General features: G+C 37.9%; 2 protein-coding genes, 1 long non-coding RNA gene, 1 other non-coding gene and 1 pseudogene across 4 annotated transcripts; 3 read left to right on the forward strand and 2 right to left on the reverse strand.

The window, feature by feature from the left end:
- Positions 1-26,547: 26,547 nt before the first annotated feature.
- TRNAY-GUA (transfer RNA tyrosine (anticodon GUA)) lies at positions 26,548-26,638 on the reverse strand. The gene is given in 2 exon segments: positions 26,548-26,583; positions 26,602-26,638. It is a non-coding gene; the product is annotated as a tRNA-Tyr (tRNA).
- A 1,325-nt stretch (positions 26,639-27,963) lies between these two features.
- On the forward strand, positions 27,964-31,933 carry LOC131596030 (putative disease resistance RPP13-like protein 1). Its single transcript, XM_058868588.1, has 2 exons — positions 27,964-28,573; positions 28,967-31,933. The coding sequence occupies exons 1-2, from the start codon at positions 28,271-28,273 to the stop codon at positions 31,931-31,933; spliced, it is 3,270 nt and encodes a 1,089-aa protein (XP_058724571.1). The 5' UTR covers positions 27,964-28,270.
- A 7,727-nt stretch (positions 31,934-39,660) lies between these two features.
- LOC131644924 (uncharacterized) lies at positions 39,661-40,375 on the forward strand. Its single transcript, XR_009296791.1, has 3 exons — positions 39,661-39,826; positions 39,949-40,023; positions 40,244-40,375. It is a non-coding gene; the product is annotated as an uncharacterized LOC131644924 (long non-coding RNA).
- Positions 40,376-40,418: 43 nt separating this feature from the next.
- LOC131596040 (uncharacterized) lies at positions 40,419-41,100 on the forward strand (annotated as a pseudogene).
- A 24,297-nt stretch (positions 41,101-65,397) lies between these two features.
- On the reverse strand, positions 65,398-66,960 carry LOC131596048 (uncharacterized). The gene is made up of 3 exons (XM_058868606.1): positions 66,667-66,960; positions 66,144-66,560; positions 65,398-66,036 (listed from the first exon to the last, which is right to left on the reverse strand). Exons 1-3 carry the CDS (start codon positions 66,958-66,960, stop codon positions 65,398-65,400), a joined length of 1,350 nt encoding a protein of 449 aa, XP_058724589.1.
- Between the last annotated feature and the right edge of the window lie 5,129 nt (positions 66,961-72,089).

Below are 72,089 nucleotides of genomic sequence, written 5' to 3' on the forward strand. Positions count from 1 at the left end.
AAGCTATGAATTCTCTGAAGACAGAAGCTTATGTGATCGTCTCTACCGAAATAATCAGGGAAACCTTTTATTAAAGTTCTTCGAGTATTTATTTCAGGGGGAGATTATTTATCTCAGGGGGAGATTGTTAATCTCAGGGGGAGACATATTCATATGCTTATGCTATAGCTGTGTAATTTGTCTTTTGCCGTCTGCTCTTTCTGATCGCAAATTCATATCATTTATATATGTTTTTGTCATCATCAAAAAGGGGGAGATTGTTAGAACAAGATTTGTTCTGATCAATTATCTTAGTTTTGATGATAACAATAATATGAATTTTGCTTAAGATAATATGGTACTCTAATCCAATGCAATTTCCTTTTCAGGAAATATATAAAGAGTATGCATAATTCAGCGCTCAGAAGCTTTGTCTCAAAGGGTTCAGCATGCAACATCAGAACATGGTCTGGCAAGACATCAGAAGATGGTCGAAGCAGAATCAGAACATGGGTCTATGGAAGCATCAGAAGAACATGAGATCAGAAGCACTGAAGTTCTGATGGTATCACGCACAGAAGCACTTCAAGGTCAGAAGATCAGAAGATGCTATGCACCAAGCTGTTTGACTCTGATGATATTCAAACGTTGTATTCACAAACATCAGATCAGAAGGAAGTACAAGTGGCAGGCTACGCTGACTGACAAAAGGAACGTTAAAAGCTATTAAAGGCAACGTCAGTAGAGACAGCGTGAACAAGGCTCGAGGTAGTTGACAAAAGCGTATAACATTAAATGCGATGCTGTACGGAACACGCAAAGCATTAAATGCACTCAACGGTCATCTTCTCAAACGCTTATAAATATGAAGTTCTGATGAGAAGCAAGGTTAACGACTCTGAACAAGATTATTCAAAAAGACTTGCTGAAACGCTGTTAAATCAAAAGCTCAGAATCTTCATCTTCATCAAAGCTCACTACATTGCTGTTGTAATATATTAGTGAGATTAAGCTTAAACGTTAAGAGAAATATCACAGTTTGTGATTATAGCTTTTAAGAAGCAATTGTAATACTCTTAGAATTGATTACATTAAGTTGTAAGTAACTAGAGTGATCGTGTGGATCAGAATACTCTAGGAAGTCTTAGAAGTTATCTAAGTGATCGCGACTTTGCGTGTCTATTAGTCGGGATAACTGCAAGTGCACAGTCGTGTCGTGTAGTTTTAAAAGATATCGAATCCACAGGGACTATAAATCGACCTACCGTTATCTAAAGTTACTATGTAAAGCTAAGGCTAATGATATTTGGGGTTTTTTTTATAAATGGGGAAACTAAAATCTTAAATCTAGGTAAAATATAATAACAAACGGATATCAGTATGTATTTCATCTAACTTAGGTGATCCGAAGTTCCATTGGCCAGATTCTAATTAAATCAAAGATCTTTACTAACTCTATTGATTAAAAGTCCTCCTCTCAAACTGTCGCTCTGTTGATTTAGACTACGATCCTAACTCTTAATGTACGCTTTCGCCATCCCACCAGATTTAGAAACGCTTTTTGAAAACAACGTAATTAATAAAATGCTTATTTTATGAAGTCGTTATCTACTTAAATCTCCTAATCTCAAACTCTCGCTCTGTTGACTCGGAACATGCTAATATCTCTAACGTACGCTTTCGCCATCCCGCGCGGGTATAAAAAACACTTTTTGAAAATAAATAAGTTCTAATTAGTTCTAATACGCTTTCACCATCCTTAAAACTAATGTCCTATGTCCACTATCCAGTTAAAGATCTCAAACTTTCGCTCTATTGATTTTAACCTTTGACCGTCTTAAGACCTCAAACTTTCGCTCTATTGGTTTTAAGACTTACTAATTAAATTAGACATACAAACCAAAAACAAGTGACATTTAATAAAACATAATTAAGCCAATTTATTTCGGATCCCTACGGTTAAATTACTCTACATACCGACATCTAAATAAATTAGCCAGACATATTAATATGGTTAAACATGCATAAATAAATTCGGTTCATAATATTAGGCATATTAATTGGCATATAATATATCATGCAATAAATATAAATAAAGGCGATAAATAATAAACCTGAATAATATAAATCTGAAATAAAACTTGAATCTTGGAGTACTTGAACTTCCACCACAAGTCGGTTGGATTGTTCTTCGATAAATTCTTCGATCAAATAAAAACAAGGAAATAAAATACTATGATCTAACGTAAGGTTAGATCTAGTTAAAAGTTCACAACAATTTCCGGTGTAGAAATTGTTGTGAGAAAAGATAAACAGAATATAAAACAATTGCTGAAAATAAAATGCTGGAATAAAAATGCAGAAGAAAAACTGTGGCTGGGACAAAGCATGGTCCAACCCTTTTTCACGTGAACATCTTATCCTTTATATAGTGCTGCTTTGTAACTTCCGTTCTAGCTGATCCCTTTTTTTTTCTCCACAATTATAGGTACACTACTTGACTGCGCAGAGGAGACTGGAAACGTGTGTTGCGTAGTCGAGAAAAATGAGGAGACGGGCGTCTCCACTAGGAGACGTGGCCCCCTAAAAAGTAGGAGACGGACGTCTCCTTTCAATTGAATGCGGTACGTCAATTTTGCAAGTGGTGACTGTCACACAGTTGTGATACTATGTGACTAAACGTCACATTCCTTTTACACATATATATACTTAGTTATATATATAAACATGGGGCGGGCCCACCTCCAATATATATATATTATATATAATATATATATATATATATATATATATTATATATAATATATATTTTATATAAGATATATATATATATATATTATTTTCTTCATTTCTTCCTTTTTTTTTGGTTTTAAGCTCGATTCTTCTCCAATTTTGAGACTTTCTTCAAACATGCCCTGTAAATTGTAAAAACCTGAAAACATAGAAAATACCGGCATAATACCGTAATAATGCAAAATAATTAAGATAAAATAGGGAAATAATATATGTAAATCAAGCCAAATATGTGATACATTTTCGCGTTATCAAATACCCCCACACTTAAACCATTGCTTGTCCTCAAGCAATCAACCACACGGTGAAAAGAAATAGTTAAGCTCGATTCGAAACAAGGGCATGACACGACTACTAATCATATTTATGTTAGGCAAATGTTACATCGATAGGAAATAGATATCAACACCAAGGATACCGTAACGACACAATGTTCAAAAATTCCCTCCTTATACAAACCAATTCAAATTATGCCATTATAACTCAACCTATATCTCTCGTTTTTCCTTTCGCTCTTTTCATTCAAGCGCAATCACATTAAGCCCGTTATCCGTACACGCACATAGTAGGGAAATCGGTTAGCGACTATGATCCTTTTCTTTTCTTTAGCACGGGGTTCTGGTTTTTTAAATGGCGAAGCCCCACATTTCCCAACTGCGGTTGCGGGGGATCAGACCGTAGTCCACCCTACCAAGCCCAGTACCAGTGACCTCTAGGCCAACCAACAGTGGGTGCTAATTATTAAATCCTTATATGCGTAACAACCGTTGGGCTAAATGACCGGGTGAGGGTCACCTAACTTAGAGGGTTATTTTTTTTTTCAATCAAATCATTTATCTATTAAAAATAGGATCATTCACTTATATTCATCGACTCCCTACGTAGTTTGTGCTTAAGATGGTGCCGACTGCTAATATAAACTACTTAAGAGCTACTTTGAAAACTTGAGCCTAAGGTTTCGACATAATGGGCATCCAAATTGATATCACATAATGAGGGGGTTTAGGGTGTCAGGATGGTATCGATGTTGTTGAAACATCTCCAAGTCTTTCTAACAATGCCTAAAGTGTGACAACCTCTATACTTTCAGAGTGTGCATGCCATGTGTCAAAATTTAAATTTTTGGTTGGAGGTTAAAATTTTTTAAATTTCATGGGAAATTCAATAGCTACTGAAAATCACATATAAAGACTCGACAACACAACTAGAAGACAATAAATAAAGTAATAAATGAAAGCGGTAAAGCTTCTCCCCCACACTTAAACCAAACATTGTCCTCAATGTTTCGATCTAAGGTGGAGAAGAAAAGACAGAACCTATATGGATGCTACCGGCGAGCTATCACGACCAAATCTACTCCGCGTCCGAAGGAAATATCTTCTCCTATCATGCTCATCAATGGTGTCACCACCAGCAGCAACACTCGTAGGAATGTGCGTGGAGACCCGCTCATCTTTGAGATGATCGTCTATAGATTTTTCGCCTAGATATGGCCGAGACGTGACAAACGATCCATACCTTTATTATCTGCAAATTCAAACTATAAATGGAAAACATTAAAACTGAAAACTCGTGGGTTGCCTCCCACGCAGCGCTTTGTTTAACGTTGATAGCTCGACGGCTTAAGAGTGCAAGCACTCAAGGTGGTTCTCTCGAGAATGACTCCTCGGTTAAAATTTTAGCAAACCTCGTTTTCCATGGCCACTTATCAAGCCATCTCACATATCCTTCACCTTTTATTTTCTTTCTTCTGTGGGGTGGTTCATTCTTTTGAAATCGTGGTGGCGGTTCTGGATCGATCCTAAGTATCAGCTTTTCGAGTTCGGGCTTAGTGATATTATCCACCACCTCAAAGGTTAACCTTACCCTCTTATCACTAATGATATCCTTAGTTTCATGGTCGTCTAAATTTCTCTTTTTATGCAAGACTTCAAATAAGGGGGCATTAGTGTTGATATTTTCTGATACCTTCACATACATTATGGATTTGGAGTCTACCTTAGCTTCCATAAAACTTTGCGGGAAAGAAATCGGTGGGGTATAGGGAAGAGGAATAACAATAGGTGTTTCCCTCTCTACCTCTTCTACAACCTCCCTTTCAGATGGTGTTGATGGATTTTTCTCAATCTCCACTCTTTTCTCACTAGAAATCTCTTCAACCACATTATCATTCTCCTTAATCTCATAATCACTCTCCTCAATCTCATTATCACTCTCCTCAGGAATTTCAACTTGTTCTTCACTAATGGTTATGTCAATATACTCCTCAAGTAAGTCTCCTAGTGGCTTTTGTTCAAGTTGGGCGATTTGAGTCTCTAATGCCATGTTGTGAGTCGCGAGGGACTCAACCATAGTGGTCAGTTGCCTAAGGGTTTCATTATTTTGAAGACTTTGTTTGATAAACTCTTGGTTTTGGACGGTTTGTGTCTCTACAAAGTGCTCCATCATGGCTTCTAATCTAGAGTGAGTTAGCGTCTCGTTGGAATCCTTCATTGATGTTTCAAAATTAAAATTATGGGGTTCTTGAGGTTCTTCAAAGGGAGCTAGCGTTGCATTTTTCGTTTCCTCAAAGTGCTTCGTCATCATAGATTCTAGCCTAGAGAGAGTTTGTGCTTCAATGAATTCCTCCATTAAGATTTCGAGGTTGGATTTATGATAATCTTGCGACTCCTCAAAATGTTGGGCGTGGTGATCGTAGAGGAAATTCGGTTGATGATAAGTTTGTGTTGCATTGAAATCCTCTATTGATGCTTCGGGGTTAGAATTATAGGATTCTTGTGGTTCCTTGAAATATTGGGCGTGGTGATCGTAGAGGAAATTCGGTTGAGGATAAGTTTGGTTGGAATTATAAAATTCTTGTGGTTCCTCAAAATGTTGGGATTGGTGATTGTAGAGGGAATTCGGTTGAGGATAAGCTAGTGTCGAATTGTAATCCCCAATTAATGTTTCGAGGTTTGGATTATAGGTTTCTTGTGGTTCCTCGAAATGTTGAGATTGGGAGTTGCAGAGGTAATTTGGGTGAGAATGAATTGGTGGCGCAGCATTGAAATTCTCCAATAGTATTTCGAGATCGGATTTATAGGATCCAGGTGATTCCTCGAAATACTGGGAGTGGGGATTATAGAAAAAGTCTGGGTGATACATAGTAGTAAATGAAAAGAAAGAAAAAAAAATGCCTTAGTCTCTACGGTGTAACAGAGAGTTACGATATCGACTTGAATAGTCCCCGGCAACGGCGCCAAAAACTTGATCGCGACTTTGCGTGTCTATTAGTCGGGATAACTGCAAGTGCACAGTCGTGTCGTGTAGTTTTAAAAGATATCGAATCCACAGGGACTATAAATCGACCTACCGTTATCTAAAGTTACTATGTAAAGCTAAGGCTAATGATATTTGGGGTTTTTTTTATAAATGGGGAAACTAAAATCTTAAATCTAGGTAAAATATAATAACAAACGGATATCAGTATGTATTTCATCTAACTTAGGTGATCCGAAGTTCCATTGGCCAGATTCTAATTAAATCAAAGATCTTTACTAACTCTATTGATTAAAAGTCCTCCTCTCAAACTGTCGCTCTGTTGATTTAGACTACGATCCTAACTCTTAATGTACGCTTTCGCCATCCCACCAGATTTAGAAACGCTTTTTGAAAACAACGTAATTAATAAAATGCTTATTTTATGAAGTCGTTATCTACTTAAATCTCCTAATCTCAAACTCTCGCTCTGTTGACTCGGAACATGCTAATATCTCTAACGTACGCTTTCGCCATCCCGCGCGGGTATAAAAAACACTTTTTGAAAATAAATAAGTTCTAATTAGTTCTAATACGCTTTCACCATCCTTAAAACTAATGTCCTATGTCCACTATCCAGTTAAAGATCTCAAACTTTCGCTCTATTGATTTTAACCTTTGACCGTCTTAAGACCTCAAACTTTCGCTCTATTGGTTTTAAGACTTACTAATTAAATTAGACATACAAACCAAAAACAAGTGACATTTAATAAAACATAATTAAGCCAATTTATTTCGGATCCCTACGGTTAAATTACTCTACATACCGACATCTAAATAAATTAGCCAGACATATTAATATGGTTAAACATGCATAAATAAATTCGGTTCATAATATTAGGCATATTAATTGGCATATAATATATCATGCAATAAATATAAATAAAGGCGATAAATAATAAACCTGAATAATATAAATCTGAAATAAAACTTGAATCTTGGAGTACTTGAACTTCCACCACAAGTCGGTTGGATTGTTCTTCGATAAATTCTTCGATCAAATAAAAACAAGGAAATAAAATACTATGATCTAACGTAAGGTTAGATCTAGTTAAAAGTTCACAACAATTTCCGGTGTAGAAATTGTTGTGAGAAAAGATAAACAGAATATAAAACAATTGCTGAAAATAAAATGCTGGAATAAAAATGCAGAAGAAAAACTGTGGCTGGGACAAAGCATGGTCCAACCCTTTTTCACGTGAACATCTTATCCTTTATATAGTGCTGCTTTGTAACTTCCGTTCTAGCTGATCCCTTTTTTTTTCTCCACAATTATAGGTACACTACTTGACTGCGCAGAGGAGACTGGAAACGTGTGTTGCGTAGTCGAGAAAAATGAGGAGACGGGCGTCTCCACTAGGAGACGTGGCCCCCTAAAAAGTAGGAGACGGACGTCTCCTTTCAATTGAATGCGGTACGTCAATTTTGCAAGTGGTGACTGTCACACAGTTGTGATACTATGTGACTAAACGTCACATTCCTTTTACACATATATATACTTAGTTATATATATAAACATGGGGCGGGCCCACCTCCAATATATATATATTATATATAATATATATATATATATATATATATATTATATATAATATATATTTTATATAAGATATATATATATATATATTATTTTCTTCATTTCTTCCTTTTTTTTTGGTTTTAAGCTCGATTCTTCTCCAATTTTGAGACTTTCTTCAAACATGCCCTGTAAATTGTAAAAACCTGAAAACATAGAAAATACCGGCATAATACCGTAATAATGCAAAATAATTAAGATAAAATAGGGAAATAATATATGTAAATCAAGCCAAATATGTGATACATTTTCGCGTTATCACTAAGCAGGTTGTAACTAGAGTGATCGTGTGGATCAGTATACTCTAGAAAGTCTTAGAGGGTATCTAAGCAGTTGTTCCTAGAGTGATCAGTGTGTGATCAGAAGACTCTGGAAGACTTAGTTGCTGACTAAGTGGAAAACCATTGTAATCCGTGCGATTAGTGGATTAAATCCTCAGTTGAGGTAAATCATCTCTGCGGGGGTGGACTGGAGTAGTTTAGTTAACAACGAACCAGGATAAAAATAACTGTGCAATTTATTTTTATCTGTCAAGTTTTTAAAGCTACACTTATTCAAACCCCCCCCTTTCTAAGTGTTTTTCTATCCTTCACTCCTAAATTGAGTGCTTATAGTGATGCCAATTTGGCAGGGTGCCCTGATACTCGACGATCTGTCACTGGTTGGTGCATGTTTCTTGGCTCTTCATTGATCTCATGGAAAAGTAAGAAACAAGCGAGAGTCTCTAAATCTTCTACTGAATCTGAGTATCGTGCCATGTCTGCTGCTTGTTCTGAAATAATTTGGCTTCGTGGTCTTTTGGCTGAACTTGGATTTCCTCAAATAGAGCCAACTTCACTTTATGCGGACAATACAAGTGCCATCCAAATTGTTGCGAATCCTGTTTTTCATGAACGCACCAAACATATTGAAGTTGATTGTCACTCAATCCGTGACGCTTATGATGACAGAATAATATCACTTCCTCATGTCAATACTCAGTTGCAGATTGCAGATATTCTTACCAAGGTTGTTCCGTGTCCACGACATCAGTTTCTTGTTAGCAAATTGATGCTCATTGAAAAGCAGCATCAATTTGAGGGGGGGTGAATAGGAATTAGTTTAAATGTATTTATTTAGTGTAATTACCGATATAGCCCTGTAACCTTTATATATACGAGAAATAATAATGAGAAAAGTATTAAGCCAAGAATTATTGACAATCATAACTCTTGAACCGTGTGGACTTTTTGCGAATGTGAATAATGTTTCTTGAGTAGAATGATATTTCCAGAGCTGATGGGGAGGTTTTTTTCGGTTTCGGCCGAATTTTTTATCGTTTTCGCTACGGTCCCATTTCGGAAATCGTGCTTCCGAGCCGATTTAGTAAATTTTGACTGCATATTTGAGTTCTTTGGCACGTTTCTAGCTCACCTTAAAATTTTGGCTTAATTCTGACGAGTTTAGTTTTCACTGTTTTTACCCGGTTTCGCCGTTTCGGTGTACCGTTTTGCTTGTAAATATTTGTTTTGGCTCCCGTAATTTTAGTGTAAATATTTGATAGGCTTTTGATTGATATTCCATGTTACAATTCCATTTTTGCTTATCTCATGCTTAAAAGGTATACTAAATACCGTATTTTTGCTTTAAACGTGTGTATTTTTGTCTCCGTTTGCATTCTGCAGTCTTGCATTCGTTTGTTACATATTCTTGACACATTTTCTACATACTTCCTTATGTGTATAGTTGTTTCCTTGTCAACTTGTTATTCTCCTCTTACTGCGTTTATATATTCTACTTCGTATTTCATTTTCGGTTTACGTTATAATTCAATAACGCATTTCCGATTGTGGTGTCTTGTTATCTCTAACGTATGTGCTAGTATGCAAGGCAACATGGAGGATCTGGTTGATACCTGCTTTCGTGTTCCGCTTTATTTGTGGGAGACGACATTTATCCTCTCTTTGATTTGTGTTTCTACACGCATCCTTTACTATTATACTTGCTTGTCTGGATTTGTGTTTCCCTTGCAGGTGTATGGTATTCATTGTGCTTGATACACACGTCGGTGCGTGATTTACTTTCATCGTACTGACTTTTGATTGCTCACGGGGATTTTAATTGGAGTGCTGACGTGTTTGTTGTTGCTTTTGCTAGCTCGTTCGCAGGATCTTTAGTTTTATTTTGTCATTCGCTGCTATTTACGGATCATAATCCGTTTGGTATTGATCTCGTTTCATTTTATCTTTTCCCGCATTTTATTATTCCGCATCATTCAATAACATGAGAAGTAGGATTTAGGAATTCATCTGGCCAAGCCCTCGAAAGAGTCTCTGTTTTTATTGGTATGTTTACATTTGTGCTTGCAGGAAGTCCTAACAAAGGCCATTGTAAGTCCTTTGTTATTGTATGTTATTAATTTTGTGGAAATATGTTGTTAACATTTATCAGGGACTTATTCAAGTATTTTAAGAGGAATATCCTGCATATGAACATAGGTTCTGTTTGAGGCATTTGTATGTAAACTTTAAAAAGAAGTTTGGTGGTGGGATATTATTCAGAGATCTCATGATGGTTGCTGCCAAGGCTACACACTTTGAAGCACATGAGGAAAAAATTATGGATATCAAGGAGGCCAGTTCATAAGCTTTTCAGTGGTTAAATGCAATTTCAAAACATAAATGGTGTAAGCATGCCTTTCTATTATATTCTAAATGTGATGTTTTAATGAATAATCTAAGTGATTCATTTAATGCTACTATACTAATGCAAAGAGACAAATCCATTATAACCATGTTTGAATGGATTAGGAACTACCTAATGGATAGGTTTGCAACACTTAGGGAAAAGGTTAAAAATTACAAGGGTGAAAAAATGTCAAAACCACTTAGAAGGTTAGATAGAGAGATAGAAAAAAATGCTAGTTGGTTACCAACATATGCAGTTCAGCTAAAGTTTTAGGTGACACATGTGATGTTTACAGACAGTTTTGTTGTAGACTTAGGAAAAGAAATTTTTTCATACAACTTTTGGGATTTGGTTGGGATCCCTTGCAAACATGTTGTGGCTGCCATCCATCGGAAGGTGGATGATCCCATCAAGTATGTTAGTAGGTGCTACCATAGAAATACTTACTTGAACTACTATAATAAGGTTGTGACACCCATAAATGGGCAAAAAATATCCCAAGACTGATGCTTCATAAATACTGGCACCTATGTACAAAAGGAGTCCAGGTAAGCCAAAAAAACGCAGAATGGGAGAGGTAGATGAGGCATCCCAAACAAGATGGAAAAGAACAAAAACACAAGTTATAGGTGCAAAACATGTTTTGAGTATGGCCATAATACCGGGACATGTAAGAAAGGTAAGCAACTTGCAATTGTTCCTAGTGAAGTACCAAGAAGTGTTGAAACCATTCAAGTAAGCCAAACTGCTACTATCAATACAAGACCAAAGAAAAGGGTAATTATATTTTCTATAATTATGAAGTTATGACAAAGTTGCTAGTTTCTTATGAAATTATATAATCATTCTGTATGCTTTTATCAACAGGGTAGGCCAAAAGGTTCACTTAATAAGGCAAGCCCAAACAAAAGGACAAAGAAAGTTAAGGCAATATATGAAAATGCACAAACAGATAATGTGGAAGTTCAAACTGAGGTAAGATTTGAGAATGCACAAACTGGTAATGTGGAATTTCAAACTGAGGGAAGATCTGAGAATGCACAAACTGGTAATGTGGAAGCTGATAATGTATAAACTGAAAATGCAGCACTTGAGAATGTGCAAACTACAACTCAAGCATCTACAAATTCAAATGAGGCACTAAGAATGTATTGTGGCATTGAACTGGAAGCATTGGAAGCACTGTTGAATGATGATGACATATTGGACATTCAGCCAGTAAGTGTAGACACTACTCATGTAAAAAAAATATCCACCTGCTAAGATGAATAAAAGTCAGGAAAGCCAAACTGCTGAGATTCTTCAAAATGTTGCACCACAGATTGCTAATACAGGTAAAATCAGGATGTTCTTTGGTCTATGTCCAAAGATACCTAAGTCTCCAAATCCAAAGATACCCAAGTCTCCTAAACAAATTTATCACGAGTCTCCAAAACAAACAATGAGTGATCTTGTAAGTAGAATTACTTATGTTTTGAGCTGAAGTGTTGAGATATTTGCCACTTGGTTATTTACAAAAAAATTATTGTCATGACAGGTGAAGGCCATGATAACAAAAAGGAAGAAAGCAAAACATGATGGGACTCCTACAAGGAAGAGTGATCGCCTTATGGCTATGAAACCCATGACACTGTTGGTCCAGGGAAGGATTCTGAGGATCCACTTGTGATACCAGAAGAGGACATATAATTTAACAGTGAAAAAAATTTGATGAACACAATGTTTATTATGTCATTTTGTACTCTTGTTTTGAACTTGTGCATTATGCACTCTTTTGATTTATGTGTACTCTTGTTTTGAACTTGTTCATTATGCACTATTTTGTACATTTGTTTTGTAATCTTGTTACCATATGTACTATTGTTTTAAACATGTGCATTATGCATTCTTTTGTATTAACATGTTTAGATATGGTTTGCAAAAATGTTTCGATTTACATAAAATTAGTAAAGTAAGAAACAATACTCAAAATGTCAAATTAACAATACTGATAAACCACAAAAATAGTACTCATAAATTTAAGAGTTAACTGTTACAATTAAAGCTTATACATTACAATCAAACCACATTTCAGAAAATTCCTCTTCTTTGAGTTTGTTCTTCTGAAAATTCCATTACACTGAACAATTGAACCACATTACACATTTCAGAACCACGTGACACATTACATTGAACAATTGAACCACATTACACATTTCAAAAAATTCCTCTTCTTTGAGTTTGTTCTTCATGAGTTATCGAACCACATTTCAACACCAAATAAACATTGAACAATAACAAAACAACAAGACACATCTTTTTCATTTTTCTAGAAAATTCCTCTTTGATTTTTTTCTTCAGAATTTTGTTGTTGTTTTTCTTTGTATCCTTGTACAACCCTTTCAAATATACCCTTACTTCCATATCTTCATACTCTGTCTTCAACTTGATCCCATCGTGATTTTTCAGATTCTCCCATGTCATCATCCTAGATAAATAAATCACAAGTTTCGGCACTATTCCAGAACGTGCATCTCCAAAATAATCTCCCATTATTGGCTCCCTTCTTGCATTTGACTTTGAAATCCCCATGGAATACAAGAAAAAAAGATGAAGGGGGAAGAGGCTGAGGTAATTAAGTGATGAAGAAGAAAACCAGATGGAGGGGAGAAACTTAGGAAATAATTGTGTCAATGAAATTTTTCACCGGTTTCCAAGAAAGATTCACTTGGAATTGTTAGGGAACTATAGCTCATTATGATCTTGAGTTACATCAAATGGATGTAAAGACTTCCTTTTTGAATGAGAATTTAGAGGAAGATGTTTATATAGATCAACCAACGGGGTTTGTTGAAAAGGAAATTAACACATGGTGTGTAAACTTATGATGCCATATGTGGACTTAAGCATGCTTTACGTAAATGATACCTCAAGTTCAATGATAATATTATGTCCTCTCGGTTTAAGAAAAATGTTATTAATCGACATATATATCTAAAGGTAAGTGGGAGAAAGGTTATTATTTTAGTCCTTTATGTTTATGATATTTTGCTTGCAACTAATGGTATTGGTTTATTACACGAGGCTAAAAAATTTCTCTTTAACCACTTTGGAATCAAAGATATGAAGGTGACAAAAACACAAGAAGGGGGTTAAATTATGTTAACTTTTTCTCTTACAAATCTATTATCAGATTCTGATCACAATGATAGAATCTGAGTTAGATTCTAATGATTAGCAGCGGAATTAAGTTACCAAAAATAAAGAAGATAGTAAGAAAACACACAAGCAATTATCATGGTTCCTCCTACAATTCAGGAGTAGTCCACTCCCCTTGCATATACAAGGGATTTCCACTATAACCAAATTTGATTACAATTTTCTCAAGCAAAAAAGCAAGAGACTTCCAATGCCCAAACACACTGTAAGAACAAGATTTGGCTCAACATCTGGCCTTATGTTTTGATGATAACATTACATGATATCTTATAAAACAATTCAGTACTCTAACGGTTTCTGTCTAATGTGTAGCTTTTACTAACAGGTTCTAACTTTGAAGAACATGCCTATGACATCATCAGGTTCTAAACTCAATAGACATTGACTCTGGAAGAGACCAATGTGTTTACAAAGATTCAATCATGTTCTAGAATGCTTCTATGACAACGGTTCTAATGAATGTTAGTAATAGAGCTTCTGATAGAGACTCCCATGAAAGAGCTTTTGGGGCCTCCTCTAGCTCTGATATTTTGTTGTCCAAGTTCTGAAGATTATGAAGACAATATTCTATAAGAGAAAGTTATGAAGATTTTGAAGAAAAAGCTTCTGAAAACCAAGTGCTGAATTTCTAAAGACAAGGTTCTGAATGAACAAGTTATGAAGACTCTGAAGACTTAGGCTCTGAAGATTTGAAGACCAAGTGTTGAAGTTCGAAAGACAAGGTTCTGGATGAAAAAGTTTCGAAGACTCTGAAGACTTAGGTTCTAAAAGTTTCAAAAGACCAAGCGCCGAAGACTCTAAAGATAAGGTTCTATTTGAACAAGTTCTGAAGACTTAGGTTCAAGTGACTCAAGTTTTGGTCCTTCCAAACATGCTTCAACATCTACTATCTGAAGCTTCTCAAGATTAGAAGTTAAAGATCAAATTTGGAATCATGTGAAGAAACAATACGAAGTATTTACATTTCCACTACCCAGATAGGGTGACGCTAGGACAATACTACTGTACAATGTTATCGACCACTCCTCACTGACCGTTGGAACAAAACAGCTGGTATTAAGTATTCCAATTTTACCCTTCAACTGACATCTTTTATTGGGCTATAAAATGAATACTTGGAAGATTGAAGAAGTTGATGAAGTATAACATTGATCAACACTACAAAACTCATGCGTAAACGATGCTAAAATCACACTGATTATTTCTTTGTATAGTTTTATAAGCAAGTGAACTTTTGTTTGTTAACTTGTAGTAAGTGAGCTTTTATTCGATACTTGCTTAAAAATTTTGTGTTATTTGATTGTATTTAAACTTGTGTAATCTGATTTCAAGAAGCAAATTTGTAAACATAAAACCTCTGTATTCAACGAGTGAAGTTGATAGTTCCTTGAGAGACTAGAGCTTTAGTCAAAATTCTCAAGAAGACATTGACAGTTAGTCTTTGTGGTTTGCAATAAGTAACAATTAGTCTTTGTTGTAGTTTTTGTAATCAGTTTGGTTATAGTGGATTAAGTCCTTGTTGATAAGGCGAAATCACCTTGGCGGGTGGACCGGAGTAACTTCGTTAACAATGAACCAGGATAAGAATAGTTGTGTTATTTATTTTTTTCTTGTGTTCTTGCATTTTGATTTGGGAAGATTTTGATTTTAAACCGTGAAACCTAATTCAAACCCCCATTTCTTGTGTTTCACGCACCTTCAATTATTGTATAAACAAGTCCATCGTCACCCTTAGGGATTCAAATGGACTTAACATTCCATACCATGGCGCTTAGAGGGAGCTTGTAAACTTCGCTTTAGGCGCAACCTCTGAGGGCTCATACTATAAGGAAATAAAGTTGCACCTTCACTAACAGCAGTTTCTTTTAGCACAATGGTAAGCACTTGATTCAATAAGTGGTATCTGTAACACCCCACTTTCCCATATCGAAAATAAACGAATTATAAATACATAAATAATCAGAGTAATGCGAGTAGGATGTCACATCTTCTAAACAATTCACAAAAACATCACTTTATTTAATAGTTTCTCATTAAAATAGAATATCCAATACTGCAGCGGAATTCAAAACAGCTTATTAGTTCTCAAGGCACAACGGCCTCAACAAATAAATTATATCCACTAAACAGGTGGTCCAACAATAATGTCAAAATCAAGATACGTAACAATTTAACATTTAACTGAAAAGAAAACAAAACACAGTGTATCCCAACATTCCCGTGTTATGTATCAGAGCGACTCCTAAGACTCGATCAGGTAATACTCGAAAATCCAAGCACTACTCTGGTACCTGGTATTCCGTACTCCCGGAGAAGCACAGACACAACAACAGAAAAGGGGTGAGAATTACATTCAATAAATATACGGTGAAATATCACATGGTTAAAGAGTAGTATCTACACCACACACAAACACAATCATAAACAAATTCTCACACCATCAATCACACAACAACATCATTACATGACATAAATCAGTCAGATGAATGAAAATGCAACTATAAACTCTACATGCATGTGGTACCAACAGAGTATAAGCCCTCAACAGTTGTCATTATCTTAGAGGCAATAACAAGGCATAAGCCTTCAACAATGCCAATACAGGCCAACAGTAGAGCATAAGCCCTCAACGACATATGTATGCAATATGGGCATCCAATCAACACAACCAACAACACAAGGCATCAGCCTTCAACTCATTGCCATTAGGCTATCCACTTGTTCAACAACAAACAACTATAACTTCATCTCTTATAGTTAACATCCAATATAGTCAACATAATATTATCACAGCATTTTATGTCCAGTTTATAAATGTTATCATCTTCCTATATCGGTTAAGTCCTACTAATCAAGAGAACTCGGAAAGGTGTTCCTAATACTCAAGAATCGGAAGAAACGTCACAAAACGGGAAATTCTGTGCACTAGCGTAACCATACGCGTACAGCTAAGCCATACGCGTATACCCCCTTGCCCATACGCGTATCATATGCGTATCACCAGAATCAGATTTGCACTAAAAACTCCTCCATACGCGTATCACATTCTCATACGCGTATGACCTCTCTTCCATACGCGTACCATACGCATTCCACCAGGAGGTTGCACTATGCTGGGACAGGGCTGTGTATCATACGCGTATAGCCCCTGGGTTTGCCCCTCATACGCGTATGGCCCCAACCCATACGCGTACCATACGCAAGCTGATAGAAAAACTGTCTTTCCAAGTCTGCACTCGCACCAGTTCGTTCTCACTCATTTTCATCACTTCCAGTCTGCGATTTCAGGTCCAAAACACCATATTTTCATCCATTAACTCACACCTTTCATATAGATTCATTAACCTATCATTCTACAACAATTTTACATGATAATACTCAATTCTTACTCATCAAATTGGAGAGTTATACACTCAGATTCAGTTCCTCTTAGAACATAACAACAACCCAATCAACATCCAAAATCCACACTATAATTCATCAGTCTAAAACAGAATTTCGGTCTAAAACACCATATTTTCATCCATTAACTCACACCTTTCATATAGATTCATTAACTTATCATTCTACAACAATTTTACATGATAATACTCAATTCTTACTCATCAAATTGGACAGATATACACTCAGATTCAGTTCCTCTTAGAACATAACAACAACCCAATCAACATCCAAAATCCACACTATAATTCATCAGTCCAAAACAGAATTTCGTCCATAATCATACAGTACTCATGGATCATGAAGAACAACATACAACTCAAATCAATTCACACATCAAAAGATAAATCAAATTGGTCAATTATAAACCTAAAGAGGGGAAGGAACCCTCAATACCCTCTAATGTTGTAATCACCGTTTAAAGAACCCATTCTCCCCCTTACCTTAGAATTTAGCTTTGATCCTTCAACAATGGTGGAAGTCTCCTTTCTCTCTTGCCCTAGCCTCTTTCTCTGTTTCTACGTTCTTCACAATTTTGCCAAAAAGAAACCATTCCTTCTAATTTTTCTTTATTTTTATTAATCTCTCACTAATCCTTAATTTGCTAATGGGCCTACTACACACCCTCCCAATTACTAACCACTACTTGGCCCAAATAACTAATTAATCATTTTACTACTTATAATTAATTATTAAACAAATATAAAAATAGTTAAAATATCAGTTTAAGCACCAAATACACCAAATAACTACATAATAAAATAAATATCAAAAATCGGGGCGTTACAACTCTCCCCCACTTACGATATTTTCGTCCTCGGAAATCTTACCTCGTTCAAACAACTCGAGATAGGAGTCCCGCATCTTGCTCTCCATTTCCCACATCATGCTTTCTCCAATAGTCCCCGTCCAGACTACTTTCACCAATAGAATATCTTTACCTCTAAGGGACTTTATCTCACGATCTGTGATCCGAATCGGCATCGTCTCTACTGTAAGGTTCTCTTTCACTTGCACATCATCCATATGAATCACGTGAGATGGGTCTGGAACATACTTCCGAAGTTGTGACACATGAAACACATCGTGTAGATTCGACAGGTTAGGCGGTAACACCACCCTATAAGCGACAATACCAACTCTCTCTCTGAAATCTGATAAGGACCAATAAATCGTGGAGTCAGCTTCTTTGACTTCAGGGCACGACCAACACCAGTCACAGGCGTGACTCTTAGAAACACATGGTTACCCGATTCAAATTCTAACTCCTTCCTTCGCTTATCATGATAGCTCTTATGTCTACTCTGTGAAGCCTTCATCTTTTCTCGAATCAACTTTACCTTTTCTATGGTTTCTCGCACAATTTTCGGTCCAAGTACTACGCCTTCGCCGGATTCGTGCCAACATAGCGGAGTTCTACACCTCCGACCGTACAACGCTTCAAAAGGTGCCATCCCGATACTAGAATGATGACTGTTATTATAAGTAAACTCGATCAACGGAAGATGAGCGCCCCACGAACCTCCTTGTTCGAGAACACACGCTCTCAACAAATCCTCTAGAGACTGAATAGTTCTTTCAGTTTGACCATCCGTCTGAGGATGATACGCCGAACTCAGCCTCAACTTAGAACCCAAACTTTCTTGCAAGCTCTTCCAAAAATCAGAAGTGAATCTCAGATCTCTATCCGACACAATGCTCAAGGGGATACCATGCAACTTCACAGTCACTCTGACGTAGATCTAGGCTAACTTTGCCACCGGATACGTGATGTTAATAGGTATGAAATGGGCTGATTTCGTAAGCCTATCAACAATCACCCATATCGAATCGTGTCCACTTGTAGTATTAGGTAACTCCGTTACGAAATCCATCGAAATGCTATCCCACTTCCATCCTGGAATTTCTAACGGTTGCATCAACCCTGCAGGCTTCTGGTGTTCAATCTTCGATTTCTGGCAAGTTAAACAAGCATATACAAACCGTGCCACGTCTTCTTTCATTCTTGGCCACCAAAAGATCTTTTTCAAGTCTTGATACATTTTAGTAGCCCCAGGATGAATACTCAAGTTACTCCGATGACCCTCTTCTAAAATCATCCTCCTCATATTATCGTCATCAGGGATACAGATTCGATCTTGTAATCTCAACACCCCTTGTGCGTCCACTTTAAAATCACTCTTCTCGGATCTGCCACAACCAACTATAATGTCTACCATCTTCACATCTAATTTCTGAGCCTCCTTGATACTGTGCAGAAAGTCATTATCAATTTTAAGCATTCCCAACTTAACACTCTGCGGTGTCACTTCACAAATCAAGCTCATATCTCGGAATTGTTCGATCAATTCTAACTCTTTAACCATCATAGCCGACATGTGCAAGGTCTTCCGGCTTAAGGCATCAGCCACAACATTTGCCTTACCGGGATGATAATTCAACCCGAAATCATAATCTTTCAACAACTCTAACCATCTTCGTTGTCTCATGTTCAGTTCCTTCTGGTCAAACAGGTATTTCAAACTCTTATGGTCACTATAAACTTCAAATCTAGAACCATAGAGATGATGTCTCCAAATCTTTAGTACGAAAACAACAGCAGCGATTTCCAAATCATGTGTAGGGTAGTTCTTTTCATGAATTCTCAGTTGCCTCGATGCATAAGCAATTACCTTACCATTCTGCATAAGTACACCACCTAAACCCATCAGAGAAGCATCGCAATAAACTACAAAAGGTTCGCCTGGATTTGGTAATGTCAAAACCGGAGTTGTCGTCAATCTCTTCTTTAATTCCACAAAACTTTCTTCATATTGTGCATCCCATATGAACACTTTACCCTTACACGTCAACTTAGTTAACGAAAGTGCCAACTTAGAAAATCCTTTAATAAACCGTCTGTAGTAACCGGCTAAACCCAAGAAACTTCTGATCTCAGTAGCTGACTTTGGAGTTTCCCATTGTAACACAGCATCTACCTTAGATGGAGCTACAGCAATGCCACTACCTGATATGACATGTCCCAGAAAACTGACTTCTTTCAACCAAAATTCACACTTGGACAACTTCGCATACAACTTCCGTTCTTTCAACACTTGCAATACTGTCCTCAAATGGTCTGAATGCTCTTGTTCTGATTTAGAATATATCAAGACGTCGTCTATGAACACCACGACGAACTGATCTAAATACTCATGGAAGATACAGTTCATATACTTCATGAATACTCCTGGCGCGTTCGTAACACCAAATGGCATCACCGAATATTCATAATGTCCCTATCTTGTTCTGAATGCTGTCTTCTGAACATCTTCATCTTTAACCTTAATCTGATGGTAACCCGACCTCAGATCGATCTTGCTAAAAACATTCGCACCCACCAATTGGTCCATCAAATCATCTATTATCGGTAGCGGGTATTTATTCTTAATGGTTACTTTATTCAGCTGTCTATAATCTACGCAAAGTCTCATGCTTCCATCCTTTTTCTTTACTAACAGCACTGGAGCTCCCCACAGCGATACACTTGGTCTGACAAACTTCTTCTCAAGTAAGTCTTCTAATTGCTTCTTTAATTCCGTCAATTCAGATGCGGACATCCTGTATGGTGCCATAGAAACAGGTCTGGTACCAGGTACAAGATCAATCGTAAACTCAATTCCTCTTTCTGGCGGCACATCGAGAATCTCATCGGGAAAAACTTCAGGGAATTCACATACTACCGGTAACTCATCGATGATGTTCTGATTCTCGATTGACAATGTTGCCATCAACGAGAACATCTCTACTTCTTCCTTCAGCAATTGTCGTACCTGCATAGACGACACTAAACCAGATTCTTCTTCTTCGGCAGTTGAAAATCTCACAGTCTTATTATAACAGTTGATATGAGCATAGTTATATTCTAACCAGTTCATTCCCAAAATCACATCTAGCCCGGCTAACGATAAACATATTAAATCAACAGCAAAGTCCCTGTCGAAGATCGACAACGGACACTTCAAACAAACAAGAGATGTAGTCACAGATCCTTTAGCTGGAACCTCAACTACCATCTCGCCATTCATCGAAGATAGCACAAGACCCAATCTTTCAACACATTCAGCAGCAATAAAACAATGAGTAGCACCGGTATCGGTAATAGATATTAAAGGCATACTATTGATGAAGCAAATACCTCTAATGAGTCTGTCCTTAGTGCTTGTCTGAGTACCAGCCAATGCGAACACCTTACCACCAGCTTGTGCCTTCTTTGGTTTCTGACATTGACTTCCAATGTGTCCTTCTTCGCCTCAATTAAAACAAACCACTTCTTTATGTCTACATTCAGACATCATATGACCAGTCTTGCCACAACGGAAACACTTCTTAACTTCATCAGTGCAGTAAGTACTCTTGTGACCAGCCTTCCCACACTTAAAACACACAATCGGAGCAGAAGCACCTCCCCCACTTGTTCTCTGGCCCGGAGCAGCTCTCTGTTTGCCCTTGTCAGCTGGAGTGTCATAAGGCTTGTCACGTTGCTGATTCTGCCTGCCTCTTCTATCACTGACAATCTTATAGTGAGCAGCATTATCTTCCTAAAAAATTCTACAGCTGTCTACCAAGTTAGGAAAAATGCGGATCTGCTGATACCCTATAGCCTTCTTGATCTCAGAGCGTAACCCATTTTCAAACTTAACGCATTTTGAAAACTCTGCACCCTCTCCATCATAGTATGGATAAAATTTGGCCAATTCAGTGAACTTAGCAGCATAATCAGTCACTGACATGTTCCCTTGTTTCAGTTCGTGGAACTTAATTTCCTTCTTGCCACGGATGCTCTCAGGATAATACTTCCTCAGGAATTCTCTTCGGAACACATCCAAAGTGATCTCTTCACCTGCAGCTTCTAGTCTCTGACGTGTGGCTAGCCACCAGTCGTCAGCTTCGACTGCTAGCATATGCGTCCCATGGCAAACTTTTTGAGCCTGAGTACAATCCATTACACGAAAGATCCTCTCGATCTCTTTCAACCACTCTAAGGCTCCATCGGGGTCATGCTTGCCTTTGAAGACTGACGGGTTCTCCCTCTGGAAAGTAGCCAAACTGCAAGACCCAGCATTCTCACCAGCATTAGGTTGATGTTCCAGAGCTTGAGCCATAGCCTCCAAAGCAGCAGCAATCGCAACATCGTTTCTTCCAGCCATTTCAACTAAACACTGCAATAGAAACATAGTTAGATAACGAGATTAACAATACTCGATTTGTTAGCGACTCAACTACTTGGTCGGACAGACCGACCTGCTCTGATACTAACTATAACACCCCACTTTCCCATATCGAAAATAAACGAATTATAAATACATAAATAATCAGAGTAGTGCGAGTAGGATGTCATATCTTCTAAACAATTCACAAAAACATCACTTTATTTAATAGTTTCTCATTAAAATAGAATATCCAATACTGCAGCGGAATTCAAAATAGCTTATTAGTTCTCATGGCACAACGGCCTCAACAAATAAATTATATCCACTAAACAGGTGGTCCAACAATAATGTCAAAATCAAGATACACAACAATTTAACATTTAACTGAAAAGAAAACAAAACACAACGTATCCCAACATTCCCGTGTTACGTATCAGAGCGACTCCTAAGACTCGAACAGGTAACACTCGAAAATCCAAGCACTACTCTGGTACCTGGTTGTCTGTACTCCCGGAGAAGCACAGACACAACAACAGAAAAGGGGTGAGAATTACATTCAATAAATATACGGTGAAATATCACATGGTTAAAGAGTAGTATCTACACCATGCACAAACACAATCATAAACAAATTCTCACACCATCAATCACACAACAACATAATTACATGACATTTACAATCAGTCAGATGAATGAAAATGAAACTATCAACTCTACATGCATGTGGTACCAACAGAGCTTAAGCCCTCAACAGTTGCCATTATCTTAGAGGCAATAACAAGGCATAAGCCTTCAACAATGCCAATACAGGCCAACAGCAGAGCAAAAGCCCTCAACGACATATGTATGCAATATGGGCATCCAATCAACACAACCAACAACACAAGGCATCAGCCTTCAACTCATTGCCATTAGGCTATCCACTTGTTCAACAACAAACAACTATAACTTCATCTCTTATAGTTAACATCCACAATAGTCAACATAATATTATCACAGCATTTTATATCCAGTTTATAAATTTTATCATCTTCCTATATCGGTTTAAATCCTACTAATCAAGAGAACTCAGAAAGGTGTTCCTAATACTCAAGAATCGGAAGAAACGTCACAAAACGGGAAATTTTGTGCACTAGCGTAACCATACGCGTACAACTAAGCCATACGCGTATACCCCCTTGCCCATACGCGTATCATACGCGTATCACCAGAATCAGATTTGCACTAAAAACTCCTCCATACGCGTATGGCCGCTCTTCCATACACGTACCATACACATTCCACCAGGAGGTTGCACTATGTTGGGACAAGGCTGTATATCATACGCGTATAGTCCCTGGGTTTGTCCCTCATACGCGTATGGCCCCAACCCATACGCGTACCATACGTAAACTGACAGAAAAACTGTATTTCCAAGTCTGCACTCGCACCAGTTCGTTTTCACTTGTTTTCATCACTTCCAGTCTGCAATTTCAGGTCCAAAACACCATATTTTCATCCATTAACTCACACCTTTTATATAGATTCATTAACCTATCATTCTACAACAGTTTTACATGATAATACTCAATTCTTACTCATCAAATTGGACAGTTATTCACTCAGATTCAGTTCCTCTTAGAACATAACAACAACCCAATCAACATCCAAAATCCACACTATAATTCATCAGTCCAAAACAGAATTTCGGTCCAAAACACCATATTTTCATCCATTAACTCACACCTTTCATATAGATTCATTAACCTATCATTCTACAACAATTTTACATGATAATACTCAATTCTTACTCATCAAATAGGACAGTTATACACTCAGATTCAGTTCCTCTTAGAACATAACAACAACCCAATCAACATCCAAAATCCACACTATAATTCATCAGTCCAAAACATAATTTCGTCCACAATCATACAATACTCATGGATCATGAAGAACAACATACAACTCAAATCAATTCACACATCAAAAGATAAATCAAATTGGTCAATTATAAACCTAAAGAGGGGAAGGAACCCTCACTACCGTCTCATGTTGTAATCACCGTTTAAAGAACCCATTCTTCCCCTTACCTTAGAATTTAGCTCTGATCATTCAACAATGGTGGAAGTCTCCTTTCTCTCTTGCCCTAGCCTCTTTCTCTGTTTCTACGTTCTTCACAATTTTGCCAAAAAGAAACCATTCCTTCTAATTTTTCTTTATTTTTATTAATCTCTCACTAATCCTTAATTTGCTAATGGGCTTACTACACACCCTCCCAATTACTAACCACTACTTGGCCCAAATAACTAATTAATCATTTTACTACTTATAATTAATTATTAAACTAATATAAAAATAGTTAAAATATTAGTTTAAGCACCAAATACACCAAATAACTCATTAATAAAATAAATATCGAAAATCGAGGCGTTACAACTCTCCCCCACTTACGATATTTTCGTCCTCGAAAATCTTACCTCGTTCAAATAACTCGAGATAGGAGTCCCGCATCTTGCTCTCCATTTCCCATGTCATGCTTTCTCCGATAGTCCCCGTCCAGACTACTTTCACCGACATAATATCTTTACCTCTAAGGGACTTTATCTCACGATCTGTGATCCGAATCAGCATCGTCTCTACTGTAAGGTTCTCTTTCACTTGCACATCATCCATATGAATCACGTGAGATGGGTCTGGAACATACTTCCGAAGTTGTGACACAAGAAACACATTGTGTAGATTCGACAGGTTAGGCGATAACGCCACCCTATAAGCGACAATACCAACTCTCTCTGAAATCTGATAAGGACCAATAAATCATGGAGTCAGCTTCTTTCACTTTAGGGCACGACTAACACCAGTCACAGGCGTGACTCTTAGAAACACATGGTCACCCGATTCAAATTCTAACTCCTTCCTTCGCCTATCATGATAGCTCTTCGGTCTACTCTGTGAAGCCTTCATCTTTGCCCGAATCAACTTTACCTTCTCTATGGTTTCTCTCACAATTTCCGGTCCAAGTACTACGCCTTCGCCGGATTCGTGCCAACATAGCGGAGTTCTACACCTCCGACTGTACAACGCTTCAAAAGGAATTATCAGTTGCAATTCTTCAGGCTTCAGAAAATTTCTGCTAGGTCTTCATGTGGCTAAAAGAAGACAAATTAACCTCAGTGTCTGATAACGACTTGTTAGAAACTCCTTGATTCTTGAGCTTTGACTAGATTCGGGTTCAGATCATTTTTGAATATGAGTCTTAGCTTCTAATCCTTCAGACCTTGAATCTTAAGAGGTTGACTTTAGCAAAGTCTAGGATCTTTAGATTCTGATATTTAGATGATGACCTTTTTCAGACTTTTGTCTTCAGAAGTTAACTTATTCAGAAGCTGACTTTTCAGAGTCTGATCTTTAGAATTTCCATCTTTAAACTTCTCTTTGAATGTTCACTGCAATATCAGAACCGTCTTTCAATCAGTATGTTAATTTTTGAACATGCACACTTGAATATGGTACACACCAAGGAATATGGCACACACCAATTTTGTTCCAACAAGATAGGGGTGAGGCTAGTTATGTAATTTGAATAGAAATATTCCGTGATAGATCACAGGAATTGTTAGACTTGTCTCAAAAAGCATATATTAATAAAATTTTAGAATGGATAAGTGTTCAACATCTCATTTCAATACATAAAGGGGACAAATTTAGTCTCATGCAATGTCCAAAGAATGAATTGAAAAAGAAACAAACGGAAAGTATTCCTTATGCATTTGTTAATGGGAGTTTGATGTATGCTTAAACATGTACGATGCCAGATATCAATTTTACAGTTGGTATGCTAGGTAAATCTTCATTGCGGCGGTGTGAGGTGAACTTGCATGGTTAATACTCAAATTCTCAAGTCAGTTCAAAATTCAAGATGAGTGTAATGAATAATAAAGATCAGGTAATGTACTTTAATTTTAATGTGAACTGACTTATATACATTGAATCAAATGAAATGAATTTGTAATCAATTAAACCTTAGTCATTTAAATCTTTGGTTGACCCAAAACATCTATCTTTTAAATCTTTAGTTGACCCAAAACATCTATCTTATAAATCTTTGAAGTTCAAACCGTAAAATATGAAAACTATCTTATAATATGAAAAGATCAATATAATCCTACAAATCCTTTTAAAATTTTCAAAACTTTTGAAATCTCATTCTAATATATTAGATTATAGAATTTGTTAAACTCATTTCACTAATGAATTCAAATATAAATTATTTTATATTCAAAACAAAAATTAAACTTCATCTTACCAAAAATAAAAATAGGGTTCCTCCCCATATGTAACTTCCTCTCCTATGCTTTGAAACTCCGCTTCTTTGGTCAGTTCTTCAACCATTCTTTCTCACTCTTACAGAATTTAAAAAGCTCCGACCTACCGAATTCGAACCAGTGACCTAAGGATTTCAGTTTGGTACACCAACTACAATCCTCCGCTCTACCAACTGAGCTAAGGTCGGATGTTGAGAAAATTGGTGTTAAATATTTTAAATTTCGGTAATTTTCAACTATAGTGTAATAGCTACAATCAATTTCTCATTGTCTCTCTTCTTTAACAATCTCATCTATCAACTATAGTACAAACTATGCATACATTTCTCGAGGAGAATTCAGTGAGAATAAGAATCTCCAAACAAAATTGCAAATAGTTTGTTAGCAGCACAATCACTTGGTGGCTTATTGAAACACTGCTTTGTTAATTGTTCATTGTATCCTAAGGATTACAAATTCGATAAAGACGAGTTGGTTTGTTGTGGATGGCCGAAGATCTTTTACACTCTTCAAAAGATGGGAAGACTTTAGAACATTGTCACACTGTTCGCTATTCGCTTTGGTACGTGCTACGAATTCTGGTAAGTGGTTCGCAAGGGGTATACATAGTCGTTATAGTCGTTAAGCTTATCAGTTATGAAAAATGTTAAAAAAAAACTATTGATTTGCTTAGTGGACAACATTTTCCTCCAACATTCACACATGCTAGGTGTTTTAGTGGATAGAATCACAATGACAATTCTTAGTATGAGGTTTTCTTCTCTTGTTCTATTGACCTTGACCGATGATAAGCTTTTATATTTTAGGATTTGAGACTAGTATACATTTATTTATATTATGATCTTTTTGCAGGTGCGCCTAAACAAAAACGACCCTGTCATAAAATTAATTTGAGGAGAATTTCAAAACCAACTTGCATCCAGGTTTATCAACGAAACCTGCAGAGGAAGCTTTCTTCAATTGGTAACGCTCATTTTCATAATCACCCTCCATTGTCTTAGGACTATGGTGATTATCCTCATCACCTATAAAAACATAATCACCATCATCTGGAGTCGTGTAATTAAGTGTACTAGATGTACATCAATTTCATCATCTACCTTTAAACGCCTTCCACAAGAGGTAGTTTTTAGCTTACTGTCCTCCATTGTTTCATTAAGTGGAAACTTTGTCACCTCTTGATGGAGAGAATCAATGTTGGTTTTTGAAGACCGTAAGAGACGGTGCCTTAGCACTGTTATTTGCCTGGGTATGTGCTTCGCAATCTGCTTGCAAAAGTTACTCAATAATTTGCATGCTATTTCTCTTCAGAATTCCTTCTTTCTCTAAAAGTGTATCTAAATCTGTTTTTTTCATTATTGCACAACCTTTTTGCAGAACAATTCCTATGTTGATGTCTAATAAAAGAATTGCACAACAATTTGCTTATTTGCTCAACTGGATTTGTTTATTTGTCGCTCTTCCTATGAGAGTCATGTTTTACACCGGGAATTGCACAACAATTTGCTTATCTTTCACTAACCTTATTATTATACTACATAAAAGATTATATGATTTAAAATAATTAAGATATCAGTATTCGAGATTGTAGAACGTGCCAAGCAAGATGATACTACTTAATTCCTATTATTTAATCCTTACTAAGACCACACATGCCACTTCTCTCGTAGACTGTGTTCACAGCATGCGCCAAGCAAGAGTGACAATATTATAGACTACTCCACACTTTTGTTTTAGACCAGTTTATTACTTTATTGCATTTACAAATCAATCTCTAACTTCCTCTCTTCCTGTCCAATCTAATCTTCTCGATCTTGATCATGGCGCTGGTTGCTGTTGGTGAAGCATTTCTCTCCGCTTTCATTGAAGTTGTCATCGACAGGCTTGCTTCTCCTGAGGTTGTTGACTTGATCCGTGGGAAGAAACTTGACGTCAATTTGGTTCAACGGTTGAAGAACACTCTTTACGCTGTTGAAGCTGTGCTTAACGATGCTGAACAGAAGCAGATTCATGACTCTGCTGTTAACAACTGGCTTGATGATCTCAAAGATGCTCTCTATGTTGCTGATGACATTCTCGACCACATCTCTACCAAAGCTGCTCTTTCCAAGAAGAACAAGCAGGTGAGTACTGTTGACTACTTCTCCCGCCTTTTCAACTTTGAAGAAAGGGATATGGTTCGTAAGCTGGAAGATATAGTTGCCAGACTTGAATCCATTCTCAAACTTAAAGATATTCTTGGTCTTCAACTTATTTCAACTCATCACTCATCCTGGAGAACTCCATCTACCTCTTTAGAAGACAGATCTGTCATATTTGGTAGGGATCAAGACAAACAGGCCATACTCAAATTACTCTTACATGGTGATGATAACACTGCTGTCATCCCCATTGTTGGCATGGGTGGTCTTGGAAAAACAACTTTAGCCCAATTTGTGTACAACCATGATGATATAAAGCACAAATTTGATGTTCAAGCATGGGTTTGTGTTTCTGATGATTTCGATGTTTTGAAGGTTACCAAGTTCATTGCGGAGGAAGTGGGAAGTGCTTGTAACACAAATAACTTGAATATCCTTCGTCGAGATTTGAAGGAAAAGCTGACCGGAAAGAGGTTCTTAATTGTTTTGGATGATGTCTGGACCGAGGATCACGACTCTTGGAATTCTCTTATAAAGCCTCTTCAATATGGAACTATGGGAAGTAAAATTCTTGTAACTACCCGTATTGAAAAAGTTGCTTCTATGGTCCAAACTATTCAACCTTACTCTCTTCACCAATTGTCTGACGAAGATTGTTGGTCAGTGTTTGCAAACAATGCTTCCCTTTCTCCAGATGAATCCAGTGAGGATATGGATCTCCAAAACATTGGCAAAGAGATTGTTAGAAAATGTAAGGGATTGCCTTTAGCAGCACAGTCACTTGGGCGCTTGTTGCGAGAAAAACGTGACATCAGGGATTGGAATAGTATACTGAATAATAATATTTGGGAGACTAAGAGTAAGATCATTCCAGCATTGAGAATTAGTTATCATTATCTCCCTCCATATTTAAAGCGTTGCTTTGTATATTGTTCATTGTTTCCCAAAGATTATAAATTTGATAAAGATGAATTGATCTTGTTGTGGATGGCGGAGGATCTTTTACATCCTTCAGAAAATAACAAGACTTTAGAAGAAGTCGGTTATGGGTATTTTAATGACTTAGTTTCCAAATCATTTTTTCAACATTCTGACAATGGGAACTTCAAACAACATTTTGTAATGCATGATCTTGTGCATGATTTGGCAACATGGCTTGGTGGAGAATTCTATTTTAGAACAGAAGTAATTGGGAAAGATACGAAGATTGGTACCAAGACTCGTCATTTGTCATTTTCCAAGTTCAGTGATCCAATCTCAGCAAACTTTGATATTTTCGGCAGAATAAAATGTCTAAGAACAATCTCGCCAATCTATTTATGGAATGATCCATTCAACAAAGAAAAAGCGACATGCTTCATTTTGTCAAATTTGAAGTACTTGAGAGTTTTGAAATTTGGCAACTTTGAAGGTCTTGATGCATTTCTTGATTCAATAGATGAACTAATCCATTTGCGTTATTTGGATCTCTCTTACACATGTATAAAAATGTTACCTGAGTCATTATGTAACCTGTATAATCTACAAACATTAAAGTTGCACCACTGTATCAATCTAACAAGGCTTCCAAATGACATGCAAAATCTTGTAAATTTGCGCCATCTGGAAATTCAGGGAACTTATTTAGAAGAGATGCCTAGAGAAATGAGCAAATTGATTAATTTGCAACAATTGGGTTGCTTTGTCGTGGGAACGCTGGAAGAGAAAGGGATCAAGGAATTGGGAACACTTTCGAATCTTCACGGATCACTTTCAATTAGGAAGTTAGAGAACGTGACCAACAGCTTTGAAGCATCACAGGCAAAAATGATGGATAAAAAGTATCTTGATGAAATATCGTTTGAATGGTCTGAAGATGCAAAGAACCATTTTACAAGTTCACAAAGTGAGATGGATATACTTGGAAAGTTACAACCTTCCAAGAACCTGAAAAGGCTAGATATTCATGGATACAGGGGCACACTAATTCCAGAATGGGTTGGACATCCTTCCTACCAAAATTTGACTAAGGTATCTTTGTATGGTTGTTTGAATTGTTGTATCCTTCCATCACTTGGACAATTATGCTCTCTCAAGGACTTGAGAATCAGTAAGATGAATATGTTGGAGACTATTGGATCTGAATATGACGATACCTTTTCAGGGACATACTTTCCTTCTCTTGAAAGTCTGGAGTTTGTTGAGATGTCATGTTGGAAAGTGTGGCATCATCCTCCTGAGTCAAATGCTTATTTTCCAGTATTGAAGTATATTGAGATTAATGATTGTCCCAGATTACATGGGGATTTGCCATCTTATCTCCCTGTTTTGGAAACAATTGAAATTGGAGGATGCAACCAGCTTGTGTCTTCTCTCCCAAGGGCTCCTGCCATCCGCAGATTATACATATTTGAAAGCAATAATATAGCCTTGAATGAGCTACCCCTTTCATTGGAAGAGTTAGATGTTGGAGGAAGTGAGGTGACAGAGTCTGTCTTTGAAGCCATTACCATCACCCCACCAATTTCTCTTAAAATATTAGCCATCAGGGATTGTTCTTCTGCGATATCGTTTCCAAGAGAATGTTTACCCTTATCCTTAGAGAGTCTGTCCATCACAAATTCTAATAATGTAGATTTCCCAAAGCAAAATCACGTGCATGAGTCACTTAAGTATCTTCGTATAAATAGGAGTTGTGATACTCTCATAACCCTCCCACTGGATACCATTCCCAACCTTCATCATCTGCAAATCCACAATTGTGAAAACATAGAATGCCTTTCAGCTTCGAAAATTCTTCCAAATCTCATTGATGTTGACATTAGAGGCTGCCCTAAATTTGTATCATTCCCAAGAGAAGGACTGTCTGCACCCAACTTGACATTATTGTATGTCTCCAACTGTGTCAACTTAAAATCACTGCCTTGTCATATAAGTACTCTTCTCCCAAAGTTAGAAAGAGTGAGTATACATGATTGTCCAAAGTTGGAGACATTTCCTATAGGGGGTATGCCGCCTAGCTTGAGAACAATTTGGATTGGGAATTGCGAAAAATTAGTGATGAGCTCAACTCTAACTTCAATGAACATGCTTACCAGTCTTTCCATTGATGGTGTCGAGTACTTTCCGAATAAGGGTTTTGCATTGCTGCCTCCCTCCCTTACCTACCTGCAGATATATAACTGTTCAAGTTTGCACACATTGGATTGCACGTGGCTTCTCCACCTCACTTCCCTGCAAACATTAACAATTTCACGCTGTGCCAAGCTGGAGAATATAGTGGGAGAAAGGCTGCCTGCTTCTCTAATAGAACTTAAAATCTCTGCATGTCCTTTGCTGAAAGTGTTAGACGCTGGCCTATAGATCTAGAGGGGGGTGAATAGATCTCACTAAGTTTTTACAGATTTTTCTACAAACTCGAGCGAAAGCGGTTCTGAATCGACTTGCGTCTATTCTGGACCGCTATTGCAAAGGTCGTATGTGTTTCAAAACCAAAAAGTAAGTGGAATTGATGGTGAAGTAATATGATAGCTAACCAATACGTTTAACAACTGAAATCCAATTAACTTCTAGATTGACAACTTTGATTTGCAATGCAGTAAGATTGGATAAAGCAAAAACACAAACACTTGGTGATAGGTTCAAATTGATAGTGATTCAAGTTGTGGTGAATTGTGATGTTTGTGCAGAACTTTAATTCACAATTTTAACACTTGAATCGTTGATCAATTTTGCACTTATAACCAATTATGAACAGAAAGTAAAAGAGAAAGTAAAAGCGACAAGAACACGATATTTGTTTAGGCAGTTCGTCGATCGTCCTCGCTACGACTACGTCTGCCCCCAATTCCAAATTGAAATTGGGTAATCTTTCATTAATGTTGAAAGTAGTATATACAAAGAAGATAACAAAGCGATAAACGATAAACCAATTATGTCGATCCTTTGAATCTTCTTCCCCCTTAATCTTGAGCCAGATCAAGGTTATCCAAGAGCTTCACTTTGATTCCCTTCTGCAGTGTCTTGATTCCTTGAACTCCCCGTTCCTCAATCGTTACACTCAGCCGAATCCTCAATGAACGCCTCTTGATAAAAACCCCCAAGAACCACCCGTCGTGGAGGACAAAACCCGCAGATTTTATTCACCAACAAACCCCACAAACCTTCACCCACTAGGAATCTTCAATTCCGTTCCATGGACGTTATCGAACTCATCACTAACCCGCAACGCAAGAATGATTATGTGTAATTGTGTTAGAGATGATGAAGAACGAAGATGAGAAGCGTTTGTGTATCTTTCAGTCGTTGGTGTTGCTTGAATAATTACCCTTGCACAATATATATGATTGCATAACAGTTAGAACCAAGAAAAACTGATTTTTGAACTTTCTTGATCAGTTAGGTCGACCACTTGTAGTGCTTAGGTCGACCTAACAGAGCTGGCAGAATTTTGCTCCCAGTTAGGTCGACCTGTTGAAGGAGTAGGTCGACCAGAATCTTCTTCTGATGCATTCTGGGGACATTTTCACAGATTAGGTCGACCTAGTTGCCATGTAGGTCGACCTAGCAGACTGATATGAAGGTTTCTTCATTTTGAGTCGACCTAAATGGTCTGTGAGTCGACCTAGCAGAGGTATATGGATTTTCCTTCATTTTAGGTCGACCTAGGTTGACAGTAGGTCGACCTAACTGCTGATTTTCTGCATTTTTCATGTCCAGCTTGTGTTGAGTCGACTTATATGCATAGTGGATCACCTTGTGCTTTCATGAGTGATCAAATGCTTTGCTTTTCTGATTCCTCCTTGTTGTTTGAATGCTCATTTGAGTTTGCCATAAATCAAAAACATCTTTGAGTGTAATCTTGTACTCACATACTCCCCCTTTTTGATGATGGCAAACCAATAGTCAAAAGCTTTGGTAGTAAGTGACAAGGACTCAACAGAGCTCCCCCGTACATCCAGCATCTATCTCTCAACAGCCAACAGGGCAATCTCTCACCAAGGCTCCCCCGTACACTCAGCATCTATTGTATCTATCTCCCCCTTTGACAACATCAAAAAGAGAAACAAAGAGGGCAGAGTAGGAGAGAAACAAGAAAAATAAAGAATACCAGTAGTCATAGAGATAGATAACATGTTTTAAAGCAAGCTAACAACATACATAGTAGTTCAAGAGAATTATAAAAGAGGACATAGAGTGCTACATCATATAATGTTTTTAACAACAAAACAAAACAAAACAAAACAAAAAAAACTTAATGGCATGAAATGCAATGAAATGATGATATGATAACGATATGTCCTAACGCCTGCCCCTTCTTCCTCTTCCTCTTTGAAATGTGTGAGGTCGATCTTCTTCAACCTGTTCCAACAAATCCAGCACAGACATGTTAAGAGTGTTGAAGCTCTGGCTGATGTTAGCATGACGATGCAATGCCGTTTCCTCAAACTGATTCTGCCTCAATATGGAGTTGGATGCAAACGTCTCAAAATCGTTCCTTTGTTCCTGAACCAAGCCGTACAGAGATTGGTATTGCCGTTGTTGTTCCTCATATCTATCTTGTTGAAGCTGCTGCATCGTTTGAAATTGAAGCTGTTGAGTTTCAAAGTTCTGCTGTTGTTGAAGTTGCATAGCTTCAAGCATAGATATTATGTTAGATTGATCAGGAGGAGGTGGAGCAGTGTATCCCCAAGGAACTTCTTCCTGTTGAGACGGAACATATTACCAATTTGGATCTGTGTCATGAGCTATGTCTTCCATGGTTTGATCCTCCTCATTTGCTATTTCTTGATCGTTTCCCTCTTCCTCATTTCCTACATTGTTTCCAAACTCCGTAGGATCATCATAGTTGTAGATAACCTTCCCTGTTCCTTTTTGAATGAGATAATATGTCTTCCTCACAGGATTCCAATGATATCCCATAAGAGTCAAGGTGGTTTGTGAGAATTCCTGGGATTGATGTACGCGAGTGTAGTGTAAGTGATCAAGTCGCATACCAAAGTGATTGACAATTGTTTGAATGATTGAACCATAACATAGGGCTGTAGTTTTCTGTTTGACTTCATGAAACTTAGCAGCAAGGAAGTGAGGCCAGTGTAAACGCGTTCTGTTTTGCAGCAGATACATGAGCACCACTTCATTTCTTTCAATTCTTGAATATCCTCCAGCCCTTGGTCGAATGATTATTGAGATTACCCAGTTCAAGAGTCTAGGATCTCGCTTCAAATGACCAGCTGTTATTGTTTCATTTGGTCTATCAAATACGGAAGGATCTTTGAGGATTGACTTCATGTAGGCCTCATGATCATAGTTTCCCGGTACATCCCCGTCTACCATACGGAGTTCATCACCAACGATTGTCAGACCAAAAATACTAATCCAGACCCGTTTGTCAACAACATGCGACCTAGATCCCATTTTGAAACGGAAATTACAACCATCTCCTTTTGTAAATCCTGCATAGAAAGCCCTAACGGTATTCTCACAGTACGGGGTATCACATTGCAATAAGGGATGGATATTTTGATGTTCAATTAACGCAGCGACATCAGGGATATGCATGTTTTCGACAAGATTTGGATCATAAGTATATTGCTTAACAATTTTCCTTTTCATCTGCCACTTCTCAAAGTTTTCTCTACAATCAGGATGAACAAGAGCACTTACCGGTTGAGATGATGAACTGGAAGCAATTTCCTTTCCTTTTCTTGATTTTGGAGGCATGGTTGGAGATGCTTTGAGTGAGAGAGGGATGATTTTTGACAATTTTGAGTTTGAGGAATTAGGGTTAGCCGTACCAAAAGAGATGAGAATGAGAGGGAATGCAAGAATGGAATGTTTTGAATGAATGATATTGGGTCGGGTCGACCTAACAGACCCAAATATGGAAAAATTAACGCAGTAGGTCGACCTAAAGTGAAGCTGGGTCGACCTAACAGAAGTGACAAAACAAATAACCAAATTAGGTCGACCTAAATTGTGAGTAGGTCGACGCAACTGGACCTTTTTAGTTTTTCTAAAGAAGCTTCTTATGTAGGTCGACTCAAATACAGGGTAGGTCGACCTAAGTTGCTTTCAATGATGAAAATGCCTTAGAAATGTTTCTATATGATGTATTTTTGTTTTGTCATTTGCTTGAATGCACAACCATTGTATGTTATGAATGAAATGATGAACACATATACATAAGTATTTGAGAAGAGTAGATAAGAGCACATGAAGTCACTATAAGCATGTTAATTGATAGCATATTATAGCATCAATAAAATTTTTGGAAGTGAACAATAAACATGTTACCGCTTTCTCAATATGTAGGTGTTTTGTCATCATTGTGTGGAGTCTTCTTGTCAGTGTGCCATACTCCTAGATTTGATAATGAATTGTTTTGATGGAATGTTTCACAGGTTGATTCTTGCAAAAAACTTATCTAGTATCAATTACTCGATGTTCTCCCGGATGCGGGACATAGTCCCAAACAATATTCTGCTAAGAATAGGTTTAAAAACTCTTTGCAATGCAACTTGCCAATTTGCACATCAAGTACTGCGTCCTATGTGTTTCTCGGAATATCTGTATTTGTAATGTATCTCATACATTTGCTATGGCTAGGACACCTACATTTCCTTTGCCAAGTATGATTCTTCAAACTGTCTTCATAGATGACATACCAAAATTTGTATGTCTTCCTATATGTGTCTTGAGCACCATCTATCAAGGAACTACCACCGTTCGGCGATGTCAAGACACTTTTCCTGCGAGATTAAATTAGAGTGGAAGGTCCCCAATCTTCATTGGGTCCTGGATGGTGAGTACACAATTTGTTGCACTTAGGCAACCATTGAAATACTCCTTTAGGAACTAAAGTTCTCCTAAATTTGCATTTTTCAATGGTATGTCCCTTTTTGCAACAATAATGACAGGTAATATGATGAGAATATGGAGTTTTGCTAGTTGATACTTTTGGTACAAAAGTGTATTTACTATATAAAGGAGTATACGATCTTTTGAACTTGTTTGGATCAACTGCAAAAGTCACTTTTGGTTGTAGAGCCTTGTCTAACTTGGCTTTTAGATCTCTCACTTCTTTTTGCCAAATGTGACATGTCTCACAACCAAACCATGATGTAGGATCTAATTCAACTTTGTCCTTTTGAATGTCTAGCATAGATTGTTTTAAAGCTTCCATATCCCTTTCGGTTTTCTCAACTTTTGATTCAAGATATGAAAATATTTTCTTATTTGAGGCCAAAAGTTTGAAAGCTTTAATTGCATCTCTATGTAATTCTTCAAAAGCAAGTTTTAGTTGAGAATGAGATACCTTATCTACGAGTTCAGGTTTAAGATGACTTACAGCTTTCTTTTTCTTGTTTTGATGAGCCATGAAACATAGGTTTGCTGATTCTTCTTCATCGCTTGACGAGCTTTCACTAGATGAATCACTTTCCCATGCTATGTAAGCTCTTTTAGATTTGTTATGACCTTTGCTTTGGTTCTTCTCCTTTTCTTTCTTAAGGTATGGACAATCCGGTTTGTAGTGACCGGCTTTCCCACAATTGAAGCAAAGACCTTTGATCTTTCCTTTGTTGTCGTCATCTTGTTTGAACATGTTTGATTGCTTTCTATAGTTGATCAATCCTTTGTCGGAATGTTTTGCTCCATTTTTCTTTAGATATTTGTTGTATCTTCGCACAAACAGTCCCATTTCCTCATCATCGGAGTCTTCGTCACTACTTGTGTCACTATCCTTTGGCTCTCGTTTTGAGGTCTTGGAGCTCGAAGCTTTTAGAGCTATTGACTTCTTCTCTACCTCTTTCTCCATGTTCTTTTCTTTCTTTGTCCTCTTCTCATGCATGTCAAGGCATTTAAGATGCTGTTCATGTTCCTCTAGTTTACCAAAAAGAGTGGTAATGTCTAAAGTGTTGAGATCATTTGCTTCCTTAATTGCTGTAACTTTGGGCTGCCATTCCCTGTTCAAACACCTTAAGATTTTGTTAGTAGCAACTGCATTGGAGACAGGTCTATCAAGAGAATTTAATCGATTTTTCAGGTGAACGAATCTTTTCTGCATGCTTTCGATGGTTTCACCATCTTCCATGTGGAAAAGTTCGAACTCTTGAGTTAACGTATTGATCCTAGCTAGTTTGACATCATCCGTTCCCTCGTGGGCAACTTGCAATGTGTCCCACATAGCTTTAGCTGATCTACAATGGGAAACGCGATAGTATTCATCAACTCCTAGAGCTGAGATTAGAATGTTTCTCGCTTTCCAATCGTATGCATATTTCTTTTCATCTTCAGCATTCCAAGTATCTTCTGGTTTTGGAACAACTGCACCAGCTGCATTTGTCATAGTGATCTGAAATGGACCATTGACAATAGCTGTCCAGATGTTCCTATCAATTGCATTGATATGGACACACATACAATCCTTCCAATAGCCGTAGTTTTCTCCGTTGAAAACTGGAGCTCTATTATGAGCCCCTTTAGGTCCAGAAGCCATCTTTCCAATAAGTGTTTCACGTAGCACGGAATAAACCAGAGCTCTTAATGCCACTTGTTAGACGCTGGCCTATAGATCTAGAGGGGGGGTGAATAGATCTCACTAAGTTTTTACAGATTTTTCTACAAACTCGAGCGAAAGCGGTTCTGAATCGACTTGCGTCTATTCTGGACCGCTATTGCAAAGGTCGTATGTGTTTCAAAACCAAAAAGTAAGTGGAATTGATGGTGAAGTAATATGATAGCTAACCAATACGTTTAACAACTGAAATCCAATTAACTTCTAGATTGACAACTTTGATTTGCAATGCAGTAAGATTGGATAAAGCAAAAACACAAACACTTGGTGATAGGTTCAAATTGATAGTGATTCAAGTTGTGGTGAATTGTGATGTTTGTGCAGAACTTTAATTCACAATTTTAACACTTGAATCGTTGATCAATTTTGCACTTATAACCAATTATGAACAGAAAGTAAAAGAGAAAGTAAAAGCGACAAGAACACGATATTTGTTTAGGCAGTTCGTCGATCGTCCTCGCTACGACTACGTCTGCCCCCAATTCCAAATTGAAATTGGGTAATCTTTCATTAATGTTGAAAGTAGTATATACAAAGAAGATAACAAAGCGATAAACGATAAACCAATTATGTCGATCCTTTGAATCTTCTTCCCCCTTAATCTTGAGCCAGATCAAGGTTATCCAAGAGCTTCACTTTGATTCCCTTCTGCAGTGTCTTGATTCCTTGAACTCCCCGTTCCTCAATCGTTACACTCAGCCGAATCCTCAATGAACGCCTCTTGATAAAAACCCCCAAGAACCACCCGTCGTGGAGGACAAAACCCGCAGATTTTATTCACCAACAAACCCCACAAACCTTCACCCACTAGGAATCTTCAATTCCGTTCCATGGACGTTATCGAACTCATCACTAACCCGCAACGCAAGAATGATTATGTGTAATTGTGTTGGAGATGATGAAGAACGAAGATGAGAAGCGTTTGTGTATCTTTCAGTCGTTGGTGTTGCTTGAATAATTACCCTTGCACAATATATATGATTGCATAACAGTTAGAACCAAGAAAAACTGATTTTTGAACTTTCTTGATCAGTTAGGTCGACCACTTGTAGTGCTTAGGTCGACCTAACAGAGCTGGCAGAATTTTGCTCCCAGTTAGGTCGACCTGTTGAAGGAGTAGGTCGACCAGAATCTTCTTCTGATGCATTCTGGGGACATTTTCACAGATTAGGTCGACCTAGTTGCCATGTAGGTCGACCTAGCAGACTGATATGAAGGTTTCTTCATTTTGAGTCGACCTAAATGGTCTGTGAGTCGACCTAGCAGAGGTATATGGATTTTCCTTCATTTTAGGTCGACCTAGGTTGACAGTAGGTCGACCTAACTGCTGATTTTCTGCATTTTTCATGTCCAGCTTGTGTTGAGTCGACTTATATGCATAGTGGATCACCTTGTGCTTTCATGAGTGATCAAATGCTTTGCTTTTCTGATTCCTCCTTGTTGTTTGAATGCTCATTTGAGTTTGCCATAAATCAAAAACATCTTTGAGTGTAATCTTGTACTCACAGAAAGAACAGTGCCGCGTGAAATACCCACAAATTTCCCACATCCCTGGCATTACAGTTGATGGAAAATGGATTTAGTAAGCTTGAAGTTGGTTTGCAGTTTGTTGTACATATATGGACACTCCATCAATTAAACTGCAGAGTCAAAGCAAACGTTTTATTTCACAATCTCAGGTTATGATTATTCAAGCATGAATCTCTTTGTTTTTTGGGACAATAGATATAGTTGTCTAATAACATGACCTGGAAGTTGTCTAGTCTTTAAAATATCATTTTCTTTTGTCCTAAAAATGCAGACATTGAAGCGGCCTACTCCCATGTTGATTATGCATGGAATATCAATCAATCATGGCTTTGGTTTGTACAATCAAGTAAGTTCTTAAACTTCCCTTCTAATGTTATGTATAGTATATATGTGTCACACTTCTTTATTGTGAGGACAGTGCTTTCACTAAACTGATTATCTTTAATTGAATTTTTGAGAGATTGCTTCCTTTAGGTAGGCCACTATCATAAGGAGTATCTGGATTTGATTTTGGTCCCTTGTGGATTGCTAATCATGTTTGCTTATCACCTCTTTCTGCTTCACAGATACATCAACCAGCCTCACACCACAGTCATGGGATTTGAAAACAATGACAAAAGAGCATGGGTTGACAGAATTATGCAGGCAAGTAATAATCCTAATCATTCCTATAATTAATTTGAAAGTTTGAATCGGAAACCTCTTGTTTTTATCATTTTAAGGTTGTTTTTAAACTTTGTAATGAATGATCAGGCTGAAAAAAGGGATGTTAGCACAGCTCTCTGTCATTCAATCCAACACATCAGCTGCAACATTCTAATTGGCCTCAGTTTCTTTGATTCTTTCTTCTCTAATTGGAGTTTGGATTGCCAATAACTCCAATATTTTCTTCCAGAGTCAATTAATCTATGGTGACACAAAAGCAACCACAATTTCCATCAAGTACATTTGCCTATTAACATGCTTCCTCCTCGCTTTTTCATGCTTTATTCAATCGGCAAGACACTTTGTTCATGCAAACTATTTGGTAAGCACACCAGATAGTTTTGTTCCAATTAGTAGTGTCGAATTAGCAGTCATAAGAGGTGGTGAGTTTTGGTCACTCGGTCTTCGAGCTCTCTATTTCGCACTAAACTTGCTTCTTTGGTTCTTCGGTATGATACCTATGTTTATTTGCTCATTGGTTATGGTTATGGTTCTTCATTATCTTGACTCCAACTCAAGGCCATTGCATTTGCATCCTATTTGGTCTCAGGGTGGCAAGTTTCAATTGGCAAAGAACAATGGAATCATCAATGTTTGAAAAACAAAGTATCTTATTCTTCTGAATGATTATATGATTACATCAGAATTTTCTCAAGAAAGCAATAAAAATGATAAGTAAGAGTAGAGGGTTGAATAACATGGAATATATTTCTTAGAAGCAAACATTTGTCCAACACCACACATATGGTTATAATTACTTGCAGCACAAGTTAATGTGTATGCCATCTTGCTTGCACTAACATGTATTGGATAAGGCTTAAAACTCCTAAATAAATAAAACGTATGAGTTTCTAACTTATTCCATAATTGATAATGGAGATAACTTATAACCAATCTAAACAAGTGATTTGAAATTATTTGTCTTTGTTTTTTTTTTTATAAATAATTTTAGCTCTTGAGACAAGAGCTATGAGCTCTTATGAGGAAGTTACACTTAAAAAAAGTGAGAAGAAATCGCATAGCTTAAAAATTATGTATTAAAATACTTACAGATAAAAAAGTTTTTACAATATCAGATGGGGCGAGATATAAGTTAACTCCTTAACAAATCTCTATTTTAGGGTTGTTCATGATTCAATTTAGTCAAAATATCAAATCGAATTGAACTATAATAAAAGATGTCCGAACTGGTTCAATTTATCTAGAATCGAAACCAATCCGATATATTGATTTAATATATTGGTTTCGAATTCCAGATCACCATTTTTTCATTTTTTTCAAAAACAAATCAATTTTTAAAGAACCAAATTGTTATACTTATTTTTTTTCGAATTTTTTTAACAAAAAAAAAGTTAAATTTGTTTTTAGTATTTTTTTATTTTTAATTTTGATTTGATTTATCATCATTTGGTTCAATTTTAAAACTGGAACACAGATTTAGTTCCCTAACCAAACATAATAGTTTTCTTTTGATATTTTAACTTCAGTAATTTGATTTAGTTGGACGGTTTTTTCAATCAGTCTTATTAGCAATTTTTCAATCCACCATTTGATAGTAATCATAACAAGAGAATCATAATAGAATAAGGAAAATGCTTAATAGTAAGAAAACCTGAAAATAAGAAAGGCAAGAATAAATCTCAATCATTCATTAACACCACCACCCCATGATTCCTATTAAAAAGGAAATTAAATTTAAAATCAATTTAAAATTCACCTATAAAATAGTGACATGTGTACATTCTTGCATTTCTTTTTCAAATTGTTTCGTACTAAATAGCAATACTCATAGAATAAAGTATCATATATAAAAAATTAGTAAAATATGCAAAATTAACTGTTTGATCATATTTTGTCTCTCTAGCTAAAACTATATGTAGTCATATATGTAGTCATATAATTTACAAACCTTATATTATTAATGAATAGAATTTCTCAATCCATCTCACTATATATTTAAAAAGTTTAAAATATGTTTTTCCAAATTTCCGATTTTTAAGTAGTGGATTGAGAGTTTAGATTTGAAAGTTTGGGCTAACTGGACAATTTGAATTGGACTATTTTTTAAGGGAAATTTTTATTTGCCACTCCCTCTCACACCTAAATTTAGCACCCCACATTTTTTATAATACCAAAATTATTTTTGTCAAATTTTTATCAAAAAGGACAGAAAAAATTCTGATAGTTTAAATAAAAAATCAGGTATCAATAAAAAAAATCGATAGTATAATTGAAAAGTTCGGTATGCAATACACCGATTTTTAAAAAAATATTGATGTATAGAAAAGCATACCGGATTTTTTGTAAGACATTGAAAAATCCGATAGTGTAAAATCGCCGGTTTTTAAAAAATCTAGTAGTGTAACTTCACAATAGTAAAATTTTTGCCAACAGTTTTGTACGGCTCTGATTGCACCGACAATTTTGTGTGGTCCAGAATGAATCAAAACTTGTTTAAATATTGATCGTGTTGTTAAAAAACATCAGTTATTTTCAACGTATCAATAATACATAAAGTCAACTTCAACATAACATATATATATATATATATATATATATATATATATATATATATATATATATATATATATATATATATATATATATATTATTTCTCTGCCATAATTGACAAATCGACATATCTAGTAAACACAGAACAATCACTGGGCCCTCTAGGAAACCCTTTATCATGTGTAGAGAAGCCTCCGTCCAAGCTGGAGTAGTAGCTTGTATATCATTCGGAGAAGTGGTCTCCATATCACCCGTAGAAGGTGCACCCATATTTGTATACGTATCGCCAGAACAATAGCATATATATCCGGTGGAGGAGTCACCGCTGTAATAGCATAAGGAGTCTCCATATTAGCCATGGCTTTACCGGATATTTTAAAAAAATCGACAAACCATCTCAATTTTTTCTTCCACTAGATATTACAAAAAAATTGACATGCTTGTACGCGTTTTTACCGTACTTTTCAAAAAATGCGGTAGGAAAACATGCTTTTAGTCAAAATTTTCAAAAAAAATCTGATAAAATACATGAGAAATATGAGCTTTTATCACATTTTTTAAAAATTCGTTAAAAAATACATAATTTTTACCGTACGTTTGTTAAAATCCAGTAAAAATACATATTCTCAAAGAAATATCTAATAAAAATGTGAAATCATCGGTAAAAATACATACTTACTGTGAAGAATTCGGCAATTTGCTTTAAAAATCTTGTATGGTGTCATGGTTTTTGAAAAATTCGAAATGTTACAAATGGATAGTGAAATATGTTTTTATTTGCCAAGGTTAATATGGTAAAAACATAACATTTATGGGGTACAAAATTTAAGTATGGGGTGACAGGTAAATATCTCTTTTAAGAGCCACTAAATTATGGGTTGTATGTAGCCCATTTGAAATCCAATCTATTCATTTTTTCTGTTAGTCAAAGTATCTTTTTTTATAAATAAAAAGTTAAAATTTTACATAATTGAATAGCTATAGATATTTAAAATTTTGCTGAGGATAAAATTAAGATATCATATGTTATTCTGTTTTATGAGTTCTAGCTAACGAATATAGGAAAGACTTTGTAGTTGCTCTTCTCGTCCTTAGTGGTGAAGAGTCACTCTTAATAAACTCGAAAATACTTTTGGAATAGTATGGATATTAATCTCCAGACGTCCCTTAAAAACACCAAAATACTCCGTAAGCGGGTCATTCTCATTTTTCCAAAAGTAAAACGGAAGTTAACCTCTGTATTGTTAGAAGGATGAGTTTGTTGGTTAAATTCCAGATTAAACCTTGGACACATTTTGAACTCGTGATAGTGTGTTTATGTCCCCACTATTAGTTAATAATACAAAAGTTTAGTTCTATATTAACCCTCAGGATAGTAAATGTCTCTCCTAGGCAATATTTTTATTATAAATTTGACATACTTTAATAAATCTTATATAATTCAATCAAACCATATACTTATGTAATTCAATCAAAATATCATATATTAAGTCAAAATGCAAATCATACATTGTTCACAAAATACAAATGATCATAATACAAAGAATAAGTCAATTATTGGGTATATCTAACCCACTGGTTCCTTCTTCGCCTCATGTAATACTAGGCATGTCGTTCCTCGACTATCATGGCCTCTATAGTGGCATTCTCAAGCGTGCCTTCTTGAAACTCTCCTCTTTCTATACCCGCTCTCGCCACAATATGGTGACATATCAGAAACACATCAACGACATTGTCCGCCCTAACTTGCTCCTCATATAATATCTACTAATAAGTTGGCCCATGTGGCTCTCCCTTTGCATTCAGTGTCATGTAAGTATATGATACTCTCAAAAACCATTGGATGTAGCCAAATGCAGTACTCCATGCCTAAAGAACCTGCACACTATGTACATCTTCTGGGACTAGATGATCATGATACTCCACAAATATCTCATCAACATCTCTACAGGGAGTATAGGAGTAGCACCAATAGTGGGGGCTCTACTCTAGGAATACCCTACAGATACCCGAATTGGAACATGACTCGCTCATGTAGATGTGGATACATCAGTCATAAACTATAAGCCAAATGTTCTGGTCTGGGCCGAGCAGGCCCAACGCTTGTATCTGGGCCGAACTGGCCCAACCCTTTGTCCCAGCCGAGCAGGCCCAGTTGGCCAAAGCCCAATATGCTCTCCAGTAACCGTTGCAAGACTAAGTCCATGCAGGACCACGTGGTCAAATCCACCAGCGCAGGATTCGGGTAGGTTGTCCCGAACCCTACGCTCCACTCTTCCAGAACGCTAGTCATTTACTGACTCAGCCCTAGCAAAGGGAGTTCTGGCAATTTCCTAGCACGTGAGCCTCCAATTGGATTTGGCCCAATTAGGGAACCTTGGCCCAACGCTGGTGGCTATAAATACGTTCTTTCACTAGAGGGTCAGGTATCCATTCATTCTCTCATAAAACCTTGTACTTGCACTCTAATTGCTCTCTCTTCTCATTTTGGCATTGGAGTACCTTGCAGGTACACCCATCCCTCAGTTCACTTAAGATCCATTATGTTGCAGGCCACGAAGATCTGTCTAATCGGGTAAGATCACCAACCATCCAAAGTAGAAAGATATATCATCGAATGGGCGAGTCTCATGGTGATTGTTGTATGCAGTCAAGATAAACCCTGAACGACTCTGTCGCCTAACTCTCTCTAAGCGGGATGAAGGAACAAGCATGTGGCCAAGCCTCGATGTAGTCATCCATGCATGGAAATGTTTCATATGAAATATTAGTAACAACGTAACACAAGTGTTAGGAAATATTAGTAATAGTAAAAGTGCAAATCTATTATCATAGATAAAGTGTTACTTGTTGTCATCTATCTAGTCTTCCATAAAAAAAACTTTGCACAACTAGGATTTGAGGTAAAGCAAACAAGAGGCCACTTAATTATACTCATGAATCCTCTCAAATTCAATGAAGTATCTTAGCTAGACGATATCGAGATAATATGCAATATGGACATGTCAACTAGATACAAGAGGTATGCCCTTACTACACATACTCTAGGATGTGCTACTTGTGCATCAACATCATCAACCTTAAGTGTAACATCAAGGTTGTATTTGTAAAACCTCTCCAAAAATCCAAACCTGACATGACACTCTCTGGTGTTATCTATCTCCTGTTGGACATCACTTGGGTTATCTCCCGAATATTCCACTATCATGTACAATGTGTATGGTCTAGTGAGTTTGGAGTAGTTTAATAATCTTCCCATAAAGAGAATATGTAGAAGGGATGACACATCATCAAGCGCGATGGATATCTCACCAATCGGAAGATGGAATGAAGTAGTATCAAAGTTTTATCTCTCGATGAAAGCAGACAACAAAACATGGTTAGTAAAAATATATCAAGTTCTACATAAATCTTGCAGTCCAGATAACTGCATGACATCTTGAAACCATGCTTTATCAGACTGTGGCAGCTTCGCAATCTTTCTATTGTGGTTGATACATTTCAACGACTCGCACTGTTATAAAAAAAATATCAATATCAGAATGTTCAAATCTTATAACACATATGTTTAAAAAAATAAATACAAATTTGTTTTACCTCTTCATTCCAAATTTATTGGAAACATGGTATGCAAAGGTTATAATTATTATAATATTCAAATGTTAGTATTGATAATTTTGATCATTGTCGTATAGAAAAGAAATAATATTTAATATCATTTAAATTAGAAATATCCTCATGCATACATTATATCATAGCCATATGATGATATCCGACATCATAAATAATATATGTGTAAAATATAGATATAATATGATGATAGTGTAGTGTGTGTAAAAAAACAAATCTTTAAAAATTATAAAACTATTTCCATGTAATTATTTAAAAAATAGCATTAGTATTACAATTAGTGATATACCGTGTTAAAATGTATGGATCACACCAATAGTGGAAATCAGTTTTATAATGTCAATGAAATCATAATCATTAATTTTTGTATAAATTTAATTTTTTATTTAAATTATATATATAAAGTATTTTTTTTAAGGGTTATGATATACTGTTACACTGATTGACTGTACACTAACTTTAATCTCTATTTAAAATATTTTCTTAAAATCTTTTTCTGATTTCTTTCTATTCCTCCGAATCCACGTATTAAGCATCTTATACATTTAAAAACTAAAATATTTTTGGTCACAGTAAATATATTACTACCCTTTTGTTTTGACATCGTAAATATATTAGGTTTTTTTGGTCCTTATTGTTTCATTTTTATAGCATTTGTTTTGTATAATTAGTAAGTAGTTTTCTTTTTAGGAAATACGTGTAGTTTGTACAAGAATATCTCAAATGTAGACTATAATATGTATACGTGATTTCATAAATATGATCAGTATTTTTATTTTTTTTAATTTTTTTTTAATTTTAATTAATGCAATATTTTATATTATTTTAATTTTTAGATATTTTTTTAATTTTAATTAATGAAATATTATAACTTAATTAATATAATTAAGAGTTTGGTTAATAAATATTCTGACATAAAAAGGTAGTCTTATGTGATAAATTAATTTTGGTTAATATTATATATAAAATTGATAATACAATTTATAATTTGGTTAATTAATTTTTAAATATAAAAAGATTAAATAATAAATTAAAATTGATTAATAGAATGTAAAAGTTGATTAATATATTTATAAATATATTTATAAATTAGTGATAGAATATGGTTAGTAATATGTATTTTATTGATTAATAAAATAATGAAATTAATTAATAATTTATAAATAAAATATCTTTTTATGGTTAATATAATTATAAAGTTGATTAACGACACAATTTTATATTTGTGTTATAAAATTAATTTTAAAAATATTTTATTTTAAATAATATTATTTTATTAGAAAAACACTCTTTAATAATAATAATAATAATAATTTGCATGGTCTAAGCTTGAAAAGAAGTGATCATAACTTTAATCATAGAGGAATCAGACATGCGTGTGATGTAGACAAGTCAATGAACATAAATTAATAATTCTAATTCTTGTGACTGCAAATGCAATAGGCAATAGCTCAACAAGTTCCATTTTTTTATTTTGATTGAATATGTCCATTGAAAACGACATATTCTGTTTCTCAGAAAATATATAACAACGCAACGATACAAATTAATAAACTGAACCAGGGACCTGCATCTCAAATCAATTCCAAGAAAAACTCTGATTCAAAGAGAAGATAATATAGCAACATCATGTGCTAAATGACATGATTCATTAGAACCAATCAAGAAAAGATGGTTGTAACATGCATGGCTTCTTGTTAAAAAAAAATAGAAATGCTTGTGTTAATTTATAAACAAAAAATACATGATTATTTATATTCAGCTAGTTTCTTGTAAAAAAAGTTTTTTTATTCTTTTTAAGAAATTTTTTTACAAAAAATTATCCGCATTATCTTTTGATTTCTGATTATATAAATGTATGTTTGATTTGGTTTTTGAAAGGGTCAAAAGCAATTCTAGAAGTGTAGAATTCATTTTAAATAATTCTAAGATGTTTGATTAAACAAAAGTAGAATTAATTTTGTCTTTAAAATTAATTCTACTTGAAGTTAGAATTTGTAGCTTCTGCCTCCAGAATTGTTCAACTCACTAATGTATTCAAACATAAATTAATTCTGTTAAACTCAATTATGATAAAATCAATTCTACCAAACTCAATATCTACTAGAATCAATTAGTGTATTGGTATATTTATCCAATACATTAGTTTTAGATTTTTTTAATAGTTTTTGTGAGTCATTTATTTTTAGTGACTTTATTTTTTTTTTAACAATTTTTTTTTGTGTTTGCATTGGCGGTGAACAAAATTGATTCTAGCAGAATTAGATTTGATAGAATTAATTTTAACATAATCATAATTGACTTATGTTTGGATACATTTATGTAAATGTGAGTTGAACAATAAATGTAAGTGTAAAAATCACTCAGAATCAATTCTGGAAGTAGAAACTATAAATTTTGACTTCAAGTGAAATTAATTCTGGAGACAGAATCAATTATACTTTTGATAAAAACAGAACATCTCAAAATCATTTAAAATTAATTTTACACCCCTAAAATTGATTCAGAGTCTATCAAAAACCAATCTAAACCTAATATATATATATATATATATATATATATATATATATATATATATATATATATATATATATATATATATATATATATATATATATATATATATATATATATATATATATATATAAAATTATTCTCTTCGTGTGGTCAAACCATTCAAGGAGTTTCCACCATCTTTTTATATGGAACCTATGTGCTATTTAAACCTCCTACATAAGATTGTCATTATACATCAATCATATTTAATCTACTCTTACAATTCATTCAATGTAATATATCTATCTTCTCTATTACATGTATCTTATTACTATATTTGTAACGTCCAACATTCACTGTAAAAAAAAAATCTAAAACTACAAAGGTTTAAAAATGACCAAAAATAGGTTTAAAACGACACTTTTTCGTTTCTTAACATAAAATATAATGCTCAAAGTAAATCTATAATTCACTCGGTTTCTCTTTAATTATTCATCAATCTCGTTTTTATTTCTCTTTCTTGATTATTAATTTTTTAATAAAAAATCATTTAATTATGTCTCTTTTCTCATTCTTTACTTTGTGATTATTTTACTTTAGTTCCTTAAACAATATTGAAGGTGAGAAATGTTAGAACTTAAAAATCATTTGATTAAAGAAAATGGAGGATTTGAATGTGAAAAGTGAGAGAGATAAGAAGAATTAAGGGTGAAAATATTTTTTTATTATTTTTTGATAATAATATCTCTAAAATAGTTAAACAATTACAAGTGGATTGAGACACAAGTAACAAGTTAAATAATTGAAAAAAATAAAATTGCGTGCTTCTAAATGGTTACATAAAATCTGTAATCGATTACAGCTGCGCAGCCTAAAGTCATTTTTGGTGTAGTGTGCTCAAAACTGTAAAAATACTAACAGTGATAACCCGTTACTACAAATGCGTAACTAGTTACAACAATGCCAGAATCACTTTTCTTCAACTTTTTTGACTTTTTTTCATACTTGTAACCGGTTACACGTCTGTGGTCATCGGTTACAACACTTGAATTATCAATTTTCACTTAACACACTACCTTAATTTAAGTGCTCCAAGTCTTCTGTGCTCATGTTCATTCTTAATCTCTTGAGCACTTTAATTGTGACTCCATTAGTCAACAAATCAGCCACTTGGTCTTCACTTCTACAATATCCAGCTGTAGACTTTCGATCATCTTTATCTTTGCACCAATTGTAATTGGTAAAAAAACCGAGTAAATTACCTTTTTGCATGTGTCCGCTGCGGGAAAGAGAATTATGCAGCCAATAGATCATTTTATGTATCTTAGAATTCTCTTGACTGCTGCCAAGTAAGACACCTTTGTCTCTCCATAAATCTACTCACAATACCGACACTAAACGCCAAATCCAGTCGCGTATTGCACAAGTAATGTAAGGATCTAATCAGCCTCTTATATTGAGTTAGATTAACATCTTGCTCATCCTTATTCTTTGACAACTGTAACCTCTGTTTAGTTAGAGTAATGACACATTACAATGCTCCATTTCAAACTTCTTTAAAATCTCAAGTGCATACCTTCTTTGGTGCTTGAGCAGTCCCTTCTTAGACGTGTGAAACTCAATACCAAGGAACTATGTCATAAGTCCAATGTCGGTCATCTCAAACTCATTCGTAAGCTCACTCTTGAACCTAGAAATACATTTTTTGTATAGACAAAGGATTATCTTCTCTTCATTTGTATCCCTCTTCACATACACGTCATGTTTAGATACACACTTCTTGAAGTCAATCTCCTTTAAGAAACCATATATCCTCTTGTTCTAAGCTCTTGGATCTTATTTTAAATCGTACAATAATTTCTTTAACTTGTAGAACTTTGAATCTTAGTTTTTTACAACAAAACCAGGGGGTGCTCTACATACACTTTCCCTTCAAGCGGTCCATTCAAATATGCATATTTGACATCCATCTGATAGATGGACCAATTGTTGTTATTCGCAATATTGTCGCTACCGCGAAAATTAACAGAGTCGCCACTAACATATTTATCCTAAAAAGGAAGGGAATGCCAGCAAACCACAAAACAAAACAACGGTCTCACGACCAGAGAAAAGGGTGAGGGAGTCGGTTACGCAAGGGGAAGGTGTTAGCACCCCACGCGCCCATCGTACTCGATGGTATCCACGCTAGTGTTTAAATCTATGGGTGTGTAAGCAAACTACGCTAATCTGGACTAAAATGAATGCAGAATGTAGGGAAAAGAAAGAGTTATACTCGCACGGGCCCTACCCCGCTGCCTACGTATCCGTTTTGCGGAATCAGAGGTACTGTAGCTCGGCTAACTAGTTTTTGTTTGTTTTGTGTTTTTTAGGTGAACGAGTTACATTCACACTCCGCTGCTCGACCTTTGGAGACTTATGCTTGGGAATGGAGCGGAAATAACAAGCTCTTAAGAAAAGAAAATCAAAGAGTGTGGTTTGTGTTTTAAAAGATGCATGAGGAAGACCTAAGCTAAAGGGGAAAGCTTGCTACCTAATGTTATCATACAAAGGGTGCAAATCTAAGCTAAACTAGCAACCTACGAGAAAAAAGGGGAAGCATACAAAAATATCACACAAACGAGCATCCGCTCGTAAAGCAAATAAACCAACGGTACTGACCGAATGGTAGAAAAGCGGTCCCGCCATAGCCAAGGGGAGCAACTCAACCCAAGTCAACCAAGCATTAGACCTCGCGAAAATGATCGGGCCATAGACAAGAGGGCGGACCCCTCTCAGCAACCAAGCCGTCACGGATCGTAAAGGAAAACGGTGCGTGCGTACACCGAGCATCAACATCGAGCGACACGAGCTATAAGAAAGGCGGGGGTCCGGCTACATGATCCCTTTTTTCTGACATACTCGATAACAAGATCTTGTGCAGGTTCAGAAGCGAGCCACGCGTAGCGTGCGCATACTGAACAGACTCGATGAGACTAGGCGGGGGTTGATTGCTAACCCTTTCCGCGTGCCTTCCATGAGGACTTAACGGAGTACCATATAGGACTTATTACACCGTGACTCCCTGCCGCAAAGCACAAATATAAACACACCAACAAAAACAGAGCCTCTTTCGAGGGCTTGGCCAGATGCATGTCTAGGTACTACTTCTCATGTTATTGGATGATGCGAGAAAGCGATAAAGTGCGAGAAAAGTAAAATGTAACGGGATCAATACCAAACGGATGATGATCCGTAAACTAAAGCGAAGCAAAGCGAAGAAACTAGGATCCCGCGAGCGAGCTAGCAAGGCAAAAGCAAATGGTCAGCATACCGATTAGCCATGCAAGCACACAAAGGTCGACATGCGCGTCGAGCACAATCACAATACACCTGCAAGAGGGACAAGCGAACCAAACGAGCAAGTATAAAGTAAAAGGATCGTGTCTCCCGGATGAGAACACGATACAGATGAATAGGATTGTGTCCGCAAGTGAAGCGGAACACTCGGGTAATAATCGTCGATCGGTGACTATCCAAAAGCCTTGCACACTAGCGCACAAGTTAGAGATAACAAACATCGCAATCGGAATTGCGTTATTATCATAAAACGAAGAGAAATGGGCGAGTAATGTGAACACGAAATGGACAATGAAATATCAAAGAGAAATCAAACATGAATGGTTTACAAATTAACGAAAACTAAGCATCTAGTAAGATAGTACGTCTCATAAGCTTTCCGTCGATATAAAGAACGTGCAAATCGGAGCTACGAGTAAAAAGTTATGCAAGATAGAAGTTAGAAAAGAAAACACAAAAATACACACAGGAACCGATTCCTGCATAGGACAACCCGGTTCCTGGTACAAAAAACCAGAACCTGGCCAAACAGAGTAAACTGAGAACCGGTTCCCCCTAGGGACAACCCGGTTCCTAGTACAAAAACACAGGGGCATGCATATTTGAGAGAATTGGGAACCGGTTCCCACCTAGGGACAACCCGGTTCCTGGTGCCAAAACCAGAGGGGAAAAACACGCAGGAACCGGTTCCCACCTAGGGACAACCCGGTTCCTGGTACTAAAACACAGAAAGTCAGTAATTTTGGATTGAGTGGGAACCGGTTCCCGCCTGGGACAACTCGGTTCCTGCTGTAGAAAATAATTTTTTTACACACTTTTAAAGCCTCGGAGCCATTCGCACTCAATCCAAAATCGTACCGACTCGCAATCAAAACAAACAAGCATCGAATCATGGATTAAACACGATTCATACAAGTCAAACGAGCATAATCATGCAAAGTGCGACGCGTCAAGCAAAGCAATTATCAAGTAAAAGTGCGACACATGCATTTGTACAAACACTTCGAGTGCGACATGAGTAACATATACGAACATTAACAATTATGCACACCAAATCAACAACAAAACATGGATCCAAGCACGAATGTCACAATCCATCATCAACAATCATCAATTATATGTAACAAACATCAAATCCAACCACAATTCACATGAACATTATCGCTTCGAGCGAAAAACAAACAAATTCACCGATCAATCATCATCAACCATCCATAAATCAAGAACAAGATATAGATATAGATACAAATTCATATAATGATCAACAATTAAGCACTTAATTCAAGATCCGAAAGCTTACCGGATGAAGATCTAACCGAAGCGCGAACACGATACGAACGCGAACACGACACGAACGCGACACGAACTCGAACGCGAAATCCAAGGAGAGAGTGAGAGAGGGCGCACGAAATCTAGTGAGGAGAGGAGGAGAAATTCGAACTTCCGATCTTGATTCTTCAATACATGTTCTTGATCTTGGTGAAAATTGATGAATCTTGATGAAAGTTTTATGTAATTTGTGGTTTTGATTCAAGAGAATTGAGAGAGAATTGAGAGAAAGTGTTTGTGAAGAAACTTGGTGAATTCAAATTATGAGAGTTCCCCTTGATTTGTGAAGAGCAAAATGTTTATATATTGTCAACGCGAAATGTCCAAATTGCCCTCGGTGCGTCTTATTTTGGCTCGTTTTAAGGAAACTCGGTTTGGCTCTGAATTCCGGAACGAAACCAATACCATTGTGAAGATGACCAAATTCTTGACTTGTCGCCGCGAGAATCGTCTCAATCCGATATGCGATGAAGAAATTATGCGCGTTTGAATGACGAGAAACGTCGATTCATCTGGTGCGACTGTGCAGAATTTTGTGAGTACCGCTCAAAGAACTCGATGAAACCCTATCTTCGGCTCAGAATCTGAACAGGCATGTGTGACGAAGAATCGAAGCTAACGAAATTTCCAAGAAAATGCCGCCGGAATGGATTTCATACGATAAAAATCGAAGGAGTTATGAATTTTCGAACTCGGCGCGACATACTCGAAAACACACTTTTTACCGAAACAACGCGACGATCCTTAAAATTCTGGGAGTTTTCCGTGCATAATTGGCCTTTGGTCCGAACATATGAAATATTGGTAATGATGGTACGGAGTTCCAGTTAAATTTTCAAGTGAATCCGACGAGCGGATTAGGAGATATGAATTTTCCGAGGTCCGAAACCCTACATTCAGCACTGTTTTTCACTGTGAAATCTCAAATAATTTGCAAATCTGGCGACCTTCCTCAAAGAATTGGCTTCCGAGCCGAACACGAAAGTTGTAGATATCGTCGAAACAGTCAAGGCCTCGCGGGAACTTAGCTCATATCACCTTCCAAATATGACTTGTGAATTTTCTCGTATTTCCACTATTTGAACCATTCTTCCCACCTTATCTTCTTAAACCCATGAAAACTCTTTATTATTTTTTTTTCTTCGATTTTTTGGATGACGAAATAAACGTAATTATTAACTTATAGCTCAAATAAAGAGGGCAAATTTTGGGGTGCAACAGCTGCCCCTATTCAAACTTCTTGAACCTGACGAATGAGAAACGAAAGTTTCGAACCGTTGAGGTGGAAGGAGATTGAATACCAGAATAAACTCGAAAATTTGCGCTCTTGATCAATAGAAGATTCCAATTTGCAATGAAGAAAGAATGTACCACCCCGCAAGCAGGGAGAAAAAAATTCAATTGATCTGGATAACAAATATGCTCCAACTTGTGATAAGAAGGAACGGGCACCCACAGGCAGGGGAAACACTTCAATTGATCTGGGCATCAAGAGAAGGAACATTTCGACTGATATGAGTATCAGACGTAGCAAATGTCTCCGAACTTGCATCGGGATAGATGTCTTAGGTCGATCTGGGAATCGAGGGAGATACATCGGTTGATCTGGACATCAACGAGTAATAGGTATCTCTGATCTGGGAATCTGGGTAGACATCTCTTCTGATGCAATTAAATCATCAGGTAGATATTCCTACTAATCTGGGAATTAGCGGCTAGCTCCTTCGTAAGACCACGGGGATCCGGAGGCGGCTCCTTCAACTGAGCTGGATATCAGGATAGGAACAATATCTCTTCCGAACTGTGTACGCCGGGGAAAGAATGCCTTTAAACTGATCTAGACATGATGCTAGAAAATAAGTAGGACAATCTTCATCTGAAAGATAAAGTCGATCAGGCAAACATCTCCATCTGATATGATGATATCAGTGGCTTGCTCCTTCGTAAGACCACGGGGATTCGGAGGCGGTTCCTTCAACTAATCTGAATCTGAATATTAGGATAGGAACAGATGTTTCTTCCGAACTGTGTACGCCGGGTAAAGAAAGCGTCTTCAACTGATGGTTAGGCATCAGGACTGGGCAGACGAGTTTCTTCTTCTGAACGAACTAAATCGTCAGGGAGCAAATATTTCCAACTGATCTGATGTATCAGAGGGCTTGCTCCTTCGGAAGATCTATAGAGATCCGGAGGCGGTTCCTTCAACTGAGCTGGATATCAGGATAGGAACAAATATCTTCCACCGATCTGGGGGCATCGGGAATAGGAATGTCTTTGAACTGATCTGAGCTGCGCCAGAAAATAAGTAGAACAATCCTCTTCTGATTCAAAATATCAGGATAAGCGCCTGTAATGACTAGGCGAACATTGCTCTCTAGGGAGCATTTGAATCTGGATAACTTTCCTGCAGAAAGAGACATATATGATATGATTAATGCGTGATGCATGTATGAATGTGTATGGCATAACGTTTCCGAGAAGGAAGACGTTACACGCTTAGAGAATGCAATGTGAATGATGCATGATTCGAACGTTGCTTAGGGAAACAACGGAAGAGCACTGAATTGCTGAAGAAATCCTGGAGAGAGAGAGTGGAACTCTGCGGGGAGGACAAGATACGTGACCAGAAGTCACAAACCGTGAGCTGGAAAAGATGGATCAGAAAAATGCTGGAGATGATCAAATCTGGATGCGAGCTCTTTTTGGGGAATAAATCCTGCTTGGGGATACCCGGGCAACTTCATTGGAGAAGCAAAATCTCGACACCCTGGGGATGTGAAGATAAAGGCAAGTCATGAAGACAACTCTGATGGGGAAGTGACCAACTTGCTTGTATAGGACGCATTCCGCTAGGGAAATCCTTGAAGGAAAACAGATTTTGCTGAGGAAGCATGTGAATCTTTGCTGAGGAAAGAAACTCAGTGGGGAAGATGGATACTTCTGCACAGCAATCTTCTAGGGATATGAGAGATCCGCTAGGGATAAGGAACTTAGCAAAAGAACCTTTTGTTAAGGCAACTCCACTGGGGAACAAGATGACTCTCCTGGGGAAAACAGGTCAATCTGTTGGGAGAGAAACGCTCTACTGGGGAGAATGAGGAACTCAATCAAGGAACCTCATTAAGAGCTTGCCGGAGAATCAGATACCATCCAATCATGACTCAACTGGGGAGAAGGCATTCCACCGGGGAATAAGGCTTCTGGAGCATAGAGAATGCATTTAAGATGTGCTTTGATGAGGATATGAGAATCTTGGAACAAAGAAAATCTCATCTGAATGTACTCAGCTGGGGAATGAGAATCTCTCATTTAGGAAGCACTTGGCTGGGGAGTGAGAATCTCTCATAGCTAGGTCCGTCAATATGCTGATGCGAAGCGCTTGCAAGGACGTACCTGCGAGATAAACAAATGAAAAATGCCCCCAAGATATAGCATGGCATCTTGACCTGCCATCCTGGTTACACAAGACTTCGAAGTAGATTCAAATGTTTCATCATTTCTAATCATGTATCGTAAAAGCAATGCAGTTTTCATATGCAAAGTTTAACACAAATTCAGGACGCTTTATGCAAACAAAACAGTAAAAGAAAACAATTGTTTAAGATAAAGAGATTTTTATTAATTGCAAACAGAATGCTCGTAAAAGAGCGAACACATTTCAGAAGTAGTTCCTAGTAAGAGGTAACCACGCATTTGTTGAGTACAAGAGAAATGGCAATGTGAAACGAATATCCATTGATTTCGATCCCGCTATTACTTTTATAACCTTGACGTTCTCATCTCCTTGCTTTGGAAGACCGTACTCATTACAATTGATCACTGCCCGATCTGATAACATCACCAAACTTGTGGACCTGACGGGGTTTGGTAAGTGCTTTAGGGATTTGAGCTGCCCGATGCAAACTCAAGAACACGGAGTCTTGCTTATCCCTCGGTCGGGAGCCCTAAACAAAGTGATTGGAATTTGCGAATTCTTTAGGGATTTGAGCCGCCAGGTGTAAACTCAAGAACACGAAGTCTTGCTTATCCCTCGGTCGGGAGCCCTAAGCATGTATGAAGAGTGATTGCCAAGATGGCATGCGAGATGTAGTCGTTCGCTTTTGTCCCTTTTTTGCCTAAGCCGCCCTTTCGGGTTTTCAACTTAGCGGGTATATTCGTTTCTTTTTCATTCTTTTTCCTGATTCATTTTCCTTTTTCTTTCTTTCTTCCTTTTTCTTTCTTTTTTTTCCTTTTTATTTTTTTTAATCAGGTCTATGCGAAGTATTTTTTGACTACATCCGCGTTCACAGGATGCGGAAAGTTCTCGCCATCCATCGTTGCAAGCATCATGGCACCGCCAGAGAACACTTTCTGCACAACAAAGGGGCCTTCATACGTCGGAGTCCACTTGCCTCGTGGATCACCCTGAGGGAGAATGATTCTTTTGAGCACCAGATCGCCTGGTTTGTAGCTTTGAGGTCGTACCCGCTTGTCAAAAGCTTTCCTCATCTTCTTTTGGTACACCTGACCATGACCAATAGCTGCCAAACGTTTCTCATCAATGAGGTTCAACTGATCCATCCGATTCTGTACCCATTCTGACTCGTCAAGCTCGACGTCTTTCATAATCCTCAAGGAAGGAATCTCAACTTCAACAGGCAGTACCGCTTCCATACCATAAACAAGCGAGAAAGGAGTTGCCCCAGTCGATGTACACACAGAGGTACGATAACCATGCAAAGCAAAAGGTAACATCTCGTGCCAATCTCGGTAGGTCACTGCCATCTTCTCCACAATCTTCTTAATGTTCTTGTTGGCCGCTTCAACAGCGCCATTCATCTTTGGACGATACGGAGAAGAATTGTGATGCTTAATCTTGAAGGACTCACAAAGCTCCTTCATCAACTTGTTATTGAGATTTGATCCATTATCAGTAATGATCTTCTCAGGAATCCCATAACGACAGATTATGTTGTGCTTGATAAAACGGGTAATCACTTGCTTGGTAACATTCGCATAAGATGCGGCTTCAACCCATTTGGTGAAGTAATCGATGGCAACCAAAATGAAGCGATGTCCGTTAGAAGCAGTAGGCTTAATCTCTCCTATCATGTTAATGCCCCACATTGCAAAAGGCCACGGAGAAGTCAAGATATTCAAAGGCACAGGCGGCACATGCACTTTATCAGCATAGATCTGGCACTTGTGACAAATTCTGACATGGTTATGACAATCGGTTTCCATAGTGGACCAATAGTAACCAGCCCTCAAGATCTTCTTAGCCATTGTATGCCCACTAGAATGGGTACCAAACTCACCTTCGTGCATCTCTTCGATGATTTTCGAAGCTTCTTCTTTCACAACACATCGGAGCAACACACCGTCGTGATGCCTCTTGTACAACACCCCACCGTTGAGGTAGAACTTAGCTGCAAACCTTCTCAGAAACTTCTTATCAGTAACCGATGCTTCGGGAGGATACTCTTGAGTTTCGAGGAACTTTTTGATATCATGATACCAGGGATTACCATCCAATTCAACATCAGCTTCAAAGCAAAATGCTGGTTCGTCCAACCTATTGATGGTGATGTTAGGCGCTTCATTGGCCCATTTCACTTTGAACATGGAAGCCAAAGTAGCGAGAGCATCAGCAAGATTGTTCTCTTCTCTAGAAATATGCTCGAATGTGATCTCATCAAAGTACGGAATGAGTCTCATCACATGCTCCCTGTATGGAATCAGATTCTGATGGCGAGTTTCCCAATCTCCATTAATCTGGCTAATGACAAGATTGGAATCCCCATAAACTTTCAAATACTTGATTCGCAAATCGATCGCAGCTTCGATACCATAAATGCAAGCTTCATACTCAGCCATGTTATTAGTGCAATCAAAACAGATCCTGGCTGTAAACGGAATATGAAAACTGATGGAGAAGTAATTACAGCTCCAACACCATTCCCGAGTGCATTAGAGGCACCATCGAACACGAGCGTCCATCGCGATCCTGGTTCGGGTCCTTCCTCTGGTCCGGGAATGTTACAATCTCTGATATACAAGACATCCTCATCGGGAAATTCAAACTTCATCGGTTCATAATATTCGACCGGCTGATGCGCGAGATAATCCGCCAACACACTACCTTTGATGGCTTTCTGGGTAGTATACTGGATATCATATTCAGTCAAAATCATCTGCCACCTGGCTACTCTTCCGGAAAGAGCGGGCTTCTCAAAAACATACTTGATAGGATCCATCTTGGAAATCAATAAGGTGGTGTGAACCAACATATACTGCCTCAGCCGGCGAGCAGCCCACACCAAAGCACAACAAGTTTTCTCAAACAGTGAGTATCGGGATTCACAGTCGTAAACTTTTTGCTAAGGTAGTATATTGCATGCTTTTTTCGTCCAGACTCGTCATGTTGACCCAGCACACATCCCATTGAATTTTCAAGAACTGTGAGGTACATAATCAAAGGCCTTCCTGGAACTAGAGGCATTAGTATCGGAGGTTCTTGCAGATACTCTTTCACTTTTTCGAATGCTTTTTGACAATCATTATTACACCTGGCCGTCTGATCTTTTCTTAGCAATTTGAATATTGGTTCACAAGTGGTCGTAAGATGAGAGATGAATCTAGCAATGTAGTTCAACCTCCCTAAGAAACCACGAACCTCTTTTTCTGTTCTCGGCTCAGGCATCTCTTGTATAGCTTTTATTTTCGCAGGATCGACCTCAATACCTTTTCCACTAACAACAAAGCCCAACAACTTTCTGGATCGCACTCCGAAAGTGCATTTGTTTGGATTCAACCTCAGTCTGAATTCCCGAAGCCTTTCAAACAACTTCTGCAAGTGAACCAAGTGCTCTTCTTCAGTGTGAGACTTTGCAATCATGTCGTCAACATACACTTCAATCTCTTTGTGAATCATATCATGAAAAAGAGTCAACATGGCACGCTGATACGTTGCCCCTGCGTTTTTCAACCCCAAAGGCACGACTTTATAGCAAAAAGTTCCCCATGGTGTGATAAACGTTGTTTTCTCCATGTCTTCTGGTGCCATCTTGATCTGATTATACCCAGAGAAGCCATCCATGAAGGAAAACACTTTAAAAGGAGCAGTATTATCAACCAGCACATCAATATGGGGAAGAGGAAAATCATCTTTCGGACTCGCCCTGTTCAAATCTCTGTAATCAACACACATCCTGACCTTTCCGTCCTTCTTAGGTACAGGAACAATATTCGCAACCCACGGAGGGTAATTCACAACTTGCAGAAAGCCAGCATCAAACTGTTTCTCAACCTCTTTCTTAATCTTCTCAGACATATCTGGGCGAGTCCTTCGAAGCTTTTGCTTGACAGGAGGACTATCTTCCTTGAGAGGTAGACGGTGTACCACAATATCTGTATCAAGACCTGGCATATCCTCGTAGGACCAAGCAAAGATATCCGCATACTCTTTCAACATATCAATAAGCCTCTGCTTCACACTACTCTCAAGTGCAGCCCCTATCTTGACTTCTCGGACCTGCTCTTTAGTACCAACATTTACCATCTCGATTACCTCTAGATGCGGCTGAATCGCTTTCTTTCCTGTTTCAATAATCTAGCCAACTCGTCCAGAAGATCACAATCTTCATTAGCTTCCTCCTCGGCTTGGTAGATCGGATTGTCAAAATCATAATGAGCAATAGCGGAACTGTTACCAATGGAATCCGTGGTGGTGGAACATCTGCATGATTGATGTTTTTATTTTAGTTTTATTTTTATTAAGATATGTGCAAGTGTGTGCAAAAACATTGCCATTTAAAGGAAAAAAGTTAAAAGAAAGACAAAGAGCGAAACATTTGAATGCAAAAACGTCCTTTTATTTCATGATTAACTTTGAAAAAATGCGAACTGCATGGCCCTACAAATGATTCACTACGCCTTGGGCAGAACATAGGAATTATGTCATGATAAGAAAAGTAAAAACAAGGAATTTACTCCTGAGCCTGTGTAACTTGGATGACATCTTCGATTGTCCAGTTGCAAGGCATCTCTCCAAGAATACTTGGACGAATCCAGCTATCAAAGTCACAATCACTATCCACCTCTTCACCATTGACAATGGCGTCAACCTGACCGTCTTGAATGACACCCCCACTTACAAACTTGATCGGGCTAAGGATACCGGTCTTAGGCGATGCATTCTGCTTCCTTGGGCTGAAACCAAGACCATTCTTGTCAAACTTGGGACGCACATCAATTACCTTCCCCCAGCCTTCCACTCTTCCAGTCTCAACGACAACCTGAGCATCTTTTAAAGAAGACATAACCGTTTCTGGCTTCGTTATCTCACAAGGAGGAGTTCTCACATCATTCACAGCCTCAAACGCTTGGAACGGCGTCTCATGTATTTCACCTTCGATCTCCACATATCGGAAATAGGACAAGTGACTCACGATATACTGTTCTTCACCACAAACCGTCACTACTTTACCGTCAACCGGATACTTCAACTTCTGATGAAGAGTGGATGTCACAGCACCAGCCTTGTGAATCCAGGGTCGTCCCAACAAACAACAGTAAGCAGGTTGAATGTCCATCACATAAAAGGTTGTAGTAAAGATCTGAGGACTCACTTGGATTGGTAGATCTACCTCTCCGAACACAGACCTCCTTGAACCGTCAAAGGCGCGCACCACCAACTCACTAGGCCTTAACTCGACACCCGCATAGTCAATTCGCATGAGAGCTGATTTGGGAAGCACGTTTAAAGAAGACCCAGTATCAACCAAAACACGGGACAAAATCGTCCCCTTACATTCAATCGAGATATGCAAAGCCTTGTTATGGTTTCTCCCTTCTGGAGGAAGATCACGATCCGTAAATCCCAAACCGTTCCCAGCGGAGATATTATTGGCTACCGCTTCTAGCTGATTCACAGATATTTCATGCGAGACGTAAGCACCATTCAGGATTCTCAAGAGAGCATCTCTATGACCTTCTGAACACATCAAATGTTGCAAGATAGAAATCTTTGATTGGGTCTGACCTAACTGCTCAACAACCTTGTAATCAGACTTCCTGATGATTCTCAATAATTCTTCCACATCCTTGGAAGACACACCTTTATCAGGTGCCCCATTTTGAGTCGGAGAATTCTGGACATCAGTCACTACTTGTTTTCCTTTGGCCTTAGCCAAAGCATCTGCATTGTTCTGAACAAGCTGAGGGGAGAACACCCTACCACTGCGAGTGATCCTACCAGTACCGGCGAAGTTATTAGTGTTTGCAACTGAGGCCTCAACAAGCTTCTCTTTAGATGGCTCGCCTTCTTCCTTCGTGCCATAGTAATATACGTCTGAACCATAATGCCAAGGGATGGCCTTCTCACTCTCATATGGAATAGGCCCTGGCACAGTAATCATCAACGCCGCTGGTTGTTCCTCATATGGGATACTGACAGGTATCTAAATAGGCACTTGAATACATATTGGAATAACTGGATCATAAGGAATCGAGATCACAGACACTTCACCATCCTTACTCTTCGCACCTCTCAACCTTCGATAGAACTGAAGAGGACCCTCATCAATCAGCTTTTGTACCATACTTTTCAAATCAGCACAACCTTCAGGTTGACTTTTGCAATTCTTGCAATCAACCCCACAGCCCAGGAAGATACCGCTATTAATCAGATGTTGCTTCACAAATACAAGAGGAAAAGTCAAACAACTCACATCAGATACAACCCTTATCTCTTCACTCTCAATGGCATTCACACCCGAACCTCCGTGAGTAGGCATCAGATTATTGACAATATTGGGTGTAGGAGTGAATTGAATAATCTTTTGATCCAACAAGTCCTGGACCTTATTCTTCAACGCAATGCACCTCTCTGTATCATGCCCAGCGGCACCTGAATGGAAAGCACATCGTGCGTTTGCATTGTAATTCGGAGATTGTGTATCCGGAGCATTCGGAGCGTCTCTCAAAGTAATTTTCTCAATCTTGAGCAAATGCTGCAACACCTGAGCATAGGTCATAGGAATCGGATCAATCTTTCTGTGAGGCCTAGTCCTGGGAGGATAGCGATCATTATTGGAACGCTGTCCCTGCTGTTGTTGTTGCTGTGGTACTGGGATCATGACAACATTAACCTGTGAATTGCTTCTCCCTGAGCCCCTTCTTCCATATATGGCATCCGCATTTCCTTCCTTCCTCCTGGCATAACCTCAGCTTGTTTCTTACCACCAGCAGAATTAGAAGAAGCTCCTAACTGAATTTTCCCCATCTTTAGACCCATCTCGACACGTTCGCCATATCTCACCATTTCAGAAAAGTTAGCTGAAGCATTGCAAGCCAAGTAATAGTGTCCAGACAAAGTACTGGTGAACATGTCTATCATCTCACGCTCAGTCATAGGTGGCTGAACCCTAGCAGCTAACTCGCGCCATTTCTGAGCGTACTCTTTGAAAGATCCTTTAGCCCCCTGAACCAAACTCTGCAACTGGGTCCTGTTGGGTGCCATATCAACATTGTACTGATAGTGCTTAATAAAAGCCTCCACAAGATCTCTCCAAGAATGGATATGAGTACGCTCAAGTTGAACATACCACTCCAAGGAAGCCCCAGCAAGACTATCCTGGAAGAAATGCATTAAGAAACCTTCGTCCTCTGAATAAACTGACATCTTGCGATAATAAGCCTTGACATGAGTCATGGGACAAGTCGCCCCATTGTATTTGTCAAAAGATGGAACTTTGAATTTCGGTGGAATCCTCACACCAGGAACCAGCCCCAAGTCATTGATATCCATGCCTAACACCCCTTTGCCTTCAACAGCCCTGAGACGTTCCTCAATCAGACGATACCTTTCAACTTCATCATGTGCACCATCAGCACTATGCCTTGATACCTGATCAAAGTTCTCAACATTAAAATCCAAATTACCACGGTTCTAATTATCTCTCCTTCCCAACAGACGAGACGGAGGTGGAGGTGGAAACCCGTGATGCTGATTGAAAGGATTATAGTGCCCTCCCACGTGATCAAACTCATTCGGATCATGATGATCGTCAATCCTGCCAGACACATCGTCAAACAGCCCTCGATGTCCTTCATTCTCATTCCTTCTGGAGTTCTCGACAAGAACTCGCAAGTCGTCCTGCCCCTTGGTCACATTAGTCAATGCTTCCATAAACTGCGCCATCTGCGCATTCATCTGCTCCGTCAATTGAGCTCTCATCTCATCCATTTGCTCCTGAATCTGTTCCATCTGCCTTCTCTGATTGCTCCTGGTCGGATACGGGTGATTAGCCGTCTTAGAACTCCTTCTGATAACAAAACAGCAAGACATAAGATATAAGACCTGCAAGACCTGCAAATATATGACATGTATGATATATGAATGATATGCATGAAATGTTTGTCAATTTTCAGGTATCCAAGAGTTCATCCCACTTTCAGATAGGACAGAGAAACCCTGATACCGAATATATTTGAACAACAATCCACACACAAGAATAATTCAGCAAACTGAGCATACTTCATTCCAATATAACTGAGAATTTGAGTTCATACAACAAAACACATAACCGTGTCACAATATGCTCATACAAAAGAAATCCAGAATATCAAAATACAACCCCATCCAACAATCCTGGACATGGGCGACAAATATCAAGCATAAACATCAAATCAACCATCATGGATCAAACAAATCCACTCCACAGCGACACTAGGACCGCCTGGTAACATAATGAGCTCCTCCATCTCCTCTCCGCTGGGCTCGGAGTCTTCTTAGTTCTTCTTCAAGTCGAGCAGTCTTAGCCTTCTCTTCTGCTAGCTGTTTATCTGAATCCCGCTTCTGCTTCTTGAGACTACTCTCTGATCTCTGTAACTGTAGACACTCTTGCTGCTTATGATACAAATCTTCCTCTAGCAACTCATAGGGACACCTCCGGGTACTGGCTTGACTTGAACTTGCGCCTTCGACTTGCTTGAGTTGGTGCATCAACCTCATCTTTGCCTCCCTCTCTTCCAAGAATTTGAAATTGGTCTCTTGCTCTCTTTCATGCAACCTGTAGTTAGTAGCCAAAGCATTCTTGTAAAGCTCTGTCGGCATAAATTCGGATAGAATCAAAGGAGGTTGCTTTTGAAGTGGTGCAACTCTATCATATGGCAACAACAAACTTCCGACTCGCTTTTCAATCCACTTAACATACGGTGTCAGAGTAAGCGATTCTTTCTTTCCTAAATGGGCTCCATAATGCTTACGGATCTTCTTCCAAGCCACAATTATCCTCTCCAATTTCTCTGGATCCGACCCCTTCTCAAAATAGACCGTCTCCGCTATCAAATGATCCGCCGGCTTGTCCTTCAAAGTATACCCCAATTGACGCAAGGATACCACGGGATTGTAATTGATGCAACCTCTAGTACCAACCAAGGAACATTGTCGAACTCACCGCACCCAACTATCACCTCGGAAACATTAATTCGGTACCTTTTCCACTGAATATCATAAGAAGTAAGTGACATAACCCTGTGTGTCCACTTGAGCGTATCTCTTGTCTTCACAAAAGGTCCTTTGCTGGGCAACAAAGAGAGGAACCAGATGAACAACAGCTGAAGGCAACAAGTGATGGCACCACCACTTTTCTCATATCGGGAATGAACGGCATAATAAGTATTGGCCAACAATGTAGGAATAGGATTCTTTCCCATGAAGATGTGCACTGCGGCCGAGCCTACAAAATTAGGAACACTTGGGAACATCACAATCCCATAAATGGCTACAGCAAGCAAGGCATTATACGCATTCCAATTCTTTTTCTCAAATTCTTCTTTAGCTTTTCTCACTAAGAACTTTAAAGAGAACCCCGAGACACCTCCATTCGACTTCCAATTATCAGATACTTCTTTTATGCTCAAATAAAGAGCAGCCGCAATCAACTTGAAATTCACCTCTTTAGGAATGTCGATGAATGGCACTTCGTTTTTTTACCTTGAGATTAAGAATGATAGAGTACTCTTCCAATATCGGAGCCAACTGGTAATCCTGGAACGTGAAACACCTCATTTCAGGATCATAAAATTGCATCAAAGTTTGCAAAGCAGGAGTATCAACCACGGTTTCCAACAAAGTCAAGATATTCCCATAATTGTCCGTGAAACTCTTCAAGCAAAAAGCGGTCATTAACGAACTCAAACCCTCTAATGCGGTCAACGGCTCTCGGAAGAAGCTGTAGGTATGCGTATGTCTCTTTGCTTCCTTGACGGTATCAATGGGAGTGTCCATCTTTAGCTCGAGTGAACTCCTGAATGTCCCTGAAAAACATGACATGCAAATGCTTGTTATACATATCTTTTTTTTGCGTTTCTTTTGGAAATAAATATGCTATGATGCAAAGTGGTGGGACTTGTTGCCGCCCACCAGGCATTCTGGACTGCCGATAACGCACATAGTACAGAGCCAAAGGTTCGGCCCCCAAATGGTATACCACACGGAACACGGAATGTCAATCCACGGAACCAAAGCCCATAGTCAATAACACACTGGAATAGAACACAGATTACCACTCGAACAAGAACCATAGTACCCCACGAACAAGGACCATAGTACACTCGAACGAGAACAGCGGTAACCCACGAACAAGAACAGCGGTAACCCACGAACGAGAACAGCGGTAACCCACGAACGAGAACAGCGGTCACCAACATTGTACCTGTTAAATGATCATTGATTCCCGCCCCACTCACGGGTAAAATCTAGGCCAAGGTAAGGTCATGAAACGCAGTATACGGTCCGCCCGAAGGTAAGCATCATCACAGCGTGGATGCGGGTGACGATAATACCTCCGTTTGAAACCACTACTCTGCTCGCGGTCACATAATCCATCCCGAGACGTACACCTCGAGACAAACCATGCTCCCACTCTATCCTAGGGTTCCTATGGTTCACATATAGCCTGGGTATTGGGCCTTTTACCTCTTGTAACACCCACCCAACAGACAGAGATCCAACCAGTCTAGAATATGATGCAGAAAAGTAAAAGCGCACATAGAATGCAATGCAAACAGGTAAATATGCAAAGCAGTAAAACACCCAAAGATAAACACACAAGCGCTAGGATCGACTCGCGGAGTCCGGACCAGCAACAGGTCGAGACGTCCCCAGCAGAGTCGCCAGCTGTCGCTACCGTGAAAATTAACAGAGTCGCCACTAACATATTTATCCTGAAAAGGAAGGGAATGCCAGCAAACCACAAAACAAAACAACGGTCTCACGACCAGAGAAAAGGGTAAGGGAGTCGGTTACGCGGGGGGAAGGTGTTAGCACCCCACGCGCCCATCGTACTCGATGGTATCCACGCTAGTGTCTAAATCTATGGGTGTGTAAGCAAACTACGCTAATCTGGACTAAAATGAATGCAGAATGTAGGGAAAAGAAAGAGTTATACTCGCACGGGCCCTACCCCGCTACCTACGTATCCGTTTTGCGGAATCAGAGGTACCGTAGCTCGGCTAACTAGTTTCTGTTTGTTTTGTGTTTTTTAGGTGAACGAGTTACATTCACACTCCGCTGCTCGACCTTTGGAGACTTATGCTTGGGAATGGAGCGGAAATAACAAGCTCTTAAGAAAAGAAAATCAAAGAGTGTGGTTTGTGTTTTAAAAGATGCATGAGGAAGACCTAAGCTAAAGGGGAGAGCTTGCTACCTAATGTTATCATACAAAGGGTGCAAATCTAAGCTAAACTAGCAACCTACGAGAAAAAAGGGGAAGCATACAATAATATCACACAAACGAGCATCCGCTCGTAAAGCAAACAAACCAACGGTACTGACCGAATGGTAGAAAAGCGGTCCCGCCATAGCCAAGGGGAGCAACTCAACCCAAGTCAACCAAGCATTAGACCTCGCGAAAATGATCGGGCCATAGACAAGAGGGCGGACCCCTCTCAGCAACCAAGCCGTCACGGATCGTAAAGGAAAACGGTGCGTGCGTATACCGAGCATCAACGTCGAGTGACGCGAGCTATAAGAAAGGCGGGGGTCCGGCCACATGAACCCTTTTCCTGACATACTCGATAACAAGATCTTGTGCAGGTTCAGAAGCGAGCCACGCGTAGCGTGCGCATACTGAATAGACTCAATGAGACTAGGCGGGGGTTGATTGCTAACCCTTTCTGCGTGCCTTCCATGAGGACTTAACGGAGTGCCATATAGGACTTATTACACCGTGACTCCCTGCCGCAAAGCACAAATATAAACACACCAACAAAAACAGAGCCTCTTTCGAGGGCTTGGCCAGATGCATGTCTAGGTCCTACTTCTCATGTTATTGGATGATGCGAGAAAGCGATAAAGTGCGAGAAAAGTAAAATGAAACGGGATCAATACCAAACGGATGATGATCCGTAAACTAAAGCGAAGCAAAGCGAAGAAACTAGGATCCCGCGAGCGAGCTAGCAAGGCAAAAGCAAATGGTCAGCACACCGATTAGCCATGAAAGCACACAAAGGTCGACATGCGCGTCGAGCACAATCACAATATACCTGCAAGAGGGACAAGCGAACCAAACGAGCAAGTATAAAGTAAAAGGATCATGTCTCCCGGATGAGAACACGATACAGATGAATAGGATTGTGTCCGCAAGTGAAGCGGAACACTCGGGTAATAATCGTCGATCGGTGACTATCCAAAAGCCTTGCACACTAGCACACAAGTTAGAGATAACAAACATCGCAATCGGAATTGCGTTATTATCATAAAACGAAGAGAAATGGGCGAGTAATGTGAACACGAAATGGACAATGAAATATCAAAGAGAAATCAAACATGAATGGTCTACAAATTAACGAAAACTAAGCATCTAGTAAGATAGTACGTCTCATAAGCTTTCCGTCGATATAAAGAACGTGCAAATCAGAGCTACGAGTAAAAAGTTATGCAAGATAGAAGTTAGAAAAGAAAACACAAAAATACACACAGGAACCGGTTCCTGCATAGGACAACCCGGTTCCTGGTACAAAAAACCAGAACCTGGCCAAACAGAGTAAACTGAGAACTGGTTCCCCCTAGGGACAACCCAGTTCCTAGTACAAAAACACAGGGGCATGCATATTTGAGAGAATTGGGAACCGGTTCCCACCTAGGGACAACCCGGTTCCTGGTGCCAAAACCAGAGGGGAAAAACACGCAGGAACCGGTTCCCACCTAGGGACAACCCGGTTCCTGGTACTAAAACACAGAAAGTCAGTAATTTTGGATTGAGTGGGAACCGGTTCCCGCCTGGGACAACCCGGTTCCTGCTGTAGAAAACAGTTTTTTTACACACTTTTAAAGCCTCGGAGCCATTCGCACTCAATCCAAAATCGTACCGACTCGCAATCAAAACAAACAAGCATCGAATCATGGATTAAACACGATTCATACAAGTCAAACGAGCATAATCATGCAAAGTGCGACGCGTCAAGCAAATCAATTATCAAGTAAAAGTTCGACACATGCATTTGTACAAACACTTCGAGTGCGACATGAGTAACATATACGAACATTAGCAATTATGCACACCAAATCAACAACAAACCATGAATCTAAGCACGAATGTCACAATCCATCATCAACAATCATCAATTATATGTAACAAACATCAAATCCAACCACAATTCACATGAACATTATCGCTTCGAGCGAAAAACAAACAAATTCACTGATCAATCATCATCAACCATCCATAAATCAAGAACAAGATATAGATCTAGATCCAAATTCATATAATGATCAACAATTAAGCACTTAATTCAAGATCCGAAAGCTTACCGGATGAAGATCTAACCGAAGCGCGAACACGAACACGATACGAACGTGTCATACCCCAAAATTTACCTCCCACACTTTTTCATAACAAAAGCAAGGTTCAAATCTCAAGACATGGCTCATTCAAATAATCCAGATAATTCACAGTCGACTGATTCAAATTGAAAGGTCGATCACAATCAAAGCATGATTCAAACCATAATCATTGGGCAAACATCAAGTATGGTGTGCATAACCATCATTTGATCAAGAATTGATCATGATCCCATTAATAGAAACTCAGAGATGAACAAATATAAAAAGGTTCAAATTAGGGTTTCTTAGGAGAAAGTCAACCCAACTTTGACTGGGCATAACTTTCACATGGAACATCAGAAATTCCCCACTCAAAGCCTATTTTGAAGGAAATTGGATTCTCTACAACTTTGTGTCTCACAAGCCAAGGCCAAAAATGCTTCATTTAAGAGATACAAGGCAAAAGATTACAGGTCATTCTCAGGCATCCTTCAAAAGCAGTTTTTTGTTAAAGAAGATATGATCAAGATAAAAGCTCCAAATGAAAAATATATTCCAAAGTGGCTTGTAGAGGACCTCTTGAGGTTTCCAAAAAGTCTTAGAAATCCCTCATAGCTTAAATATTGAGTGAGATATGATCAATCAAAGTTGGGTGATTTTGGAGGACCAAATGTGAAAAAAGGGAGGCTCAAATTGGATTTTTTACAAATAGGCCCATTCTTTTATGACTTAAACTTGGCCCATAAGTTATCCAAGACATGTGCCACGAATCTTATCACTTTACTTGATTTTTACATAATTTTATTTCATTTAAAATTAATTTTTAATGATTTAATTAAATGGAGAATCAAATATTTGGTAAAAAATATGTTTTGATTGTTTTTCAATCAACAATAATGGCAAAATACACTTCAATTTTCGTGGCAAATCAATTAGGAAAAGATTGATATAAGTTATGTCAAAATAGAAGCTTGCCTTACAAGAATAAAATCAATTTCTCAAACTTTGGCAAGATTGGATTCTTAAAGATTTTTGGTTGTTTTAAGTGACCTAATTCACTCCTTATAAGTAGAAGGACTAGGGCATACGAATCAGGGTTGGAAACTGTGGAGAGAGGAGCATATTCAAGAAGAAAAAAGTCTTCAAAATTTGCAAATCGGTTTCGAAGATTGAAGGCGTTTCAAAGGATTTTGAGGATTGGTACGCGTCCATTGGCGTTTGCTGAAGCTGTTTAGGCACTCACACGACCTCAACACCCCCAGAATTGTCTCCGATTTGTCAAAGTAAGTGCTTCTGAATCTTTGATCGATTAGCATAATACGTGCATGTTCATGTTGTTTTGATTATACATTTGGCTTTTCCTAATTGCTATGATCGATTCTGGACGGTTTGATTGAGTTTGGCGCGCTATAGGGTGATCGGCCATTAGAGGCCGATCCAAGCTTTTAGGGTTTATATTTGGGGCTTTCTAATAGACGTGAAATTGAGACAAATTAGTAGCATGAACCGATTCGTATGGTTGATACGAAGAGGATAGGACAGGTGCGCCATGTTTATGTGTTGGTATGTCTTAATCGCTATTTTTCCAGGTC

Source organism: Vicia villosa, linkage group LG1 (assembly GCF_029867415.1).
Source record: "Vicia villosa cultivar HV-30 ecotype Madison, WI linkage group LG1, Vvil1.0, whole genome shotgun sequence".
Classification (NCBI taxonomy): Eukaryota; Viridiplantae; Streptophyta; class Magnoliopsida; order Fabales; family Fabaceae; genus Vicia; species Vicia villosa.

Bases quoted from the DNA above. Each gene is read 5' to 3' on its own strand.
- LOC131596030 (XM_058868588.1), top strand. From the start codon at position 28,271: ATGGCGCTGGTTGCTGTTGGTGAAGCATTTCTCTCCGCTTTCATTGAA. The intron at 28,574-28,966 runs GTGAGTACTGTT...GATGTTTTGAAG, and splicing joins TTTCCAAGAAGAACAAGCAG to GTTACCAAGTTCATTGCGGA.
- LOC131596048 (XM_058868606.1), bottom strand. From the start codon at position 66,960: ATGGACACTCCCATTGATACCGTCAAGGAAGCAAAGAGACATACGCAT. The intron at 66,561-66,666 runs GTAAAAAAACGA...GATAATTGGAAG, and splicing joins CTATCATTCTTAATCTCAAG to TCGAATGGAGGTGTCTCGGG. The intron at 66,037-66,143 runs GTGATAGTTGGG...TATACTTTGAAG, and splicing joins ACCGAATTAATGTTTCCGAG to GACAAGCCGGCGGATCATTT.